Source organism: Hippocampus bargibanti, linkage group LG08 (assembly GCF_051943395.1).
Source record: "Hippocampus bargibanti isolate YZ-2025 linkage group LG08, ASM5194339v1, whole genome shotgun sequence".
Lineage (NCBI taxonomy): Eukaryota > Metazoa > Chordata > Actinopteri > Syngnathiformes > Syngnathidae > Hippocampus > Hippocampus bargibanti.
Window position 1 is genome coordinate 10,261,503 of NC_142741.1, and position 67,685 is coordinate 10,329,187.

The 67,685-nt window shown below is 45.7% G+C and overlaps 1 long non-coding RNA gene across 1 annotated transcript; it reads right to left on the reverse strand.

The window, feature by feature from the left end:
* Positions 1–23,676: 23,676 nt before the first annotated feature.
* Positions 23,677–25,353, reverse strand: LOC148894537 (uncharacterized). The gene is made up of 2 exons (XR_016115869.1): positions 23,900–25,353; positions 23,677–23,817 (listed from the first exon to the last, which is right to left on the reverse strand). It is a non-coding gene; the product is annotated as an uncharacterized LOC148894537 (long non-coding RNA).
* Positions 25,354–67,685: the final 42,332 nt, after the last annotated feature.

Here is a 67,685-nt window from a genome sequence, read left to right on the forward strand (position 1 = left end):
CCTCAATTGAGCCCAGAATAGTTCTCAGTGAAAGATGAATATCATATTAACTAACATTCTGAATGGGAATTTTTACAATTTTTGTCGGCCCACTTGGTACATGTACTAACGAAGAGAACGGCTCTAGCCCCTCAGGGCAGTTGTTCCCTATACTGGGCTCAAATGGCATTGTTCCCCCTTGGGCCATGCTCTGACTCTGCACTTCACCTCACATATCTTGCCCGCAGGAATAATGAGTCCCTTCTTCCTAACACACACAGGGTACTGGAGGAATATCTCATCAGGGCCCAATTTCTGAAGAACAGAAATCAAGGTCTCTACTGTGCGTTCGCTGACACTCATGGCTTCTTTCAGTATGGCTACAATGTCCACCTGTTCATTGTTCTCTTTGATCATTTCTGCAATCACATTGCTTCCGACAAGAGGACAGTTAACACAACTCGTACTGATTAGTATGGGAACTTGTATGTCAGCCTGTCCATGGTTTCCACTCCGTATCTGCAACCCAACATTAGCCCATCCGTCAGAGGGAACCGCTGTGCCATTCGCTGCAGATACCTCAAATGGTTGGTCCGGGAATAGGGATGAAAGTGGATGAATGGTTACGTTGGGCAGTGCTTCCTCTACCCACGCCCTACTCACCACGGTCACTTGAGACACTGAGTCAAGCAGCATTTGGAGTGGGACCCCATTGAGTGCACAGGAGACCATACATCGCTTGCCAATTAGTTGTGCTACACATGTTTTTGATGTTGACTGACACTGGGTCGTCAGACTTATGGATGTTACTGGTTCAACCGAGTTGATTTGTACTGGAAGCTTGTCGTTGGCATTGATCACTGGAAGCCTCACTCCAGTGACCTTACCCCGTTTCCCGGTGCCTTTCTTCACAGACGGCCCACAGCTCTATGTCCTTCCTGACCACAAATGAAACAGTGAGGGCAGCTCTTAATGTTCTTTCGCACACAGGCCTGACACCTGCCCCTAGTCTCATTCGTTGATGTCTGGGGTCGCGTCGAGGATCGAGTCAGGGACGGACATGGGTCTACCTGAGGCGCCGATTCTGTAGGTTTAACAACTTGGACAAAGTGTTTGGTCAGTGCGGTCACTTGTGCAGTGAGCTCGAGAATGGCAGCACGGTTAGCCTGTAATTCAGAGTCAACTTTGGTCTGGTTAATCTGGTCAGTTTGATTAAAAATCTTGGATGTGTGTATACACCCAAACTAGTTCCCCGGCCCGGAAGTCACGCTCCTTGCTCCGCACGACATAATTCTGCTTTTGCCGTGCACAGGCTTTCTCCAGCTGGTCCCATGCGAATGTGTACGCTGCCTCAAGCCGATACTGCAGTCTACTCCAGCCCCGGCTGGTCCATTGGGCTGTCTGGGGAACTGCAAAACGCCATTTCTGCCGGTTTCCATATTTCAGCAGAGCAGGGTTACAGCTGGTGGAACTTTGAACCGCTGACCGAGAAGCCACCAGCACCAGCGGGATGTGCCTTCCCAGTCACAATGGTGTATGGAGGTTAGGATGGGGAACTGCTGTTGCATGGTACGGTTGATGATTCCACAAGTCCATCACTCTGCGGATGAAAAGGAGTGGTGCACATTTTCTGTATGTCACGGCGTTCACAGAGAGCAGAAAATACATTGGAATCAAAATTTCTGCCTTGATAGCTGTGGATGATATTTGCAGTTCCAAACCGACAAAACATGCCCTCCTGTAGCGCATCAGCCACTGTTTCCGCCTCTTGGTCTGGCAGTGCGTGTGCCTCACGGCACTTCATGAAATAGTCCATCGCACACAGCACGTAGCGATTCTCCCTGACCGTCACAGGGCAAGGGCCCATGATGTCCACAGCAACACTCTCCATGGGCTCACCAACCCTTTGTTGCTGAAATGTTGCATGCGATTGGGCTTGAGGTCCTTTGTAGGCCACGCACTCGTCACAATGCCGACAGAAGTCCTCTACGTCCCGTCGGTGCTGCCCCAAATAGAACCATTGACGTAGCCGTCAGAGGTTTTTGCACTGCCAAAGTGTTCTGAGCCCGTGCCCCCATGACATGGTCTCAGCTAAGAACTCTTGGCACAACCACCTGCCATCTCTCTTCCCCGGAGGCAGGTTCTTTCCAAGCTCGCTGCAGCACGGCATCCTTGATACGTAACACATCAAACTTGCTCCAATGGCCTTTGGAAGCAATGGAGCGTCTCATCATGCCTTCCCAGGGTGGCCTCCTGCCACTCTGAACACACTGCTGCACCGGGTTGAGATCGTGATCCTCTTCTTGCTTTGAAGCCCACTCTGCAGTGTCCACAGCCTCTAACGTGAAGCATGTTTGCACAGCAGCAGCCGGTTCCCCGCAAACCTCCAACTCCCTGGCATCTCCCCGGTCACAATAGCTGCAGCCACTAAAGGAACATGGCCTCCAGGAAAGGGCATCCGCATTGGCGTACTGAGCCCCAGCCCAATGTACCACAGTGAAGTGGAATGCTTGCACCTCCTTGAGCCACCGTGCGACTTGGCCTTCTGGTTCCCTGAACGACATCAACCACTGCATTTCGGCATGATCAGTCCTGATGATGACGGGCACGCCACGCAGGTAGTACTTGAAGTGGCGTGTCGCCAGAACAACTGCTAGCAGTTCACGTCTTGTAGCATCGTAGCATTGTCACTTTTATTGAAAGTACGGCTGAAATAGGCTACAACTCGGTCACCTTCCGGCCCCCCCTGCAACAACAATCCCCCATGCCGACATTGCTCGGGTCCGTGTCCAGCAAAAAAGGCAGGGCTGGCTCGGTGGGGGTGAGGACAGGAGCATTCATGAGGGCTCTTTTTATGCTGGAGAATGCCTCCTGACAATCCGCCAGCCACACGAAGCGTTGCTTGTCTTTTAGGAGGCGGAACAAGGGTGCTCCAATGCAAAAATAAAAAACTTTCACAAACCGCCTGTAGTACGAGACTAGTCCAAAAAGTCTTTTTAACTGCTTCTGGTCCCTTGGTACTGGGCCAGTCTTTGATTGTGCGGACTTTCTCCTCCAGCCTGCTGATGCCCTTACTGTCCACTAGATGGCCCAAGAACTCCACCTTTTGCCGCATGAAGTGGCACTTATTTGGGTGTAGTTTCAGCCACGCTGCTGCAATCCATGCCTTGAGCATGGCACGGATCTCTTGATCTGTGGCGTCCTGCTGAGCCAGAGGCAGGCGTCAAGGCCGAACTTTCACTGGTCGCACGTCACCTGTGCCGATGTGGTGCCCGACCAAGGCCCATCTCATTCTCACTGAGGGCAAAAATGTAATTGAATTCCCACAGTACCTGCCATAACTGCTCCTGCTGATGACACCCAAGCCGTCACAATTCTTCTCCCAAATGGGCCGGATAGCCCCGAACCTGATTGACTCAGGGTCAATTTCACTGACATGGATGGGTTGGATTTCTTTTGCACCCCCGGTGGACAGTCCATCGCAGGGCGAGCAAACTCTACCCGATCTACCGTCGTTGGTAGATAGCTGCTGGTATCTCGGTCAGGCTGGTTTAGGTCATCAGTACATCCGTGCTCAACTCCAGGATGAAATATTTGTGTGAAATAGAGTTTTCTGTATGACATCCCGACACATCTGAATGCAATGAACTTGCAGCTGCAGGTTCGGGGTCGGGTCATTTTTTATATGTACAGCACAATAAATGCATTTAAAACCAAACTGACCCTGTGGGTGGCAGAGATGCGGAAATAAAACAATTCCCCAGTTTCACATCCAGGCTGCTCGAAAGTCTATGTTTGGCAGCACATACTTGTATGATTATCATTTACTTTGATGAAGCTAAAAAAAACATCACGCAGAAGTCGACTTACTTGTTATATCGGAGGAACAAAATGAGACGACTTGCCTGTCAAAGGTCTTTATTTACCACTGAGTCATTCTCAATTTGGTGCCATCAACGACCGACACTGCCGCAACGTCATGTGGCAATGTGCCATATACCTGTACTACATTTAACTCCCTCTCTGAAGGAACCAGTAAAACTCTTCACACCAGGGAAAACGGGTAGTATGCCGGTTTCCCCGCTTAGCCTTGTGGATTATTCTGCCACACAATAGGCTAAGCACGGCTGGGATCTGAACATTAGAAGTCTGTGATGTAGTCCTCTAAATACCGAGGGCGAAGGTGGACGCGAGCTGGCCGAGGCTCTGGTCCCGCAGGCACGGCTGGTTCACCCCACTCTTCAAGGCGTCCCACTGGTGTTGTCGGCCATGTGACAGGAAGGTCACAGTCATTGTTTGAGAGGTCCAGATCTGCGACAGGAGTCAGTGATGCTACACTCCTTAGCCGGCTGGCATGCCAATGCGACCCGTTAGCCAGGTGGCCGGTCCAATTTGGGCGGTAATCTGGATGTGTCCAATTTGTGGGAGAATTTGGGGCGGCGAATGCGGACCCAGTCCGATACGGTAAGTGAGGATTGCTTCGCCCGGTACTTCTCGTCAAATTGCCGCATCATGCGCTGCTGCTCGTTGGCCACTCTGCTGGCGGAAGAACACTCCGACATTGGTGTGGCTCTAGTAGGAGGACGGAGGCGGTCGAGGGGAAGCTGCAGTTCATGACTCAGCATCAGGAAAGCTGGGGAAGCGCATGAGGGGTTGCTATGTAATGCAACGGGGTGTTCTGTAGTCCAGAAGAGAATGGAAGGCCGTCTGCCAGGTGTGCTCTGAGTCCATTCTACAGAGTTTGGGTGAACCTTTCTACGCCTCCGTTGGCCTGGGGGTGATACAAGGTTATCCTGACATGCTTTATCCCCTTCCACGGTGAAGGCTGCAAAGTCTGCTGAGATGAACTGAGGCTCATTATCTGTTGTGATAGTGTCAGGCACACCCCATCGTGCAAAAAGAGAAGATAGGAAGTCCGTGACGACTTTGATTGTGATTGACCCAGCCGGCAAGACCTCAGGCCACTTTAAGTGGAGGTCGTATGCTAGTAGGCGGAATCGCTGGTGTTGAGGCATAGCATGGAGCTCACCACAAATGTCGACCTGGATTTGATTCCACGGGCCATGTAACAGGCTGCTGCAACGGGCAAGCGCGGGGTTGGCCAGTCTTGCCGCTTGTGAGGCATGCTGAACAGTACTTGACCATTGTTTACCTCGGGCCATGCAGACGTCGTTCCAACATGAAAGCTCACCCTTGACCCGGTGGAAGGGTGCAGGTTCCTCAGGGACCTTGGTGGTCCAGCCCTCTCAAATGAAAGTCCAGAGCTTGGTCAGTGTTGGGTCTTCCGTGGATGCTGCATGCAGTTCTTGCAGTGGCACGGTAGATTGGAGGGCGTGTGCAACATGAGAATCAAACTGCGTTCAAAGGCATCCTGGTCAGTGTCCGGTGTAGGACTGGGAGTGGCACGGGAAAGTAAATCCGCCACCACATTGTCTCTTCCTGGTGTGAACTGGGTGAAGAAATTGTAAGCCTGCAATCTCTCAGTCCACCTATACAACCGCAGATTGCTTATGCCCTGGCCCGGTTGTCGTCAACAAGGCTGTGAGAGCCTTGTGGTCAGTGCGGAATGTAAAGTGACGGCCATACAGTTACATGTGTTACAGACACCACCCATGGGGGGTGAGACGATATATATAAATAAAGTCTCGTTATATCGATATCGGTTATATCGATAGTACTGCTTATTACGATAATATTTCTATGAATGCAAGGAGAAAATTTACATGCCGCAGGATCGGATATCAGAGTCAGAATCAGAATCAGAATCATCTTTATTGGCAAGCATGTAGAACACACAAGGAATTTGTTTCCGGTAGAACACGCTGCACTAGTATCGCCGTCAAAAAAACTGCTAAGTGGCATGATACAGTTCCATTTTGGCTACTGTTGAAAGAGTTCAAAGAGTTCAAAGAGTTAATGGCTTGGAGGAAGAAGCTGTTTAAATGTCTGCTGGATTTGGTGCGCATTTGTTGCGCATTATATCGATAGTCCGGTTATATCGATGTTTTTTCTGACTCCCGAGAATATCGATATAATGAGACTTTACTGTATATATTGTGATGTCACGACAGGCCGGGGGTTAATATACCAAGTAACGACGCAAAATGATGAGGTACATGAACAAGTTCTCATGCCACAGCCACACCGAGCTACAGTACTGGACTTGGCACACACACACACACACCTGCTAGGCGGACACCTAGGGGTAGAAAAAACAAAAGAGAGAATCTTGCAATGGATTTTCTGGCCTAGGGTGCACAAGGATGTGGAGAACAATGGTTGTTCTTGCCTCGAGTGCCAACAGGTGGCGCCAAAGCCCACATACAGAAACGCGCTCATTCCCTTACCCATCATTGAGACCCCATTTCAGAGGATTGGGCTGGATATAGTAGGACCTCTACCAAAAAGTGCTAGGGGTCGCCAGTATATTTTAGTTATGATTGATTATGCCACTCTGTTCCCAGAGGCTGTTCCCCTCAGAAAAGCTACCACTAGGCAGACTGCAAAGGAACTGTTTGCTCTCGACAGCAGGGTGGAAATCCCAAAGGAGATACTGACAGACCACGGAAGCCCCTTTATGTCCAAGGTCATAAATGATCTGTGTGCCCTGCTCAAGGTCAAGCAACTGAGAACCTCCATCTACCACCCACAGACAGATGGGTTGGTAGAACGGTTCAATAAGACACTCAAGGCCATGATGAGGAAAGTGATCAAAGAATATGGCCGAAACTGGGATCAACTGCTGCCGTACTTGCTGTTTGCTGTGAGGGAGGTACCACAGTCTTCTACTGGTTTTTCACCCTTTGAGCTGTTGTACTCTTACAGGCCTCGGGGGCTGCTGAATATCGTCAAAGAGGCTTGGGAAGAGCAGCCGTGCCGACAACGTACCTTCATCGAGCATGTGGGGGACATGAGGGAAAGGATGAAGGCCATTTATCCGATAGTGCGAGATCAAATGGAAGCGGCCCAACAACAGCAGCAAGCGTCCTACAATAGACCTGCCCAGCCTCGAGAGTTCAAGCCAGGGGACAGAGTGCTGGTTTTGGTGCCAACCGTGGAGTGCAAGTTCCGGGCATCCTGGCGGGGCCCTTTGAGGTCATCGAACGCATGGGGGAGGTAAACTACAAGGTGAGGCAACCTGGTAAGAGGAAATCTGAGCAGATTTAACATGTTAACCTCCTAAAGAAATGGCATGCCAGAGTGGCGCTGTTCAGTTGTCTTCCCCCCAGCAAAGCTAAGGAACCAGCAAGAGGAGAAGTCCAGATGGGTCCAAGTTTGTCCCCACACCAAGGTTATCGCTGACCTTGCGACAATAGCAGCCCCAATGACAGAATTGACGACCAAAAAACACTCCCGGTTGGTGAAAAGGAGCCCAGAGGCCGAAATGGCCTTCATCAATCTGAAACAGGCGCTGTGCTCCAGTCCGATCCTGGTGGCACCAGACTTCATCAAGGACTTCATTGTTCAAGCGGATGCATCTGAAGTTGGTCTGGGGGCTGTACTCTCGCAAGTACATGGAGGAGAGGAACATCCCATATACCTCAGCAGAAAGCTATTGCCCAGGAGAAGAATGGTTCCACAGTAGAAAAGGAGTGTCTTGCCATTAAATGGGCTTTGGAGTCATTACACTTCTATCTCCTGGGAAGACGTTTCACGGTGGTCTCTGATCATGCTCCTCTACAATGGATGGCCAAAAACAGGGAAACCAACAGCAGAGTAACCAGGTGGTTTTTGAGTCTACAGGCCTTTAACTTTTCTGTGGTCCACAGGGCCAAGGCAATGCGGATGCCCTCTCCCGAAGGGAGGCCTTCCTTGCCTGTTTCGCATCCGTCACCCCGCCGAGGACGTCGGTCTCAAGGGGGGGGGGGGGGGGGGGTGTGATGTCACGAGAGGCTGGGTCCTGGAGGGCAAATACATTCCCGTAAGATGGCTTCACCCAGAGAGAGCTTTGGCCCCATCTGGTGGAAGGCAGCAATTCAAGCCCCACACCTGTGGCTGATCACGGCTTGATTGGCAAGCAAGGCTTTTAAGGCAGAGAGCCTCTGAGTGTGGAGGCCGGGTGAGACAAGCTCCATTGCTGTGTGCTGTGGAGAAACTGATTGCTGGATGGAACTCATTGCCAGTTGTGACCATATGGCAGAACACTGGATTTGGACCCTTGCTAAAGGTGGCTAGGCTCCCTGAGAAGGACATCGAGAGGGGTGAGGATGGAAAAGAACTCTGTCTTCAGTTTCACCTCAGAAGAGACTTTATTATGATTTAAGTATTGGAAGTGACACTATTCTTGCTTTTGTTGCTTGCTTTTGTGAATTCCCCCTGAAACCCTTTATTAAAACCTGTGTTTGCATTCAAACCTGTCGCACATTGTGCTTCTTGTCCTGTCCCGCTTAGAGCTAGCCTCTCATGACATTACAATATATATATATATATATATATATATATATATATATATATATATATATATATATATATATATATATATATATATATATATATATATATATATAAAACATTTTCTAATTTGATTTTGCTGGCCAGTTTAGAGAATAGGAATATATAAAGCAGTTACCAGCAAGGTTACAATGGAATTATATGTAATTGTGAAGATGATTGCTGAATCATTAGATAGAGATGTTTTTTTTTTGTGCCATTCATGTTGTGAGTTTTTTTAAGGTACAGGAATGAAGAAGAAGCGAATGGAGAGGAGTACGTGTTCGTCGGTGTCCTTTTCCGAGGACCCCATGCTGAGTGAATGCAGGGAGACCATTCATGACTCTTGTGAAGACAGAGCAGCATGGAAGATGAAGAATGAAATGGAAATTGTATAAAATGACAGATTCCAAGGGTGAAGTTATAAAATTATAGGATTATTGACGTTGAGATTGAGCAAAACTTTTTTTTTGTATATGGCTTGATTAAGCCACTTGAAAGAAGCCAGAGTTATTTACGATACCTCTTATCAGGGTTTTTATCAGTAAAAACTTCAAAGAGGGGTTTAACACCCAGAGGCAATTCTGGGGCCCCCACTACATTCCACTGTGTGAACTCTCTTAAATGACAGTCCAATTGAAAAAAGTAAATAACATAGGCGTGAAAATTTGATTGGATGACAGAAACATTTATCTCGAATCGGACGGAATTGGCAATTCAGAATAAGAAAGCCTTTAGTAGTCCCACAATGGGGAAATTGGCAAGGTAAATGTGGCTAGATTCGCTGGTGATTGATTACTTAATAGAAATTCACCCGTTGAAATTATGAGCCCTTTTCATGAAAGATAGTTTCATATATTTTCTGAAATATAGATAGTGAAAAAGAGTATTGATAATTTTTGACCTTACAAATTATTCCACTGAAGTCAAAGGACAGATGATTTAAACATGCGATATATATTGAATTTGATGACGATAACAAATTGAATTTGATCGGATTCACCTTTATTAGTTTCCAAGCCGAGAATTTAATTTGAAGAGTACAAGGTTGATTTGCAAGATATGATGACTAACTTTTTTTCATTATGCTTTTCATGCAGATGATGTGAACCGCAACAATTTAAAAAACATAGCTAGGATGGTGGTTGAGAAATTATTGAATTTGCAAGACAAATTGATGAACTGTGAGATACACAAGCCACTTGCATCCACCCATCCTGCGATTTTCTCGGCACAGACGCTGTTGAATCACAATTGTAGTATCCGAACTGCATTTTGATTCTTGATGACTTTGGAAACAAAATTTAATCCCTGTTTCAATCTTCATTGGAAATCCGACACGAGAAGCCGCAACGGCTGATGTAATGCACCTGCACATCTAGCGTTTGGCACACTAAACAAATGATTTGGGATCGATGACAAAGCAATTAAAGCAAATAATATTTAGATTTCCAAATTATAGTTTTTGCCATTTCCACAAATGCATGACAATTTCTATTTTGCACATATTTGTTCAGGCGGAATTTTTTAGACACATTTTTTGATGCTAGACATTCAGAATGCTGTAGGAATATTTCTCACCCGACCATCTCGTTGCGACGAATTGTGACAATTAGGCTTGATCGAACAAAGAATATTCAACGTTGGAGATGCGAGGGCGGAAATCCAATGTTTATTAAGACAGCCGCAAATGCTAAATTATCTTCTGGCTGCCTTTTGTGTACGGTGATAACATTTGTCAGTTCAACAGTAGTTTGTAGTTACGACTAAAAAGGCAGGGTAACCTGTCGAGATTGATTTGATAACAATTATTATAATGAATGGAATGCAGTGCACATTAAAGTAATTAACTTCAGTGCACATGAGGGGAATTTCTCGCCATTCAGGATGGTAAGAGTGAAATTGGCAGATGAGTTGAGTGAGTACCGGTGTCAGTCAGAGATTAAGGCGGAATCAGATATTATATTACATGGGGTTTCCACGCTAACCAGCTTCTTTCAAAATTGGGAGAGGGAGATTCTTCAGAAGGGAAGAACTTTGAGGGAATCCATGCCAGGGTGAGCGTAGATGAAACTGGTTTGTTTTGGGGCGTATGGATGTCCTATGCAGAAGCGTGACTGACTGTCAACGGTGCCCTCCGACTGAATGACAAAAGGCGAGTATGATGACCATTTACGCAGATTGCCATAATGTTTGCTGACCATGTTAACTCGTGCTAAATAATTGTAGAAGGCTGTCCTCTACCCAAACAATGTGGCGACATGCAAATGTCTACCCCACACAAAATTTGCAGATGTTGAGAGACATGCCGAAATTTGGCCTCCAAATTTAAGAGCAGTGATTGGCAATTGATGCTTTGACAATTGATACATCTGAAAGACGGGTCATGTTTCCCACGCAAACACGTTCCCAGTTGGCGAATTGAGACTTTTCATGTCACAACAGGGGGGAGTGACGATAGCTCAGATCATCAGTGCCAAAATTTTCACTTTTGGTAATGAGTGATGTTGGCTGCAACGTCATTCCCCAAGAAAGTGGTGCCCTCCAGAAATGCAGACTCACTAACCACTAACATATACTAACCAACTAACATCTAACAATGACTTACTGCCATTTCTGTGAGAGAATGCATTGCAGAGCCTAAACGATGAGACAGACTTTGATAGGGAAAGAAACGCCAAGAAAGTGTGATGTGTAGAATGAAACCATCCTTTCGACATGTGACCTTGCACAAGTCTTCTTTTGTGCTCCACAGGACGGAGCTGCGGTCTGAAGGGAATGACGTGGACCACACCAACGTAGGATGGTGTGGTCGCGAGGACATCGTTCGTCAAGAAGATTCCCGATGCACGTTGGAGCCGCGTCGACAGATCACACACCTTTTCCCAGTCACCAGCTCACCTGTATCTCACCCTGGGGCCTGCTTGCGACAAATGCTACAAACAATTTTGTTCCCCCTTGTTGTCCTGGTGATGAAGATTTGACTGTTGTAGTGAATGACATGACTTTAATTTGAGATTGTTTCCATTGTGATTGTTTCATTTTGTGATTTTCTGGTCTTTTTTCTTTCTTCCTTCTGTTAACCTCCACCGATGTTAGATATGTTCGACAGGAGGGATATGTTGGCGTAATTCGCTATACAAACATCGTTAAACATCTCTTTTGCATAGTTTACGTTTTGGAATTCCTGATACGTCATATCCTGCCTTCCTTTACATGATGTCACATCCTATTATGTCACCCGTCTTCTCTTCCAGTGGTCATTCGGCCCTCTTCCCGCTTCCTCTTCCTTCTTCTTTCTTTTACCTCCTCCTCGGCCGACACCGCAATGCCCCTGCTGTCTGCAAGATTAAACTAATTTATTCTGTCCAACACCTGGCTTCCTGCTGATTTAACCATCCTCTGCCATCAACACCTTGAAAGGCTATGAACCAGGGACGAACGATCACTTCCAACCCATTACACTTCAAGGGGTCGCCACAGCGAATAGGTGTCCTCCATCTTCAGTGGTTTGATTCAAATGTTTGTTTTGGCCAAGTTTTTACGGCGGATGCCCTGCTATTGATATCTCAAAAACAAACAATCTTATGTAATGTAAAAGTTACAGCCAAGAGCCCTCACCCACAGATTAAGTAGTTCTATTCAGAACGAAGTCCATTCTTTTTTATATCAGGCACACACACACACACACACGCACACACACACACACACACACACACACACACGCGCGCACACACACACACACACACACACACACACACACACACACACACACGTTTTTGCTCCGTGGTGGGGACATGGTGTGCAAAGGTTTTGACCCGTGGGAAACCAATTCCAAACATCAAAAAAACATATTTATGAAACTCATGAAAAATGATTTTAGGACCCAATTTTTTTTTAGCCTGTGCTCACTCATAAATCAATTTAAAATGGCATAATTATGGATGTAATTTTTCCAGGTTTTTCCCAACTCCTAGGGGACTTAACGAATCATGTCAAACCAAAACTACCAGCAGGTGGCGCTTATTTTTTTTACAAGACAATATTTAAAGCCTGCAAGGTCTGCAATTGTGTTTTGCAGGAGCCATGATCGTATATTTTTTTGACAATTCTAAATTTTGAACACATAAAATGTGAAATATTTTGTTCACATGCACAACTGGGTCCAAGCCCACTCCCATTTTCTGACACGATATCCGACAGAATAATCAAGCAGCAGATGTAGGTCTGCCAGGTTCTGTCACAACCAAATGTTTGACTGCATCCATTATTGGACTTTTCAATGTGCTATTCTTTATTATTTATCTGTGAATTACATCCCATTGGTGCTGCCAGCAAATTTTGGTTGCATAAATGTGCTGAGTTCCAACACTTGGTGTGCTCTTTGCATAGTTTTCATCAAGCAGAAATTTCAAACATTCAAGACATTGTGGTAAGAAAATAAATACACATTGCTTTCATATTAACAACTGTGTGTTTAACGTTCAAGATTGAAATAAAAGTGCCGGACAAAATTGGTGTGTCCAGAAGTTTAGTCGACAAATATTCAAGAAAAAAAAACACTCAATATGTTGAAATAAAAGCTATTCTCTCTGTGTTGTATTGAAATGTGCCAGAAACAAGTGCACATATAACATACATAAAAACAATGCATTGTTCCAGCTGCCAAACCTAACCTTTCCTTAGTTTCGAACCTAACCTTAACTGCGTTGTGCGGACATTCTCATTCAATGCGTTTTTTCACGAAATACTTAACTCCCTTTCAAGTTCTCCCTTTCAATTCTTCTGAAGCCTTAATGCAGTTCATGCATTCCTCTTTGCCTGGAACCTTGAGAGACCTGATGGAGTCCATCAAGGTTTTCTACACAGCGTGGATTTCTTCTTATGTCCACATTTTTAATTTCATTTTTACTTCTTCCTTCCCTATATAAAATGGGACAGTAAATTAATATTCCTAGAAATGTTAAGACATAGGCCATTGCTGTCTAAAGTCATCATTGGTCTGTTTTGTAACAGTTTTGAAGTTTTTATACATCAAATGATAACACATTCACAAGGCACTAGATAACAGTTTACCTTTAGAGATCTTCACCAGCTCCGCCCTACCATCAAATTTACCTATTAGTAGTAAACACAGAATAAATATATTGAGTTCAACAAAATCAGGAATATGTACTACCAGAGGCCAGGAAGCTTGAGGGTTCTGCGCAGTATCCGTGCTGTTCCCAGCACTGCGCTTTTCTGGACCGAGATGTCCGATGTTGTTCCCGGGATCTGTTGCAACCACTCGTCGAGTTTGGGGGTCACTGCCCCGTGTGTTCCGACCACCACAGGCACGACTGGCACCTTTACCTTCCAGGCTCTCTCCAGCTCCTCTCTGAGCCCTTGGTATTTCTCGATTTTCTCATGTTCCTTCTTTCTGATGTTTCCATCACTCGGGACCGCTACATCCACGACAACGGCTTTCCTTTCCCCTTTATCTATGAGCACGATATCTGGTTGGTTAGCCATTACCATCTTGTCAGTCTGTATCTGGAAGTCCCACAGGATCTTTGCTCGGTCATTCTCCACCACCTTGGGAGGTGTTTCCCATTTTGACCTTGGGGTTTCCAGTCCATACTCCGCACAGATGTCTCGGTAGACTATGCCAGCCACCTGGTTATGGCGCTCCATAGAGGCTTTCCCTGCCAGCATCTTACACCCTGCAGTTATGTGTTGGATTATCTCAGGTGCCTCTTTGCACAACCTACACCTTGGGTCTTGTCTGGTGTGGTATATCCCTGCCTTGATGGCGCTGGTGTTCAGGGCACCTGATGAGTGCCTCTGTGCTGTCCTTTAGGCCAGCCCTCTCTAGCCACTGATAGGACTTCTTGAGATCAGCCACTTCTGCTATGGTTCGGTGGTTCCTCCCATGATTGTCCCTCATCCAGCACCTCATCCTCTGTTCCCCATTGTCTGAGACATTCTCTGAGTATATCATCCGTTGGAGCCTTCTCTTTGATGTATTCATGGAGCTTGGATGTTTCATCCTGGACAGTGGCTCTCACACTCACTAGTCCCCGGCCTCCTTCCTTACGGCTTGTGTACTGTCTCAGGGTGCTGGACTTGGGATGGAACCCTCCATGCATGGTAAGGAGTTTTCAGGTCTTAACATCCGTGGTCTGGATCTCTTCCTTTGGCCACCTTATTATTCCTGCAGGGTATCTGATCACTGGCAGGGCATAGCTGTTTATTGCCCGGGTCTTGTTCTTGCCATTGAGCTGGCTTCTGAGGACTTGCCTCACCCGCTGGAGGTATTTGGTCGTAGCCGCTTTCCTTGTTGCTAGTTCGAGGTTGCCATTGGCCTGTGGTATACCGAGGTACTTGTAGCTGTTTTCAATGTCTGCTATTGTTCCTTCAGGGAGTGAGACCCCTTCAGTGTGGACTACCTTGCCCCTCTTAGTCACCATCCGACTACATTTCTCCAGCCCGAATGACATTCCGATATCACTGCTGTAGATCCTGGTTGTGTGGATCAGGGAGTCTATGTCCCTTTCGGTCTTAGCATACAGCTTTATGTCATCCATGTAGAGGAGGTGACTGATCGTAGCTCCATTTCTGAGGCGGTATCCATAGCCTGTCTTGGCGATTATCTGGCTGAGGGGGTTCAGTCCTATGCAGAACAGCAGCGGGGAGAGTGCATCACCTTGGTATATGCCACATTTGATGGACACTTGTGTTAGTGGCTTGCCCTTGCCATTGGCTTCAATTGTGGTTTTCCACATCCTCATCGAGTTTGCAACGAAGGCTCTCGGGGTCCTGTTGACCTTATACAACTCCAAGCTTTAGGTGATCCATGGGTGTGTGTATATCAGCTCATTGGTTTCTGTGATCGTTCCGGTCGGGATCGTTCTCAGTGCTGCATTCACAGTTTCCATGAGACTTTCAGGTGGTACTTCACAGAGCCGTTGTAATCGTTGTTGTCCTTAGTTGCCCAGTTATCTCTCAGGTCAATTGCTGCCTCGCTCAGCATTTCATTCATTGGGGCTGGCTTCCCAGTGTCATCATTCATTGGGGCTTGCCTCCCAATCTCTGGTTGAACCTCTTCCTCTGATGTGGCAGCCTGGGGCCCTTCACCTCGGAATTTGTGTTGTACCTCATCAATCTCAAGTTGTGATAGCAATTGCCGTTTGTGGATATTGGAACACTGAGCTACTAGTTGTTTCGTGGTCAACCGCGACTGTGGGTTTCGAAGTAACCATTCAGCCCCCATTCTCCGCATGTAACCCCTCTGACTAGGGTTGCTTGAGTAGTAGCATTCCAACAGAGCCATGTTATTGCATCTCGTCCAACTCCGCTTTGTTCCAGTTGCCCATTTTTCATCAAGGTGCTCTGGTTCCCCAGCACCTGACGCAGACCTTGTTTGGCCGGGCGACGTCTGAGCCGGCATGTCATTCCATTTATTGTCTCTCATCATTGTATGAGGTAGGCATTAGCGTGAAGGGTCTTGCCCAAGGACCCACACTGGATGATGTTTTTGTGCTCATTTTTCTCTGCCCTTTCGAACCCTCGTCTTCCATATGCCAAACCGATGCCTTATCAACTGAGCTATCCAGTCGCTATATATATATATATATATATATATATATATATATATATATATATATATATATATATATATATATATATATATATATATTTCGGTTCTAATTCCTCTTTCTCATCTGGTTCAGAGTTCAACGAAGTTTTATGATGAAATACCAGCGGAGACGATAGCTGGTGAACAGAAAAAACTACTTTATTCTCGTAAAACGAAATGAGCACATCTCTCGTCGGAGCGGGGATCCAAAAAGAGCAAAGCCCGCCTGCTCAAACTAGTTTTAAAAGTACACAGCAGCGATCTGTCGTCCAATCAGCTATGGACAAGTATTGGAAGTCACAGAGCAACGATCTGTTGTCCAATCAGCTACGGACAAGTATTGGGAGAACATTAGACTGAAAGTTGATACTTGTTACATTCTGCTTTCGTAACTATTCAACTAATAAGCTTCATAAATCCATGTAGACTAAACTCAACATGTAATAACATAAGACGTACTAAGCTAAACATGGAATAACATAATATGTTTACTAATCTAAGCATGAAATAACATAACATGTTTACTAATGTGCAACTGACCTGAATGTGCGATAATACTGCTTATTACGACACTATTTTCATTTCCCATGAACATTTCTAGTCTTTTTAGGTATAATTAGTCCTGTTTACTACGATTCGTGGTTTTTACCATAATCCGGTTACTACGGTGCTCTTTTTCATCTCCCGCTGGCCATTTTGCTATGTTTATATCGATACAAAAGATTCTTACGGTGAATCGATATTTTCTTAGGGGTTTCTATACAGTACCATCATTATCGAAATCTGTATCGGTCTCTGTTTAGGTCGCTGTATCGGTCGCGCCATTGGTCACGTGGCTTAGTCATGTGAGTTTGTTACATGACCAGCTCCCGTGTAGCAGACGCCAGTTTCATTTTCAGACGCCAGCTCGTGTGTAGCAGACGACATTTTCTACTCTCTTCAACAATGGCGAGAACAATGGCATACATGTTTGCAATCGATTAAATACTTATATGTGCCATTTTGAGGCAACATTGGGGGAACATCTCTCACCCAAAAAAAAGAGGCACAAAATGGCGAGCTCCTATGGCCACCTCCGTTTCTTATACGGCGCTTGGATGCCCTCTTCAAAAAACAACAAAAAATAGAGTTCAGGATGATCGTACAGCATGTAGCGTGTACTCAGAGTTCGGTGAGTGTGGCAGTGGGAAGGGGCAGGCTGGGCAGGGCTGGGAGGGAGTTGAGTCTCCGGACTGCCTGGTGGCAGAAACTGTCCTTGAGCCTGCTGGTCTTGGCTCGGAGACTCCGCAGTCTCCGACCCGATGGCAGCAGGCTGAAGAGGCTGTGGGAGGGGTGGGTGGGATCGCCAGCGATCCGGATGGCTCTGCGGGTGAGGCGGGTGTTGTAGATGTCCTGAAGGGGGGGGAGAGAGACACCGCTGATCTTCTCAGCTGTCCTCACGATGCGCTGCAGAGTCTTACGGCAAAACACAGTGCAGGCGCCGTACCACACGGTGATACAGCTGGTCAGGATGCTCTCTATGGTACCGCGGTAGAAGGAGGTCGTGATGGGGGTCGGGGCTCCAACTCTTTTGAGCTTGCGGAGGAAGTACAGGCGCTGGTGGGATCTCTTGGCCATTGATGCCGTGTTGTGGCTCCAGGACAGGTCTTCGGATATGTGCACTCCCAGGAACTTGGTGCTGCTCACTCTCTCCACTGCAGCACCGTCGATGGTTAGTGGAGCATGCTGGGGGCGCACTCTCCTGAAGTCCACAACAATCTCCTTCGTCTTCTCCACATTCAGACGGAGATTGTTGTCCTTGCACCACGTGGCCAGGCGGCTGACCTCGACCATGTAGGCTGTCTCCTCGTCGTTGTTGATGAGGCCCACCACAGTCGTGTCATCCGCAAACTTTATGAAGAGGTTGGAGCTGGGTGATGATGGTGAGCAGTCGTGCGTGAGCAGAGTGAAGAGGAGGGGGCTCAGCACACACCCCTGGGGGGCCCCTGTGTTCAGCGTGATGGTGCTGGAAGTGTTGTCGCCAACTCTGACTGCCTGTGGTCTCCCCGTCAGGAAGTCCAGCAGCCAGTTGCACAGGGAGGTGCTGATCCCCAGTTTGCTCAGTTTATCGGTGAGTTGTTGGGGGATGATTGTGTTTAATGATGAGCTGAAGTTGATGAACAGCATTCTGACGTAGGAGTCTCTGGTCTCCAGGTGGGGGAGAGCAGTGGAGATGGCATATGCAAATTGGAAGGGGTCATGGGTGGGGGGGAGGGCAGCCTTGATGTGGTTCATAACTAGCCGCTCGAAGCACTTCATGAGGATGGGAGTGAGTGCGACCGGGCGGTAGTCATTGTGGCAGGTGGGGGACGACTTCTTCGGGACCGGGGTAATGGTGGTGGCTTTGAGGCACGTGGGCACAACAGCCTGGCTCAGAGAGGTGTTGAAGATGTCCGTGAAGACATCTGTGAGCTCCACAGCGCAGTCTCTCAGAACACGGCCAGGAATGCCGTCGGGACCCGGGGCTTTTCGTGCGTTGGTCCCTCTGAGGGATCACCTCACGCTGTCCTGGGACAGTGTCAGCACCTGTTCGCCGGGAGGTGGTGGGGTCTTCTGTGCTGGAGTGCTGGTGTCTGCCTCGAAGCGGGCGAATAAGTCGTTCAGCTGGTTCAGCAGAGTGGTGGAGTTCTCGCAGGTCTGTGGAGTGGGCTTGTAGTCTGTGATGGTCTGTATCCCACGCCACAGGTTCCTGGTGTCACTGCTGTCTTTGAAGTGGTTGGCGATCCTCCTGGAGTGCTGTCTCTTGGCCATCCTGATGCCACGTGACAGGTTGGCCCTGGCTGTCCTCAGGCCCAGCTCATCGCCAGCTTTGTAGGCAGCGTTCCGAGCCCTGAGGAGCCTGTGGACTTCACCCGTCAGCCATGGCTTCTGGTTGGCCAGGATGGTGACAGATCTGGACAGATCTTCTGGCGGCTTTTGGGCGCAACACGGTTCTCAGACCAAACATACTTCATCAACGTAATTTAAACGTTGCAGTTTTGGTTTTTCATCCATTTATTTAATTGTGTAGCATTCAGATATCTTTATCGCTTGCAACAATCACAGTTTTTTGTCGTGGTTTCGTGTGAATATCAACTTCCGCAGCTCCCGGCTCCGTCCCCGGCAGTTCATTCCCCAGTTGATTGTCATCATGGTGGGTTGTCTCCACAAAGCTCACGTCCCGCGGTTCTGGTGAGTCTGGTCGGGTGCTCTGGCGATGCAACACTGGATAATACTCATCCTCCTCATCATCCTCTTCCGGATCCATTTCCGGCATCTTGTTCGGTCGTTGCCGAGTGGACTTTTCCTTGGACTGGGACTGTAGTGAAGTCTCTAATGGCAAATGATCACATGGCAGCAAGAGATTGCGGTGGAGTATCCTAGATCTGCCCTTCCCCCTCTCAGGTTTCAGCTCATAAACTGGAATGTCTTGGCTGACTTGACGAACCACTGTATGAACAACATCCTCCCAGTGGTTTCTCAGTTTGCCTGAACCTCCACGTGGGGTTAAGTTTCGAACCAGAACACGATCACCGGGCAACAGGGTAGAATACTTTAGTTTACTGTCATATAGTCTCTTACTCCTGGCAGCAGCTTTGTTGTTATTTTCTTGCGTGATCGCATACGCTTCCTCCATGCCCTGTTTCCACTTCTTCACATAGTCCTTCTGGTTGGTTTCACCCTGGTTCGAGTCTGGATTCAAACTAAACAACATATCAACTGGCAAACGTGGTGAACGTCCATAAAGTAAGTAAAAAGGTGAGAACCCTGTCACCTCACTTTTGGTACAGTTGTAAGCATAAACGAGTTTGTTTAGTGAGTCTTTCCAGTTACTCTTTTGTTTCTCTGTCAGTGTCTTTAACATCTGGATCAGTGTTCGATTAAATCGTTCAACTTGTCCATTTCCCTGTGGATGGTAGGGGGTTGTCCTTGAACCCGCAACCCCACAATATTCCTTCAGTTGAGCAAAAAGTTGATTTTCAAATTCACCACCCTGATCATGGTGAATTCGAAGGGGGAACCCAAACTTTAAAGCATAGTCATTAAAGATTTTGTCTGCCGCTGTTTTGCCAGCTTTGGACGTTGTAGCATAAACTTGAGCGAAACGTGTAAAATGGTCTACTAGCACAAGCACGTATTCATAACCACCCTTACATTTGTCAAGATGCAAAAAGTCAACGGAGACAAGTTCAAAAGGCTGAGTAGTCACAATATTAGTAAGAGGGGCTCTGGTCTCACGGTTGGGCTTTTTGTGTTTTAGGCACACACACTCTCTCAGTACATAGTCCTCTATTTCTTTTTGCATAAAGGGCCAGTAAAAACGATCCCTTACAAGGGAAAGAGTCCTTTCTACACCATGGTGGCCCATTTCATCATGCAGCTCTTTTAACACTGTCACCTTGTGTTTTTCAGGAAGCAGTAGTTGGGTTCTGTTTGCCGTTTTTCTGTACAAAACACCTCTGTCATTAAAGTGTAGCTTGTCCCATTCCCTCACAAGACAAACAACTTGAGGACAATGCTTTCTTAGTTCAGTACCTAGCGGTTTCGTCTCCGCCAGTTTGTATCTAATAATATGTCCTATAATGGGGTCAGTCTCTTGATCTACCTTGATCTGTCCAACAGTCAATGGGGCTATCGGTGTGTTTAGTGACACCTCGGCACACATAGCTGAGATTCCCATAGACCAAGCTGCACTAGACTCGTTCTGTTGGTCAACCGCTTGTACGGCAGCACTCACAGCATCATATGACATTTCTTTTGTACATCCGTCCATATATGTTACCATATCAAGGGGCATCCTAGATAAACTGTCTGCATCAACATTTTCCTTACCGGGACGATATTTAACAGTAAAATTAAAATCAGAAAGTTCTGCGACCCACCTGCACCCAGTTGCATTTAACTTAGCAGTCGACAGTACATACGTGAGTGGATTATTGTCACTATACACAGTGAAGAATGGTGCATAGTACAAATAATCACGAAACTTGTCTGTGATCGCCCACTTAAGCGCCAAAAATTCCAACTTGCCCGAGTGTAAATTATAATTCTTCTCAGCTGCAGTTAATGTCCGAGAGCCATAGGCTATCACGCGAAGTTTGCCATTTTGTCTTTGGTACAACACAGCACCTAAACCCCGGTTAGAGGCATCTGTATGCAAAATGAAAGGATGCGCGAAGTCAGGAAAACCTAAAACTGGTGGTTGAACTAAACAGTCTATTAGCTGCTCTAACACTGACTGATGCTCATCACTCCACTCAACACGTGTGTTGGAAGACACACTGTTATGTCTCACTTTCCATTTTTGTCTTTGATGCTGCTGAGTCTCAACATTCAGAGGGGCTTTAAGCAAAGCATACAAGGGACTAGCGATACAAGAGAAATCTTTGATGTATTGCCTATAATAGCTTAATAGTCCCAAAATGGCTCGAAGCTCACCGACAGTGCCTGGCTGCTTGTTTTTCAGGGCACGCACTGCTGCTGTATCTGCCGGGTCCATTCTGCTCCCCTCAGCAGAGACAATCCTGCCGAGGTACCTCACTTCCGGCTTAAAGAGGTCACACTTTCGGGCTTTGAGTTTTATTCCATTTTCCCTGAGACGTCGCAACACTCGTCTGACGTCCTCAACGTGGTTGTCAAATGTCCCGCTGAAAACAAGAATGTCATCAAGATAGGGGACACATATTTCGTCCCGTAACCCCTCCAGACATTGTTCCATACACCGCTGGAACGCTGCTGGTGCATTCATGAGTCCAAACGGAATTCGAATCCATTCATAAAGGCCCCAAGGGGTCACGAAGGCAGTCAGGTGTCGGCTCCCTTTGGACATGAACCCCTGGTGGTATGCTTTGCCTTGGTCCAGCAGCGAGAAGATGGTGTTACCCCCAAGGCTATCCACCACGTCCTGTACCCGTGGGATGGGGTGCCGGTCAGGGTGTGTTTTCCGGTTCAGCTCTCTGTAATCAATACATAAGCGCAGTGTACCATCTTTTTTCCTGACACAGACGACAGGGGATGAGTAGGAGGAAGTGGACTTTTCCACCCACCCCTGCGCTATCAAGTCCTGTAAATAGTCTTTCACCTCTCTGTACATTGGCTTTGGGACAGACATATATGTCTTTGAAACAGGCTCAGTGTCTTTCAACAAAATGTCCATTTGTAGGTTTTCCACACACCCTATGTCGTCGTCCGATTTTGAAAATGATGCCGATTCCTCTCTCAACATCTGCTGAACGGTCTTTCTTTTATCTTCGTCCAAATGAGAAAGATCTATTGGGGTGTCCCACTGCTCACTGAGAGCGATGGTGGTATTCTGGACATGGACCTCATTGACAACCACTGAAGGAAGGTCCCTTTTAAATATGTTAGCTGGGTAGACAGACCCTACCGACTGCACTGTACCAATAATAGCCTTTACTGGAAACCTAATATCATGATTAGTAGGGTTCTGGACACTAACAACTATCCTAGGGATGGAACCTGCCTTAACTGAGACCAACGAGTCACAAAGCTCGAGGCCATCTGGCCACTGTGGGTTTTCACTTGGCTCAAAAACCAATGTAACATCTTCCTTAAAGGGCTTAGCCTGTACTTTGCATGGAATAATAAGTGAGCTATGCCTGGCTATAGTGAATCTCTCATTTGTTGTCTTTACACGGTACTCATGTGCTTGTCCCAGACTAACTGCTTTTATGAAAGTGGCAGCTTTATTGCGCTTAAGGTGGGGAAAAGCTAGTCTAACCGATTTCAAGAGCTTTTCTGTATCCCCTGTTTGTGACTCATTAGAGAGGCTATCTAACACAAGACGCTCAATGACATTAAACCCTATGATAGGACACTGTTGCTGGTCACCTTTTAGTACTAATACTGGTACAAGTAGCCCTGGATCATTAGCACCAAGTTTAAATGATATCTCAAGCCATCCTACATAAGGCATATCCGTTCCATTAGCTGCCACAATATTGAGAGTGTTATCAGGGTCAATAAGTTCATTCACATTTTTCAATGACACGTCAGGTAAGTTTGTTTGTTTCCATAACTCATCTACAGCACACACCTGGGACCCCGAGTCCCAGAGTGCTTCAACCCTTTTGTTACCCAAAAAGCACCGAATAAGACATTTCTTTCCCACTAACTCCCTGACCGAAGGTAATTTGCCACACTGGTTCTTATCTGTACGCTCGACAAATGACTGCTTATGTCTCTTCTGAACGGGGCCACGTGTGTGGGGCTTACATTCCATTTTCATAGCACCACTGTAACACTGGGACCTATCTGTCTCTGTGGTCACACCATGTCCCACTGGAGTAACCCTTTCTAGTTTAAAGCATGGTTCCTAGCTGAGTTCTGTGCTTTGCAGCCTGCTCTGAAATGTTCACTACTTCCACATTTAAAACAGTGCTGACAATATTCTTCACCTGTCTGAATACAAGAATAACACCTGGGCTGAGGGCGACGGGGCATGTAGTACTGCGGAGGGGCGAACCGCTGCTGGAACTGTGCTGCCCCCCTCATCGGCCTGGGCCCTGGGTGGTACTGCTGAAGAGCTGATGGGGAGTGCTGGGTGTAGTAGTGCCTGGCTGGTGGATCTACCTGATATTGTGAAGGTGGAGTGAAGGCGACCTGTTCAGGGTAGTGGTCAGGCAGGCGTTCAGGTCCTCCGCTGGTGGGCTGAGAAGTGGCTGTTGGTTTCTGAATAGTCTCTTTGATCTGGGACACTTCTGCACGCAGCTCTTTTAACAGCATCATCTCTGACCTCATCTCTTTGATCTCTGAAAGGAGTTCATTCGGCACAGTAACAGTATTCTGCTTTAAGACTGTCTTCTTCCCAATCGGGACTGGTGTGTCATCTACCTGGACAGTGTTCAGCGTTGTCACCCGTGCAGCAGCATTTTTCTTTTTTTCCTGTCGCTCTTTTTCATTTGCACATGCCATGTTTAATTTTTCTAACAGTACTTCATCTGATGTGGTGGTTAGCAGGAGGAAAGGTTGCATGTCACTCTTTACATTGTCACTCTGTAACCCCGTCAGAACTGTGTGCAGGAATAAACTCTGGACCAACGTGGGATCATACTTCACCCCTGATTCAGCTTCTTGAGATGCAAAAAGAATCCTTTGACGAAGATCCATTGCACGCAGTAGAAATTTCTGTGGGGACTCTTTATTAGTCTGCACTTCCGATGAGAGCTGCTTGTACAACTCAGTGGCTCCTCTCTCTTGATAGTGAGATCGGAGAATCCTTCGTAAAGAAGTTAGGGTAAGATTTTCTTTCCCTTCGAGGTAGCTTCTCAACTGCAGACCTGGTGTTATGGCACGAACCACTGCATCGATGATCTCATCCCCCTGGTAGCCTTTACTGAGCCCACTTTCTATCTGTCTGACCAAATTAGGAAATGTGAGTTTATCTTTTTGTCCGAGTTCACCTATTTGTCCAGATATTTTGAAATCTTTGCGCCAGGGGGCAGTGTCTGGGGGCACTATGCTTCTCTTTCGCACTGCATCCCGACCTTTTTCACTTGGTTTGGCTATTCCTGGTTCAAAATCTTTTATACTTTCAATCAAGTCCTTTATACGTAGCAAATCTGACATTCCTCCATCTTCTAGCTCTAATTCAGCTCTTTCAATGTAGGTTGACACAATATTAATTAGTTGGCCTCGAGTCTTTCCTGTAAGTTGCTCTCTTTCCAGTCCAGATATTTGGATTTCAGCACATAACTCTGACAACTGTTGAAAATTCAGTCCAAATAACTTGCCTTTGATGTCCAACTGTAATTCCTCTAACGCCATTTTCGAGAGGGTAGACGCAGTTCAGCTGGCCGGATTCACTTCAAAGTCTTCCAGTGCCCTCTAGTGGTGGCTGTACGCACAGAGATGCAACTAGAGCACATGTAGAAACAAACCAGTAAACGGCGACGCCACTCCGACTGGGTTGATTGGGGATATTCGGCGCGAGCTTCTACCCACGGCGAGTAGACAACACTCGAACGCAAATATCCCAGCGGTGCCTCCAAAATGTTGCGCTCTCCACTATAGTAAGGGAGATACGGTGTTGTGGGATCCAGAAAAAAAACCACAAGACAAGCAATGTGATACGTCTTGACTCAACAGTGGTTTACTTCGAATGCCCCGATCTAATGCAAACGTACGCGCACAACAATTTCCGGTCCAACGATCTAAATCGGTCCGACACGAAACATGAACCGAAGCAGGCGTTCCATGTTTAAATAAACATTTTCGATATATATCATTTGTAAACCAAGAGAACTACGCGAATGTAACCAAAATAGGAAATACGATAATTTACAACCTGTCACAAATAGAACGTAAGGATTTTGCATTGGTGCATTTTGGAAAGGAAATAGTCATTAAAAAAGTGTAGACGTTTTTATTTTATGCGCAAATTTATTTTTCACTTCACTACTGTACAAAAAGCATGTTAGATACGTAATCCATGAACCCAATGATAAAATGACATGCCATATCAAAGGTCCCCCGTTTATGTGTTGCCTCCTCCCCCCCTTTAATGCAGTTCGGCGCAGGACGGATATATCGAATTTACCGTTATATCAATATTTTTTCTAACTCCCGAGAATATCGATATAACAAGACTTTACTGTATATACATATATAAATAGCAGTTTATTTGCTACATACTTTTGCAAATTGCCATAGAACTGTTGAAACATTGAAATAAACAATTTGAAAAGATCCCTCTGGTGCAAGTTTTGAACTTCAGCATGCTCATTCTCGTATTAGACATTGTAATAGGAAGACACTTGTTTTGAAGAGATGTGAGTTGGACCATAAGTGATGCAGCCTATCGAAGTGTTGCTTTAATTACTCTGTAAAATCATTTTCCCTCTCTCATTGTGTGTATGTATGATACCGTCCAGTGATTTCATGGAATCCTTCATTATTCTCATAATAATATGAGATTAAATAAGAATCTAATAGCTTTTCAAAACATACCAAGAAATGTTAAATCCAGGTTTTCATAAATTGTGTTTTTCCCCATATCTATGATTAATAGAATCAGAATCAGAAAGCCTTTAATAGTCCCACAATGGGGGAATTTGCAAAATATTAAGCACAATACATTCTTATGATGTTACTGACCGGCCTCTGCAGCTCAGGGACACTTGCACTATGACCAACATCACTAGAAGTGTGGTCATGGCTGTTGTCATCAATGGAGCTCTCTTTGTGATTTATCTGAAAAACAAACCAAAAAAACATCAAATCAACTGCCAATGAAAGAATGTTTGGTTACAACATAAAGGGGTTATTCTCTTCAGATATTATGTGTCACAATGTGCAAGTGGCAGAAGTCTAAGGATTTGACACTGTAACTGAAGTCGCAAGTTTTTTTAAAACAGTGTCGATAAAGTTAAGTTTAACTTCATTTCATTTGTAGCAGACTATAGTTCAGCGAACGTTGCATTCAGTCAAATTCGGTTCTTATACCTTGGTTGACATTTTTGGTCTTCTCAGATCTCTCCATCTCATATCTCATCCAACGACTTTGATCCTGCAAAAACAAAAAATACATTTTGAGATGTTAATCATGTTGTTTCTTTTTATTTATTGATTGTCATTTGTGGCAATTTTGGAAATAATGTTTTTTTTTTTTTGCCATAACCGCCAATATTGGTTAATGGCTTGATCTGTTCTATTCAATGCAAATAACTAAATGATCACTGTCCTTATTTGTCACAAGAATTCCAATAAATAGCCTTGAAACATGTTCAAATTCTGAGATTACAAATGCTGCCACTTTTATGCCTGTCTTTGCCTGTTTGGATCAATTTGTATATTTTGAAGACATACAAGGATGCATCTGGGAAATTAAAAAAGGGTTGTGTCTGAAAAGGCGGCCAAACTCTAAAATGGATGGGGCCAGATTTAACTAGATTGCCCAAGTATACAAAACTGATTGGAATAAAGCAAAATACATTCATTGGAGCATGATATTTCTAAATTGCAAATAAAAAAACATCATTTGTCTAAAATCTATATTTGTAATATACAAACAATTTTAATTCAAGTCAAATAATTTATTCTTATATAAAATAAACAAACTATTTCTATTTTCTTAATTTACTACACAATAAATGCTGTGCTATTTTGATATGCTACGGTACAGAGATGACAAAGAGAACAGACTTAGCACAATATTTCTCATTAGTCTCCACTTAAATTTCTTTGATTGGAAGATTTCCAATGTGATGCAACAGCTCTGAAATAATGTCCCTTATCCGCTAAATTCGAATCGTTAACAGCAGTTTGCTGAAACGAAATGTCACTCCGTTGCTTCTTAAAAAAAATGAAAATATGTTTGTGTTTAATATCTTTTAGGGTTTTACTGCCGTTCTCTCGCTCCATAATGCAACCATTTATGTCGATGTCGTTCGATGTAAATAGTGGAATGTATCATGGGTAAATGCTTATTCGATTATATTATCTCAGCATTTTCCAGCGAATCACGCTCAAAACCTCTCAAGCAAAACGAACAGTTTTAAATTCCTGTTTAACTAAATTTGTTTCTTTAGCTATTTTAAAAGAAGTATATCATATGAGGCGGATATCATGTAGCAATATGGGACAATCATAATAGACGCCCGCCGGTGCTGGTGCAGTGGAGTTACAAAGTTGCTCCAGCGGCTGTCAAAATGCATAAATGGGGGTCCCAAATGCATCGCTGCACATGTGTTTTTGGGTTTACAATAGAATCGGGGCTGCAGTATTAGCTGTATGTATCAATTTAATTAAATTTTAAACAAATCATCTAGTAATGCTGGCTGCACTGACCCATGAACCATGGTGATAGTGGTGACAAGAGTCTCGAAAATACGATTTATGAGACCAATGTAAGTCACCGTAGTTTCATAATTATCTGAACGAAATATGCTGGATGCTCTCGATGCTATTGTGCCACGTTGTTGGCATAAGGCAGTGACATCGAATGCTACATGCAACGCACCAATTGTGGGCCTTATGTTACTTATACGTATTTTCACATATAAATATGTTGTGGCGGGCATGCTCATTCCTCTACTGCTACAATGTCTTACTTGCTTAAGGTTGTCCATTGTGTCCGATGATGACAGTACAGCTCTACGTCTTGTGGGACCATTTCATGTGACTGTATAGCCCTTGCCACAGGAAGAGCAGGTGGAGGCATTGACTGGGGTTGTGGGTATGGCACTGGCATGATGTCTCCTTTGACGTTTCCTGGTACGTCGGTCACCTCGGTCTTCCTCAAGTTTCGGTATGCCTTTTTGGAGGAGATGCCGTCAGATTGAGCTGCAATGTCCTGCAGCTGGGTCGGTCGGGTTCAGGCCGCATTTTTTCATGGCAGTCCTTCACCTAGTCTTGAAATCATTTTTGGGGCCTTCCGCCAGGCGACGGCCGAGATGGAGCTTGCCATAAAGAACCTCACGTAGCAAGCGCTCTTCTGGCATCCTGGTGTTCAAAGTGTAGTTGGTGCACGTTGTGCTGGGTGACTGTAGCTTACACACCGGTGCAGTTGGTTTTGCAGAGTATTTAATTGTGGGGGACTCTGTCTCTCCAGGATAGCCCAAGGATGCATTGTAGTCACTTGATGTGGTAGGCCTCAAGCATCCTGAGGTGGCGACTATACAGGTTCCATGCTTCACAGCTGTAGAGGAGGGTTGACACAACAAGAGCCCGATAAACTGCAGTCTTGGTGTAGAGTTTGAGATCTTTGTTTTGAAAGACTCTCCTCCTAAGTCTGCCAAAAGATGCTGATACCTGTTTGATCCGGTTTTGTATCTCTCTGTCGATGCTGCAGTCGTCAGAGAGAAAGCTGCCCAGGTATTTGAAAGAGTCCACTATTGCTAGTGGCTTATTGGAGATGGTGAATGTTGGTGGATGAACTGGAGGAATGGATGCCCACTGACAGATTACCTCAGTCTTTTCCACATTGACAGAGAGGCCCGGTCTACCATAGACATCTGCAGCCGCTGAGAGACTAGCTTGTAGTGCTTCTGGTGTGTGGGCCACAACTGCACAGTCATCTGCATATTGGAGTTCGATGACTTGCTCTGATCTTACTTTCGTGACTGCCTGGAGCCTCCTGATGTTGAATAGATTTCCATCAAGCCGGAAATCTATGGTAACCCCACTATTCTTCTCGATCCTCTCATGGAGCAGCAGTGTCACACACAGGAGGAAGATGTTGAACAGGACTGGTGCGAGAACACATCCCTGGCGTACACCAGTCTGCCACATTAGGGTCGCATACACTCACACATATTTTTGGTCTGGAATGCCTCCGTGGGGACACTTTAGGGAATGTCATGAAACATCTTTAAAACATGGTTTGAAGTCTCTCGGAGCAATTTGCCCGTGGGGACCTCATTTTAGGTCCCCACGGGTACACGAGTCTCCACCGGGCTGCGTGCAGTCAAGTTGATGTCCCTACGTGGCGCACAAACGAGAACACATACACATACACATACACACACACACACACACACACACACACACACACACACACACACACACACACACACACACACACACACACACTTACATACACACACATAGATACAACCACACAAACCCACCCACACCTGGTTGTTTATTGTTTGGCACGGTCGAGAAGTGCAGAATCCATTCCAGGATAAGGCCTGAATTGAGTTTGTGCATTGTCCCTGTGAATGTGTGGGTTTTCTCAAGGTACACCTTATAAACAGGCAGGTTAATACTCAAAAGTGTCCGTTGATGTGATAATGAATGTGAATGGTTTGTCCATGAATGCCCTCAGGATATGTGGGTTACAATATTATTATAAAAAAAGTTATAAATACTGATTTTATCCACTAACTCCCATCTCGATTTTGCCCCATGCTACTTCCGACAAACTGTCCAACAGTTAAAACATAGAAAATAAGGCCTTTACTTTCCTGTACCTCGCTATCCATCTTTATTCAACTTTCAGTTAGTAATATTTACTCTTTTTGTATTTATTTGAAAATTATGTATTTCTGATATGAAATCAGTTAATCAATCACTTTCTGCAAATGTGAATTTGTTTTAGTTGTTCGACTGCTTTCGAGCCCATAGTTTCACCAGCTGTGATGAACGTCACAGGGTTAGTAGGGCCTTGAGCCACAAAGATAATCAGCTTCATTAGTGCTGCTGCTAAAACCAATTAAAGAGCAGACCAGAGGGATCAGACGGGCCAGCTGTCCACACCAGCGCTTTGGCAGGAACCCTGGCCTGAGCCAACACCAAAACAACAAGCAGCCAGCAGTGTATCCTGCCAAGTCATCGTTTCAAATGGGCTTATCACCATATCTTTTCCCAATGGGGATCATTCAAAGATTATTTTATTTTATCTTATCTCACAGTAAGACATCTTCATGGAACAGCACAATGACGAATATATATCTGTGGTAATTGCTGAGGTCATTCATTTAAAAAAGTGAAGTGCAAACAACAACAAACAACAAAATAAAGACGATGGTTTATTGAATTTATGCTGACTACGGTTGTTATGAAGAACCATTATGTTTTCATTGTATATTTTTCATCTATTCTAAAACAGTCAAAATATCCTTGAGTGACTCGTTAAGTGTCTGACTTGACAGTGACCCTCTAACGTCTCATTTTACAGTACATTTCACAGCATGTATCTCTAATGAACTTCATATTCAACTTCTATTTCTTAAGTCTCCTCATATGAAACATCTCAATAGACAAATATTGCCTCTTGTTCTAGTTGCGAATGGTAAAAATATAGTATGGGGTGCGTCTTTGCATTTTTTTTACGCAACGTACTGATCTGTCATTGGCTATTTCTAAGCATCATTCTGTCATCCCATTGGCTACGAGGAAATTCTACCAGAAGCGTTTCTGTGTGTGTAAACAGACAGACGAGTGGACTGATTGGTGGACTGACGAGTGGACTGATGGATGGACTGACGGGCGGACTACACAGAGCAAGAAGAGTCGAATGGCGTTGATTTTCATTTTTCCTTCTCTGACGATGAGCTTGTCTGTGGCCGGATTTTGATGCAAGGTGGTGTCCTGAGCTCTGTTGAAATACTCCTTAATATTGTCCTTGGCATCCGGAGTTTGTGTATAAGCACTGATGAAAGTAGTGAAGTGTTCCATTGCCAGGGGAATGTGCCATGTCATCAGCCTTTCAGTGATGCTGCCCCCGCAGTGTCAACGACCATTACTTCATTCCAACCTGTGGACATGGTTTGGCTAGGCACTGCCAGCCACATCCTTCCAATGCGCCCACTGCCATTCCACATCGTCACAGGACTCTGGGGCTTCGGAGGATTGAAACGGTGGAATTAGGCCAAGAATCTTATGCAAAGTTAGGGTGTGGTTGCACAGTTCTCTCTCTAACCATCTTCACTCCTACCAGGTGAGTTGACAGTGTGCTATGAGGGTACCCATTGACAACCTTCTTCTGGCAGGTTTTGCAGGGATTGTGCCGGTAGTCCAGTCTATTTCACTCTGCCTAAGGCCTGCTTTGTGATTACTCTTTGTCTGACCTCTACCCTGCGACCTGTTCCACTTGGGTGAACCTCCCAAGAGTAATAGACTCCTGCCGACATAGCTCTCGGGGTCATGGAGACATGCACTCGAGGCACACATGCACAAGCAAACACAAGCATGCACGCACACCAATGCACACACACATGTACACACCATGACATGCAAAGGGTCCCAGGGTTTGAGATTTGGACCACTTTCATTTAAGATGAACATGCTTCCACTCTGTCGTGCTATTCAAAACATAATGTTTGGCCACGACATTCATCAAGGAGGAAACTGTGCACCTTCTCGGCAGCACAAATATTCCAGCACTGTTTTTGATTGGGAGGAATGTTGGTGCCATTTGACTGTCATCACTGGATAGCTCTGGGGCAATTGTGGTTTTGTGCGCCTTCAATGGGTAGCATTTTCCAAGCCCTGCTTTGTTTAGCGGAAAGGTCGCTGGTGTTGGAGAGTGAGTCGCTGAGTTTCACACTTTCCTCTGTTGTCAGATCAGAAAGAGAGTCAGGGAATGGTTTGACAGGTGAACCTGCTTGCAAATTAACAAAAATGGTCCAAGATACAGAAAATAAAAAGCACTGAAACGTCACAATTTACTAAAAAAAGAAAGGGATGAACAGAAGTCTTCAAATCACAAAACTGAGATGACAGGAAGAAATAGAAGAAAAGTTGCAGACTATTACCACTGACACAATGAGAAATGGCTGGGGGACAGTTAAGGGAAGAAAAGAACATGGTCAGTTTTTACAAGAGAGCATGAGTGGGACCATATGAAATTAACAAGACAAAAGTGCAGAAAAATAAACAGAAAAATCAAGTGCACAAACCACACACAAAATGCTGACTTGTAAATTCTGTCCAAGAAGATGATTTATCATCTGATTTTGAGAAAAATAAAGACAGAAGATTATCTCCAAGTAGTGAATGATTTCTACACAGCTGTCATTGAATCCACCCTGTGTTCTTGGACAAAATCCGACTTCAGCAGACAGTTAGGACAGCGGAAAAAAAACATTGGCTCTGCCCTACCCAAGGATTTGCACACTGCAAGACTCCAAACAAGGGCGTGGAAAATCCTACTGGACCCTCCGCACCCTGCCCACCAGCTTTTCCAGCTACTCCCCTCAGGCAGGCGCTACCGATCCATGCGCACCAAATCCAGCAGACATTTAAACATCTTCTTCCCCCAAGCCATTAACTCTTTAAAAAGTTCTTCACTCAACTCACTTGCTACATTTCAAACTTAATTGTTTCAAAGTAGGGTGTTGCAGGCTGTATGCATGCATTTATGCAGCTGTCACCACTGAGCCAAAAGGAAAACACACTGGAAACACGCAGCGTGTCAGAAGCTCTTTATCAGAACCGTGCAGCGTTTATAACACTGCTGAGAGGAACAGTAAATCACTGTGCTCCCCTTGAGCTTTGAGTGGAGAGTATTGTATAATAGTAGGAACTGTACAACTCTTTTTATTAGGGGATTTTCTTCGAGCAACACATACTAATCTTAATTGCTTGGATTTCCCGTGTATGCTCAAACTCTGATATTAAGATGGCACATTTGACTAAATTTACCAAAATCACTTCCATCACAATTGAACAAGGAGCTGTGAAAGAAAAAAAAATGTTATTTTGACTTCAAACATCGCTTGAAATCACAATTACAACGTTGATAGGAGTAAATTTGAATGCAACCAATATTTGAAGGAATGCATTCAATAACTTCATTTTATAATTTACATTTTCTCTGAATATCTCATCACTGTGAGTTTCAAATCGTGGCTATATCTTAAATACATTACATTTTTCTAACACCATTCTTATTTCAATTTGTATCCACAACCCCCACCTTTGCCCCAGTTACAATTATGAGTCTGTATTATCAGGGCAGAACATGAATAGCTCATTCATACACTGATGATGCACGAATCGGGCAAGTGTCACTTGGGGATCAGTATATTTAGTTGAGAAATGACCACTTGTACCACTTAATGAAATGCACTTAGTGCTCCAGAGCAAATCTAAATTACAGCTAATTTTGAGACTATACATCCATCCATCCATCCATTTTTCGGTCTGCTTCATCCTCACAATGGTCGGTGGGGGGCTGCTGGACTCTGTCCCAGCTTTCATTAGGTAGTAGGCTGGGGACACCATGAAACGATTGCCAGTCATTGCAGGGCACACCAAGACGGACAACCATCTGTGCCCGTACTTATATCCCGGAACAATTTTGAGTGTTTAATAAGCCTGCTGTGCATGTTTTTTTAATGTGGGAGGTAACCAGAATTGTTAAGAAATAAGTTTTACAAACAAAATCCTATGATTGGCTGGCAACCGGCTCAGGGTGTCCCCCGTGCCTACTGCCCGATGACGGCTGGGATTGGGTCGAGCAAACAAAATAATCATCAGTCATCACAGGCAACCACAAATACAATTAAATATCAATTTAATCAAAATTCACTTTCAAACTTTTTTTTGCTTTTTCAAAATGCTGATATTTTTTCCAACAACCACAATCATTTCTGCTGTTTGCAGTAAAGACTCCCAAGTTATCACGTTTGTAGATATCCAGATACAGGTAAACGGACAGTCATATAGCATATGGACTGATTCATTTTAATCCACCCATTTTATACTGTCTAAGCTATTATTGATAATAATAATAATAATAATAATAATAATAATAATAATAATAATAATAATAATAATAATACATTTTATTTCAAGCGCCTTTCAAATCTCTCAAGAACACTTTACAGTCACAGACAAGCATAGATACAATAATAAATATAATACAATTATAAATAGAAACAAGAAATAGAGCTACACAGAAAATGCAATTTTAATTAAATAGGTGGGATTTGAAGGTGGAAAGAGAATCGATGTTATGAATGTTGGGAGGAAGTAAGTTCCAGAGTTTGGGGGCAGAGCAGCTGAAAGCTCTGTCACCCATCGTATTGAGACGGGCAGGGCGGGGGCACACAAAGGTGAAGGGAGGAAGATGATCTGAGGGAACGAGAGGGAATAGAAATTTGAAGAAGGTCAGATAGGTATGGGGGGCAAGGTTATGGACAGCTTTAAATGTATAAAGAAGAATTTTAAAGTTGATTCTATATTTGACCAGGATATGCACATTTATACAGAAAATCTCCCCATGCCCTCTTCCCACCACTACTGTTCAAGTACCAAAATATTGCTAACATGAGTAACAAAATATACCACTGTTAGTATTCCCTCTACCTGTGTTTTTTTGGAAAAGCACTGACAAGAGTCACTCAGTACATCAAAAATGTGAGAATATTTGCAACCTTGCAGTGGTAGTGCAACTTAGAATCATCAGGAGAAAAAAGGTCCAACTTTCAAAACAACTGCACAGCATAGTTTGTTTTACTTTGCCTTCATGGGCCTCCCTGATGTTCAAGTTGTTTGCACGTCGACCTCACAGTGCAGAGGTCGTGGGTTAAATCCCTGCTCACACCTCCGGCATGTGGCGGCATGTGTTTTTTGATTGAACACTCTTAATTGTTCCTAGGTGTGAGTGTGCGCGCGTATGATTGTTTGTCTCTTGGCTGGCAACCGGTTCTGGGTGGGCCTCACAAACTGCCCGAAGATGATTTCCTTTTTTATAATGATTTACTTTGCCTTCCTGGACACGGGAAAAACTGCAAAGAATCGGATTTTTAGTCTGCCCTTTGTCGGGCGGACACTGGTAACGGCTATACCTCCATACAAACGAAACTGGATAGTATCAAAAATAGATTGACGACGCATACGTTCTTTGCACTCGAAGATGTTGAACAAATAAATATTTGACAACCCTTTTACCCTTGATAAAAATACTCGCCCTTCTGTCTCGGTCTAGTCAGCGCCAAGAACATCATCACATAACTGATGCAGTGTAATTGCATCTCCTTCATGAAACATTGCCAAAGGAAACACATTGTATACTGCACAAACCAAAAGGCATGAACACCCCGATTATTCATGCATTGGCTCTTGATTAACTCTTCCAATAAGATATCCATCAGCAGCACCGGGGTCCTGACACAAACCAAATGGGGTAGCAGACACACAGTCTGAGTGAATTGTGTCATTGTGTGTCTGATAATGACTGGCTTCTTTACACATTAAATGCAAGTCAGAGGGGGGGCTTGACTTGGTGGCCTGTTTTTGCATGAAGTAAAATGCCTCCCATTGAATAGGGCATGGTCAGAAATGTTAAACATTTATGGAGCTTGTTTAAACAGCCATTAACTGCAGATTAAGTGAGATCTGTTCTCCTGGCTTCGAATAATCTGCTGTTCAGATCCTACATATGCAATCACACAAATGCTTTCATTGCAAGGACAAGGAAACACGGTCAGATTCAGGAATGCACCAAAATATGAGGCCTCGACGGCAATGCAGTCAACAGAAAAATGCACACGCATTTATTCCAGATACATATTTATGTGGTTTGACAATTACTTCATCCATTCGCAAATCTTTGGGGGGAAAAAATCTCCCTGTAACAGCAGAGAGGGAACCTTCCATCCTTTCGTTTTCTGTTGATCTGGAAAATAAAAGTCTGAAAATAAAGACTTCTGTAAGATATAGTTTATGTGTGCTTGCATGTGTGTGTGTATATGTGTGTGTGTGTGTGTGTGTGTGCGCGTATGTGTGTGTCTGTGTGCGTGTTTGTGTATGTGTGCATGCGTGCTTGTGTGTGTGTGTGCCCGGTGGGGACATCAACCTGACTGCACGCAGCCCGGTGAGGACTCATGTACCCGTGGGGCCGAGGGGACCTAAAATGAGCCCCCCACGGGCAAATTCTGAGAGACCTCTGGAAAGGATACCCCCCAAGGAGGACAGCATCAGCATGGTGTTGTATGCGATAAAAAAAAATGTCTCCTACTAAAACTCCCAGAATCACCGATTGGCATAAGCGAAAGGCTTATATCACTTAGGATCCCTCTGGCTAACAAAAGATGTTCTTGGTGGGCGATTTTAACGCAAGAGTGGGGAAGGATTGGTGGGCATGGCATCTGGCATGTCAATGCTAATGGCCTAAGGCTGCTAAGACTTTGTACTGAGCATGACTTAACCATCACAAACACCATCTTCCAACTGAAAAACAAGCACAAAGGATCCTGGATGCACCCACGCTCGAAACATTGGCACCTGATCCGATTACACCATTGTGAGACGCTCAGACATAAACTACGTCTTGCTCACTCGTGCAATGAGAGGAGCTGAGTGCTGGACTGACCACCGACTCATGATGACCAGGCTTCGGGAAGAAGAGGCTGGACTGCACTCATGGGTTTATTTTGATCGTTCGTCCCTGGTTCCTTGCTTCTACGGGCGTTGATGGCAGATGATGGTTAAAACATCAGGAACAGAACAGAAAGTTGGTTTAATCTTGAAGAGAGCGGAGACATCGCGGTGTCGGCCAAGGAGAATGCATGGAGAAGAGAGAGAGAAACAAACGCAATTGGAGAACATTTATACGGCGCACAGGATGTGACATAATGTAGATGCAACATCATGTAAACTTTACATGATGTTGCTTCCTTTACATTGTAAAGGAAGGCAGGATATCACGTATCAGGAAGTCCAAAATGTAGAAAGCGATGTTTAAAGATGTTTGTATAGCGAATTTCCCCCCTGATGAACATATCTAACATCGGTGGAGGTTAATAGAAAGAAGAAAGAAAAAAGAAAAGAAAATCACAAAATAGAACAATCACAATGGAAACAATCTCAAATTAAAGTCATGTCATTCGCTACAAATGTCAAATCTTCATGGCATCCTGGATGGTGATCACCAGGACGAGGAGGAGGAACGAAATTGTTTGTAGCATTTGTCGCAAGCAGGCCTCAGGGTGTGACACAGATGAGCTGGTGACTGGGAAAAGGTGTATCTGTCGTGTATCTGTCGACGCGGCTCTAGTGACGTGCATCGGGAATCTTCTTGACGAACGATGTCCTCGCGAATCCAGATGATGCTTGTGGCTGCTAAGACGGCTGGCAGCTCCGCAACCGGTCCATCCCACGTTGGTGTGGTCCACGTCATTCCCTTCAGACGGCAGCTCCGTCCTGTGAAGAACAAAAGTAGACTTGTGCCATGTTGGGGTAATTTGCCATACAAACATCTCTAAACATCGCTCCGTAGTCTTTGTTTACATTTTGAACTTCCTCATACGTCATATCCTGCCTTCCTTTACACGATGTCGCATTTTCATTACATCACATCCTGTCGCGTCATTACTATGCACCGCATAAATACTCCTGCAGCCCGTTCGTCTTGCTCTCTCTCTTGCCATGCTCCCTCCTCCGTCCACACCGCGATGTCTCCGAGCTCTCCCAAATTAAATCAACTTTCTGTTCAAGACCTGGCTCCCTGATGATTTAACCATCGATTTCCATCAACACCCGTCGAAGCAATGAACCAAGGGTGAACAATAAAAATAATCCAACCTTTTGGCGCCGAAATGCCCGGCTCCTAGCTGATGGCTGCTGGAGGGGAGGGGGTGTGGGCCCTATGTGTCTCTTTGTCCTTCGAGAGTGTTCGAGCGGACAGCCTCTCTCTTCTGGTGTGTGTCTCTCACGAATGATTCACGGGTGAGTGCCGCTAGCATGCTGCTGTTGGTTGAATGAATGTGGAATCCTTTGTGGCCAGAAGGATTTCTATGCGCGTAATCCACGTATTGTGAAGGGCTTGTGACGTGGGATCTGGATATCACCTGGTTCTGATTCCAGCTTGATTCTGGTTTTAGATCGGGTGGTTCGACCAAGCGGGTCCCCAATCCTGGGCCTGGGTGTATTACAAATACACGCGACAGATCGATCCTAATATTTATCGAGATATGTCTGGTTTACCGCACCCTGGCTATCGTACTGTGAGACCAGAATAATTCTAATTATAATATTCACAAGGGGTGGACTTTTGGAATTCACTGTGCGCGAGGGCCGGAAGTGAAATTGGGAAATTGAGATATTTTTTAATTTCACTCCGGAGGTTTTTTGTTTTAAATAGCTGCAGCTAGAATGGTTGTCGACAAGAGACAAAAGCTCCTAGATTTTGGTGGGCTTCTGCTTGTACCCACAAGAGACGAGGGGTCGTTCCCTTGGCGAAGCCTGCTTGTTGACTGGCGATATTGTGGATTACCGTAATTTCAATTCATTCACCAACACTAGCACGTGGTCAACAATGCTAGCCGTTGCTATGGGGTTTCCCAGGGAGTTTCATTGTCCAGGAGGTTGAGGGTGGTCGGCTGGAGGAGGGGGGCGTTTGGGGGAGCAGTCTTTGTGTGTGTGTGTTCTTGTCTTCCCTTTTCGTGTTTTGTCTTTCGTCTTTTTGTGCATGCATTGTGTGTTTTTATGTATTGTTGTGTATGTACGGGCGTTGTCTAAACTTCGCTAAGAAAAAAAAGAGGGGCTGGGTTGTCTTGGGTGGTCTGCCCGCGAGGAATGCGGACAGACCACCTCCTCCCGTCCTCCTTCTTTCTCTACCCGTAAGAGAGGGGTAGGGGGTGAATTCACAACCACATTCTGAGATCGGCAAATTGATTTATTCGCGAATAAGTTAATAAACGAAAATAACATTAATAAAGGGCCGCGTTAACATTCACAAACATGTTGTGTATAAAAGACATTCTTCCTGCCGAATTTGATTCTGCCGCGAGGCCTCTCTTCTCCACAGAACCGAGGCTCCCTTATCATTACAAGAGAACTTGACCAGGTGCCATGGAGTCTGCTATCCTGTCTCATCCATGACCTATCCAACCATGCAGCGAGGAGACTTTCACCTGTGCTCGACGTCCTGGCATAACACTGTTTCTTTTTTCCATAGCTTTTTGACGAATGCCGTCTACTTGAAAGCAAAAACTGAATTAAATAATTAATTAGACTGAGTGAGCAAATAAATAAAGACAGCGGACAAATGAATAGACATAAGCCGAACTACAGTGAATTTGTAAAATTATCAGCGTTGAAATTGTGCCACATTGTTCTCAAGAGCGATTTGAACATTGGCCATTTGCGGTTTGGAGTTATTTATGACTGCTGGGATCTGTTTGGGGCCCGCTGTGTCTCAAAAACTGGGGGATGGTGTTTAAGCTGTGAGACCATTGCATTGCTTAGGATAACAATCATGTATGTTTTTGCTCCAGTTTTTCCTCTATCACGGTTCAATTGAGGAAATAAGGATGTTTATCTCAAATTGAACTGAAATCAGCAAGATAGATGTTGCTAGATTCAATGATAAATGATTATGATTGAATATATATATATATATATATATATATATATATATATATATATATATATATATATATATATATATATATATATATATATATATATATATATATATATATATATATATATATATATATATATTATGAATTCACTCTTTTGAAGCTACATGTCCTTTTCCATGAAAGACAAATCATTTTGAAATCCTGATTTGGGCAAATGCGAAATGAAATGGAAATTGGATAAAATGACAGAATCAAACAGTGACTTTATAAAATTATAAGTTTAGTTTTGTCAAACAGAGCTGAACCTTGTTCTGTCCACAGCTTGTTCAAGTCATTTGAAACAAGCGAGTTATTTACGATGCCCCTTATCAAGGGTTTTTGTTAGCACAGAGCTTCAAAGACGGGTTTAAAACACCCAGAGACAATTCTGGGGCCCCACCGTGCTGGCTCGTAAACGACGGTTCAATTGGAAAAAGTAAATAAAATGGTCAGTAAATTGGGCTGAATAACAGGAACATTTATCTTGAATTGGATGGAATTGGCAAGGTAAATGTAACTAAATTTGCTGGTGATTAAGTCCTTACAGAGATTCACCAGTTGATATTTTGGACATTTCATAGAAGGAAAGTTTATAGATTTATTAGGATAATGATTGGGACGTGATCATTACACTGGTTTAGACCTGACAATTGTCATCCTCTGAAATCAAAGAGCAGATGATTTAATTCATAAAAACGATAAATTGAATTTGATCGGATGCACCTTTATTAGTTTCTGAGCAGATACATTAATTTCAAAAGGAAAAGATGGAGTTGCAAAATTTGATGACCGAACTTTTTTCATTATGCTTTTTGTGCAGATGATGTGTAAAGCAACAATTTGCAAACAGAGCTGGGATGATGGTTGAGAAATTGTTCCATTTGCAGGATGAATTGATGAACTGTGGGGTGCACAAGCCATTTGCATCCACCCATCCTGTGATTTTCATCCGGAGTATCATCCGAACCGAATTTGCATTCTTGGTGTTTTTGGAAACAAAGTTTAATCTCTGCTTCAATTGTCATAGGAGATCCAACAAAGGAGAGGCCGCAACGGCTGGTGGGATGCACCTGCAGAACTAGAGTTGGCACACCCACCTGATGATTTGGGATCGATGACAAAGCCATATTGAGAATAGTTTTGATTTCCAAAAGCATAATGTGTGGCATTTATTGTAATGCATGACAATTTTTATTGCACATATTTCTCATCCAACCATCTAGCGAGCAACGAATTGTTACAATTAGGCTTGAATGAATGAAAAGTATTCAACGTTGGAGATGCAATGGAGGAAATCCAACGTTTATTAAGACAGCATGCAGATGCTAATTTATCTTCTGGCTGCGTTTGCGTACAGCGATGACATTTGTCAGTTCAAAAGTAGTTTATAGTTACGACAAAAAGTGCAGGATAACCTGTCAAGATTGCGAATTATTATCATTATTATTATGAATTGGTTGCAGTGCACATTGAAGTAATTGACTGCAGTGCACATGAAAGGAATTTCTCGCCGGTAAGAATGAAATTGGCAAATGAGTTGAGTGGGCACCGATGTCAACCAGATATTCATGCGAAATCAGATATATTGTGTAGGGCTTCCACTCTAACCAGCTTCTTTCAGAATTGAAAGAAGGAGATCCTTCAGAAGGGGAGGACTCCTGCGGAATCCGTGCCAGGGTGGCCGCAGATGAAGCTGGGTTGCGCGAATGGATGTTCTACGCAGAAGCGAAACTGACTGTCAACTGGTGCCCTCCAACTGAATGACAAAAGGCGAGTACGAGATGACCAATTACACAGATCGCCATAATGTTGACGACCATGTCAACTTGTGCAAATTGTAGAAGGCTGTCCTCCACCCATTGTCACATCTCGTCGCCGTCCTGGGCGCGCCCCGCCCCTCCTGTCATCTCCTCCGCTGCTCCCTGGAGACGGCCCCTCCCATCATCACGCACCTGGGTTCCCACAGCTGTTTGTCATTCCCGTGATTGTGCCTCTGACTATATCTACCGATCGCGCTAGTCAGTCTCCGTCGGAGTATTCAGAAAGCTTACCTCGCGACCTCCCTTCCGTCAGGTCTGCCATCTTTTTCCCTCACTCATCGCCACTTGTTTTGTTTGTGCACATGCTCCCAGTAAAGACTTTTCTTGATTACAAGTCTGTCTTGCCGTGTACTTTGGATTCGAACCCCCGCTTTCCCTCGTCTCTTGAGTCCTGCCTCCTAGCCTCAAGAGACGCAACATAATACTCCGACCACCCATGGATCCCGCCGGCGAAGACAGATTCCTCACCGCCCTCTCCATGCAAGCGGAGCGTTCGAGCCAGATGGCGCAAGCCATCGCGGAACTCCGCCAGATCACCACCTTGCTGGCTCAACGATTCGAGACGGTCGAGGAACGTTTGGCAGCCCTCACTATTCGGTCCTCCCCGTCCTCGGGTGGGCACCCGCTCCCGCTACCCAACCCCTCTCGCTACGCAGGCGAAACCGGGCTTGCGCGCAATTTCTAATGCAATGCGCGCTCGTGTTCGAACAACAGCCGCAAGCCTACGTCAGCGATGAGGCTAAGGTAGCTTTTATCACCAGCCTGCTCAGGGTAGACGCCGAGACGTGGGTGCTGGCCATCCGGGAGTCTCGACGGGAGCTGTGCACCTCCTACCCGGACTTCGTGGCAGAGATTTGCCGGGTATTCCACCATCCGCTCACGGAAGTTGAGGTAGAAGGAAGACTCCTCGACTGCGTCCAGGGGTCCCGCTCGGCTGCAGAGTACTCCGTCGTTTTCCGGATTCAGGCCGCTGGCAGCGGCTACAGCGACCGAGCGTTGAGGGGGGTGTTTCGTTGCGGTCTTAACTCCGATCTCAAAGACGAACTGGCTACACGCGACTCTGGCACCACCTTCGACGACTTGGTCGACATTGTCATCGGCCTTGATCACCGCCTTCGGGAGCGACGGAGGGAGCTGAGCGGTCGGCGGCCCGACGAGCCACGAACCCGGTCGTGGACAACCAACCCCGGCAGCGAGCGCGTGCGACGTCGGGAGGTTTCCCCCGAACCCATGCTGATTGGGGGGAGGAACGACCGCATCGAACCCGGGGCTCGCCGCACCGAAGGCCCCCAACCAAAGACATCCGGCACATGTAAGTCCCTGTCGAAGAAGCGACATAGGCGACCGCGGGAGGCAAAACCCCCTACCCCCGTAACACGCTTGGAGCTGGAAAGTGAATTGACTGGGCCTTCCAGCTCCCAAACAGTGCGGGCATTAGTGGACTCGGGGGCCGACGGGTGCATTATCGATCCCGAGTTGGCAGACTCATTGGGCTGCCAGCTTATCGACCTCCTGCCCCCCAAGGAGTTCGTTGACCTGGACGGAGGACTATTAGCGCGAGTCACGCACATCACGGCCGCGCTCAAACTTCGGGTAGCGGGGAACCATGTTGAGCACCGCCAATTTTTAGTCATGCCCTCCCGGAATGCGCCGTTGGTATTGGGTCTTCCCTGGCTCAATACCCACGACCCATCCATCTCCTGGGAGGGTCCCACCATTCAGGGCTGGAGCCCCTACTGCTACGCCAACTGCCTACGGTCGGCTACGGCAGGGCAAGATCCCTCCCGCGTTGGCCCGCCCGAGGCCATCTGCCTCAAGGGCGTGCCACAATGTTACCATGACCTGCAGGAGGTGTTCAGCAAGGACAGAGCCCAATCCCTGCCACCCCACCCCATGACTGTGCCATCGACTTGCAGCCAGGGGCTCCATTACCGGACTCCAGACTTCACCACATTTCACAACCGGAACGGGAAGCCCTGAGCACTTACATAGACTCCTCTCTAGCGGCGGGACTCATTTGCCCGTCGCGTTTCCCGCTGGGCGTAGGGTTTTTGTTTATCGAGAAGAAGGACGGATCCCTGCGCCCATGCGTTGACTACCGGGGCCTGAACGACATCACCATCCGTAACAGATACCCTCTCCCCCTCATGGATTCGGCCTTCGCGCCCCTTCAGTCCGCCACCATTTTTTCTAAATTAGACCTTCGTAGCGCCTACCATTTGGTCCTTATCCGTGAGGGGGATGAATGGAAAACACCTTTAGGGCACTTTGAATACCTGGTGATGCCGTTCGGGCTCACGAACGCGCCCGCCGTTTTCCAAAATCTGATAAATGATGTGCTCAGGGACTTCCTCAATGTTTTTGTTTTTGTTTACCTTGATGACATTCTTATTTTTTCCCCATATGCAGAAGAACATCGGCAACACGTCCGACGGGTCCTGGCGCGGCTCCTGCAAAACCGGCTCTATGTGAAGGCAGAGAGGTGCGACTTCCATGTCCGCTCTCTGTCGTTCCTGGGGTTCGTCGTGGAGCAGGGGCAGCTCAGGGCCGACCCCGCCAAAACCAAAGCGGTGGTGGAATGGCCGATCCCAAAGACGCGCAAGCAGCTTCAGCGGTTTTTGGGGTTTGCCAACTTCTACCGCCGCTTCATTCGCGGGTATAGTCAGAAGGCACTTCCCCTCACTAACCTCACGTCCACCAAGCTCCCTTTCAGGTGGACTCCCGATGCTGAGGGGGCATTCAACCGCCTCCGTCGTGCCTTCACCAACCCCCCTGTCCTGCGTCATCCCGACCCGGAGCTCCCGTTCACGGTCGAGGTTGACGCATCCGAGTCCGGAGTAGGCGCCGTCCTTTCCCAGCGCTCTCCCACCGACCAGAAGCTACACCCATGCGCCTTCTTCTCCCGCCGGCTCAGCCCCGCCGAGGCCAATTATGACGTCGGCAATCGGGAACTGCTGGAGGTCGTCCTGGCCCTGCAGGAATGGAGACACTGGCTTGAGGGAGCTAAACACCCATTCACCGTCTACACGGATCACAAGAACCTGGCGGCCATCCGGTCTGCCAAGAGACTTAACTCGCGACAGGCCCGATGGTCACTCTTCCTCACCCGGTTTAACTTTTCTCTCACCTACTGCCCAGGGTCACAGAACACCAAGCCTGATGCCCTATCGCACATCCATGAGCCGGCAGAAAGGGAGGAGACCACCACCAACATCATGCCGGCCCAACGCATCCTGGGTGCCCTGAGGTGGGAGGTTGAGAGAAAAGTTCAGCAAGCCCTGGGGACGACCCCCATCCCCAGGGGCTGTCCTAAGGATCGCCTGTTCGTCCCCGCCCCTCTTCGCACGGAGGTGCTCGTCTGGGGGCACACCTCCAAGATAGCTTGTCACCCAGGGGTCAACAGGACGATCCAACTCACCGCCCAACGTTTCTGGTGGCCGGGGTTCCGGAGGGACATCACCAGCTTGGTGAAAGCCTGCCCGACCTGTGCTTGTGGGAAAGCTTCCCACCAGTCCCGGGCAGGACTCCTCCAGCCGCTACCGGTGCCGTCCAGACCCTGGTCTCACATCTCCGTCGACTTCGTGACAGGCCTCCCCCCCTCCTGTGGCAAGACGGTCGTCCTCACCGTTGTGGACCGATTCTCCAAGTCGGCCCACTTCGTCCCGTTAACCAGGTTGCCGTCCGCCATCGAGACGGCTCAACTCCTGGTTAACCACGTCGTCCGTCTCCACGGGATTCCGACGGACATCGTGTCGGACCGGGGGCCGCAGTTCGTGTCCAAGGTATGGAAGCGTTTCTGTCGGTCCCTAGGGGCGTCGGCGAGCCTGTCGTCTGGATACCATCCCCAGACCAACGGACAGACGGAGAGGAAGAACCAGGACCTGGAGGCGGCCCTCCGGTGCGTGTGCCTCCACAACCCGGCGTCGTGGGCCCTGCACCTACCCTGGGTGGAGTACGCCCACAACTCCCTGGTCTCCGCAGCCACAGGTCGGTCCCCATTCATGTCCGCCTGTGGCTCTCAGCCGCCCTTGTTCCCCACACAGGAGGGCCAGGTGGAGGTCCCGTCTATTGAACATCACCTCAGACGGGCCCACCGAGTCTGGAAGGAGACCAGGGACGCCTTGACACGCACCGCATCCCGGAACCAGCGGTTGGCGGACCGTCATCGGAGACAGACACCCAACTACCAGGTCGGGCAGGAGGTGTGGCTGTCCACGAGGGACCTTCGGCTGGCAGGGTCTTCAGCCAAGCTGGGCCCACGCTTTACGGGTCCCTTCCCCATCGAGGCCATCCTCAGCCCGGTCTCGGTGAGGCTCCGGCTGCCACCCACCATGAGGATCCACCCCGTCTTTCACGTTTCCCTCCTCAAGCCAGTGGAAACCAGCTCCTTAGCCCCCACGCCCACCCCCCCACCCCCCCCCCCCCCGGATGTTGGCCGACGGACCGGTCTACACCGTGCGGGAGATATTGGACTCCAGGCGCATGGGCAGAGGAGTGCAGTACCTGGTCGACTGGGAGGGCTATGGACCGGAGGAACGACAGTGGGTCCCACGTGCCTGGATCCTCGACCCATCTCTCATCCGGGCCTTCCATGCGGCTCACCCTTCCAAACCTGGTGGGCCACCAAGAGGCGTCCGTTGAGGGGGGGGGGCACTGTCACATCTCGTCGCCGTCCTGGGCGCGCCCCGCCCCTCCTGTCATCTCCTCCGCTGCTCCCTGGAGACGGCCCCTCCCATCATCACGCACCTGGGTTCCCACAGCTGTTTGTCATTCCCGTGATTGTGCCTTCTGACTATATCTACCGATCGCGCTAGTCAGTCTCCGTCGGAGTATTCAGAAAGCTTACCTCGCGACCTCCCTTCCGTCAGGTCTGCCATCTTTTTCCCTCACTCATCGCCACTTGTTTTGTTTGTGCACATGCTCCCAGTAAAGACTTTTCTTGATTACAAGTCTGTCTCGCCGTGTACTTTGGATTCAAATCCCCGCTTTCCCTCGTCTCTTGAGTCCTGCCTCCTAGCCTCAAGAGACGCAACACCCATACAATTTGGCGACATGTAAATGTCCACCAAAAACACATTTTTGCAGAGATGATTTGCTTGGGTGCCAGGAAAGGAGTAACAGCAGGAGAAGCTGTGCTCAATGTACAAAATTTTTGTGGTAAACGCTACATGAATCGGTTCTCATGCAGGTGTTGAGAGACATGCCAAAATTTGGCCTCCAAAATTGTTGACCAATTATTGACAAACAGTTTTATGCAAATTGATGATCTGTGCAATGTCAAAGATGGATCGTGTTCCGCGCAAACACGTTCCCAATTGGCAAATTGAGACTTTTCATGTCTCAACAGGGGGAAGTGGCAATAGCCTATATTATAATTGTCAAAATTTGTTGTTGGGTGCAACGTCATCCCCCAAGAAAGTGGTGCCCTCCAGATATGCAGACTCACTAACAACTAACATACACTAACCAACTAACATCTAACAATAACAACGTCTGCCATTTCTGTGAGAGAATGCATTGCAGAGCCTAAACGATGAGACAGATTTTGATAGGGAAAGAAACCCCAAGAAAGTGATGTGCAGAATGAAACCATCCTTTCGACATGTGACCTGGCACAAGTCTTGCTTTGTTCTCCACAGGACGGAGCTGCGGTCTGAAGAAGATGACGTGGGCCACGCCAAAGTGGGATGGACTGGTTGCAGAGCTGCTAGCCGTCTTAGCAGCTACAAGCTTCGTCTGGACTCACGAGGACACCACACCGTTCGTCAAGAAGATTCCCGATGTACATCACTGGAGCTGACAGATCACACACCTTTTCCCATTCACCAGCTTATCCGTACCACACCCTGGGGCCTGCTTGCGACAAATGCTACAAACAATTTTGTTCCAACGTCATCCTGGTGATCACCATCCAGGATCCCATGAAGATTTGACTATTGTAGCTAACGAATGACATGACTTTGATTTGAGAATGTTTCCATTGTGATTTTCTTTTTTTTCTTTTTTCTGTTCACCTCGACCAATGTTAAAAATGTTCATCAGGGGGGAGATGTTGGGGTAATTCGCCATACAAACATCTCTAAACATCGCTCCGTAGTCTTTGTTTACATTTTGAACTTCCTCATACGTCATATCCTGCCTTCCTTTACACGATGTCACATTTTCATTACGTCACGTCCTGTCGCGTCATTACTATGCGCCGCATAAATACTCCTGCAGCCCATTCGTCTTGCTCTCTCTGTCGCCATGCTCCTTCCTCCGTCCCCACCGCGATGTCTCCGAGCTCTCCCAAATTAAATCAACTTTCTGTTCAAGACCTGGCTCCCTGATGATTTAACCATCGATTTCCATCAACACCCGTCGAAGCAATGAACCAAGGGCGAACGATAAAAATAATCCAACAGCCAGGTCACATGTCGAAAGGATGGTTTAATTCTACACATCACACTTTCTTGGCGTTTCTTTCCCTATCAAAGTCTGTCTCATCGTTTAGGCTCTGCAATGCATACTCTCACAGAGATGGCAGTAAGTCATTGTTAGATGTTAGTTGGTTAGTATATGTTAGTGTTTAGTGAGTCTGCATTTCTGGAGTGCACCACTTTCTTGGGGAATGACGTTGCAGCCAACATCACTCATTACCAAAAGTGAACATTTTGGCACTGATGATCTGAGCAATCGTCACTCCCCCCTGTTGAGACATCAAAAGTCTCAATTTGCTAACTGGGAACGTGTTTGCGTTGAAACCACGATCCATCATTGACATTGCACAGATCATCAATTTGTATAAAACCATTTGTAAATCATTGTTCCAAAAATTTGGATGCCAAATCTTGGCATGTCGCCACATTGTATGGGTGGAGGACAACCTTCCGCAATTCTTTAGCACAAGTTGACATGGTCAGCAACATTATGGCTTTCTCTCTGATGACTGCAACATCGACAGAGAGATAAAAAAAACGGATCAAACAGGCATCAGCATCTTTTGGCAGACTTAGGAGGAGAGTCTTTCAAAACAAAGATCCAAACTCTACACCAAGACTGCAGTTTGTCGGGCTCTTGTTGTGTCAACCCTCCTCTACAGCTGCGAAGCATGGACCCTGTACAGTCGCCTCCTCAGGATGCTTGAGGCCTTCCACATCAAGTGCCTACAATGCATCCTTGGGCTATCCTGGATAGACAGAGTCCCCCGCACTGAAATACTCTGCAAAACCAACTGCAACAGTGTGGAAGCTCCAGTCACCCAGCACCAACTTTGCTGGCTAGGCCATGTGATCAGGATGCCAGAAGAGCGCTTGCCACGTAAAGTGCTTTATGGCCAGCTCCATCTCGGCCGTCGCCTGGCAGGATACCCCAAAAAACGCTATAAAGACCAGGTGGAGACTGCCATGAAAGAAATGCGGCCTGAACCCGACCGACCCAGCTGGAGGACATTGCAGCTCAACGCTCCATCTGGCGGCAGCTCCTCCAACAAGGCATACAGAAACTTGAGGAAGACCGAGGTGACCGACGGACCAGGAAATGTCAAAGGAGACATCATGCCAGTGCCATACCCACAACCCCAGTCAATGGCTTCACCTGCTGTGCCCGTGGCAAGCAGTGTGGATCATGGATTGGGCTATACAGTCACATGAAATGGTCCCACAAGAAGAAGTAGAGCTGGACTGTCATCATCGGACACGATGGACAACCTTAAGCAAGTAAGACATTGTAGCAGTAAAGGAATGAGCATGCCCGCCACAACATATGTATATGTGAAAATACGTATAAGTAACACAAGGCCTACAATTGGTGTGTTGCATGTAGCTTTCGATGTCACGGCCTTATGCCAACAATGTGGCACACTAGCATCGAGATTATCCAACATATTTCGTTCAGATAATGATGAAACTACGGTGATATAGATTGGTCTCATAAATCGTATTTTCGAGACTGTTGTCACCACCTTCACCATGGTCCATGGGCCAGTGCAGCCAGCATCACTCGATGATTTTTATAAAATCGAATTAAATTGATACATACAGCTAATACTGCAGCCCCAATTCTATTGTAAACACATGTGCAGCGAAGCATTTGGGCCGCCCCATTTACGCATTTTGACAGCCGCTGGAGCAACTTTGTAACTCCAATGCACCAGCATCGGCGCGCGTTTATTACGATTGGCCCATATTGCTACGTGATCTGCGCCTCATATGACATACTTCTTTTAAAATAGCTAAAGAAACAACCTTAGTTAAACAGCAATTGAAAACTGTTGGTTTTGCTTGAGAGGTTTCAACTTTCGTTGTGATTCGCTGGAAACTGCTGAGATAATATAATCGAATAATCATTTACCCAATATACATTGCAATGTTTACATCGAACGACATTGACATAAATGGTAGCATTATGGAGCGAGAGAACAGGAGTAAAACCCTAAAATACATTAACACAAACATATTTTCATTATTTTAAGAAGCAACAGAGTGACAATTTGCTGTTAACGATTCGAATTTAGCGGGTAAGGGACATTATTTCAGAGCTGTTGCAGCACATTGGAATTCTTCCAAGCAAAGAAATTTAAGTAGACACTAATAGGAAATATTGTGCAAAGTCTGTTCTCTTTGTCATCTCTGTACCATAGTACATCAAAATAGCACAGCATTTATTGTGTAGTAATTTAAGAAAATAGAAATAGTTTATTTATTTTATGCATGAATACATTATTTGACTTGAATTAAAATTGTTTGTATATTAGAAATATAGATTTTAGACAAATGATGTTTTTTATTTGCAATTTAGAAATATCATGCTCCAATGAATGTATTTTGGTTTATTCCAATCAGTTTTGTATACTTGGGCAATCTAGTTAAATCTGGCCCAATCCATTTTAGAGTTTGGCCCCCTTTTCAGACACAACCCTTTTTTAATTTATCAGTTGCATCCTTGCATGTGTTCAAAATATACAGATTGATCCAAACAGCCAAAGACAGGAATAAAAGTGGCATCATTTGTAATCTCAGAATTTGAACATGTTTCAAGGCTATTTATTGGAATTCTTGTCAGAAATAAGGATAGTGATCATTTAGTTCTTTGCATTGAATAGAGCAGTGGCGGTCCGTGCATTTCACACCTAGGCCTTCAGTGAAGTCCTGCTTAGTCCGACTTGAACAAATATCCCTCGAAATACCATAATTTATCACACAACGGCTGGAGATATCATTTAAAAAAGCACACGCATGCAGTACTTGGCGTGGCATCACCTTAATCGTCTACAACACAGGCTATTTTCCAGAGCAATTACACATCAATAAATCTGCATCAGCAATTAGAACTTGTCACTATATGTGCTACTGCAAACACTTAAAAATAAAAGGAAATTTAAAATCATTTGTCTACAAAGTTTTATGAAGTCCACCAAGAATATGCAATATTTAACAAGATTTTACGCTAAATTACAAAATGTCAGTTTAATACAGTAAAGTCTCGTTATATCGATATCGTATATATCGATAGTCCCGGTTATATCGATACTATTTCTATGCACGCACGGAGAAAATTACATACAAACAGGGTCGGATATATCGTTAGTCCCGGTTATATCGATATTTTTTCGGACTCCCTTGAATATCGATATAACGAGACTTTACTGTAAAAGAAAAACAACAAGACGTTCACAAAACAACTATTTGTTGAAAATAAAAGTAAACAAATGTTTTTCATTCTTTCTTGAGAATAGTCCTAAATGCAACAGCGACACAATCACATAAGTCTCTGAGTACTTCCACTACAATCACACAGCCGCGCCAATGCACATTATTTACACACTGCAGAAGAGCAAGATTTTTTTTCATTTTTTTTGGAGATTTGTCATTTCATTTATTTACCATTGATTTAATATTAATGAAATAACATTTCAAAAACATGTTAAAAGTGAAAAAACAAGTAAATAAAAATGTTTGCACTAGCCAAAACGGTTGTCCTCCAAAACACTTATTTAAATACAAAATCCATTCTCCTTTCTTTCCTCAAGAAGACTTCAATGACTTCGTTGTGCGTTTCAGTTCCAACAATAAATCATTTTCTATCGACATGGAGGCCAGTGCTGAAACCCTTTCCCCGCCTGGGACAGGTTAGCTAGCTCGGGGGTCGGCCGGCCTCCTCTCACAAGGTCTAGCTTCTCCTGAAAGGTCCGTCTTGAGAATGGCCTTGCGAGTATATCTGCTACCAAATCTGAGTTGTCCTCTCCTTCAGCCATTGTGGGTTAAAAAAGCGAGTAGATATACTTGGTTTTTCTGCTAAAGTTTCCGGGTCTGATCTGTTGTCAGCTTGGTTGATTTGCATAGCGCTGCCTCCCCTGAGGGCTGAGGTAAAGTGAGTATCCAATCACAGGACGCGTACATCATGTTCAACGCGAGGCCCTCTAGCTGGCCTTACTGTGCCAACTCGTGATCTGATTGGCTATCGCAACTGTATATCAACTACATGTGCCCGTTCTTGTACAGCGCACAGACGCCCTCACTTTTGATTTTAAAGGCGTCGGTCAGATTTCATACAGCCTGGCGACACAAAATAACTGAATTCTGATTGGATTAAAAACTCTGACCTAAAACTACAACACTGAAAGGAGCATAACCAAATGAATATAATATAACATCAAGAAAACAGTATGTAGAATAATTATATATATATATATATATATATATATTTAGAAAAAATACTTTTTAATGAAATTGACTTTTATTATAATTATGATAATGATGTCTGATTATGTTAGGCCAGCAGAGAAGGCCTTGCTGGCCTAACGGCCCACCACTGCAAGGAAGACAGTCAGTCATCAGGTGTCACAACCTGAACCGTACAATCTCAGAGCTGTAGCACCAGAATTCCAACCCCAGACACAAACTACGGAACCAGAGGATGTGCAGCAGCTAGAGGAAGCTGTTCCATTGGTCGTACCAGCATCATTTCCAAAACCAACCCCAGCTGATACCCAGCCTGTTGAGGAAAGCCCGGAACAACCTGCAATGGATGATAATGACGGTGATGCAGGAGCGTCGGCGGAGTTGGTGGAACCGGACACCGGGTCACAAAGTGGAATGGAATTGCTGGCAAGAAGGTCTACTCGGACTCTAAGACCCAGAGAGATATTCACATATGAACACTTGGGTCATCCAACATACCAGCCCTGGAGACCTGGGGCAAATGTCTTGTATACTTTCATGCCCCAACCCCATGACCCATTTTCCAGTGCGACCTGCACCCTATTACTACCCTACCCCAACGGTATGGACTTATTAGACAGCAGACTTGCATTTGAATGTGACTGACACCACACTACAGAGACCAGACAGATGACTGTTCTTTTACTGGTACTTGAGTACTACTTGTTGTTGGTGTAGTTCAAGATGTCGGGAGACATCTCTTAAAACAGGGGAGAGTGTAGGGGTTTAGAAACGACCCCCGTTACTTTATGTTATTCAATTAGGCTACCAAGGCAGTAGAGGGCTCTACGCGCCGGTGAATGGAACAGAGGAAGAGAATGTAGGCTCAGCTCACGCATGCGGAGTGTGAAGCTGATTAACACGTTTGTCTCGTGTCGTCTCTTCCTCGTCGTTCACAGGTATTCAAAATAATAAATTATAGACATCCTCATGATGTTACAGTAATCTGGGACTTGTGGGGCGATGCTACATATAAAACTGTAGTTTTGTGGCTTTGATGATTTTGGGTTTTGGATGTCGATTGGTAGTTTACATCACGACACACACGAGCGGGCAGACGTACATACACATGTGCGAATGTGGAGGATATATACTACGGATAGATGTTGAATGTATAGACCTACACATTGATGTTATAGTGATATCAGGAGCCGGTACTATTGGAAGGTGAACCCAATTGTATTCTGATAATGAGATTGTCGAATTGATGTTTTAATGAGTAAATGTGTATATTGAGATGGTCGAATTGATGTTTTGATGAGTAAATGAGTCATAAATACCACTATGTGAAGCTGATTAACACGTTTCTCTCGTGTCGTCTCTTCCTCGTCGTTCACAGTGCTACCTGGCTGTGACTCATTTGGACCGACCCAGGTATCCCCTCGGCCTGAGGCCGGTTACAATGGCAACAGACAAAGATGTGTCTTCTACGGCCATGTCGCAACAACCTGCGCCACAGCTCGCAGCTCCCGCCTACGCCGCAAAGCTGCCCGAGTTCTGGCACAGCGATCCGGCTTCGTGGTTCCAGCTTGTGGAAGCACGTTACTACCTACAAGGCACCACGGCTGATGAGCCGAAATAGTACCTGGTCGTGGCGTCTCTCCACGAGCAGACTACTCGTCGTGTGCTGCCGCTCTTACGCACGCCTCCACAGAGAGAGAAATACGCGGCGCTCAAACGCCTGTTGATCAGAAGATTCATGTTATCGGCCTCTGAGAGAGCAGACAGGTTTCTTTCCCTTCCCGGACTCGGCGACGGAGCAGCAGTGGATCTCATGGACAATATGCTGTCGCTCTTAAGTTCGAATGAGGCTGGATTCCTTTTCCCCCATATATTTCTCTGTCAGCTACCAGCCTCAGCGCGCGCCGCGCTAGCTAACTCAACATGCTTAGCCACCGGCGACTATCAAGGTTTGGCTGAAGAAGCGGATCGATTGCTTCTGGCGACACGGCGGTTCGCTGTGCACAGCGTGACAGCCGAACCCCTCGGTGAAGGGGCATCGAGCATCGATCCGACTGTCGTGGGATCGCAGAAGCGGCGCGAGAAAGCCATCTGCTTTTTCCATCAGCGGTTTGGCGCCAAGGCTCGACGCTGCACACACCCCTGCTCCTACGAGGCTCCGGGAATCTCCAACGCCCGGCACCCAGTAGCAGCCGTGGGCGGCGGGAACGAAAGCGAGCTGCTTTTTATCACAGACTCCTCATCAGGGAGACGTTTTCTTGTGGACAGCGAGGCACAAATAAGCCTGTTGACGCCCACCGTCGCGGACAAGACGGCAGGTGGATGCGGGCCTCTGTGCGCAGCTAACGGCTCACCCATCGCCAACTTTGGCTGCAGGTCATTGACTGTGCGCTTCCATGGACGGGAATTCAAGTGGAACTTTATTGTTGCCTCGATCACAGTTCCGATAATCGGCGTGGATTTTTTTATGTGCTCACGGACTATTAGTGGACATTGTTAACCGTTGTTTGATTGACGCAATCTCTTTCGTGACTTTCCTGTGTGAGGCTGGAGGGCTCGCAGCGTTAACACACAAATTATTTAACGTCAGGTAACGTTTACGAATGTCTGCTGCCCGATTTTCCGTCCTTAACTACCCCCGCCTTTTCCAATTCCGATACGAAACACGGGGTAGAGCACTTCATCCCCACGTTTTGCCTGCGCTCGTCGCCTCGACCCAGCAAAATATGCAATGGCGAAAGGGGAGTACGCGACGATGGAGCGCTTGGGCATTGTGAGGTGTTCCAACAGCCCGTGGGCCTCACCATTACACAGGTTCTTGGCTTCCGTGCGGTGATTTTTGTCGGCTTAATAACATAACCACATAACCATAGTTTCTAAAGTTTCTAAAGTATTCACCTGGTGATAACGCGGTTATCACTAGATGCTGGTACGGGCAGAGGATGTGCCAAAATCTGTGGTGGTAACCCCCTTTGGCCTCTTTGAATTTCTCTGCATGCCTTTTTGCCTGAAGGGGGCGGCACAGACCTTTCAAAGACGGATGCACTTAGAGGCTTTGATTTTGTATTTGTCTATCTCGATGACATTCTTGTGGCCAGCCCTTCACCGAAGGAACCCCTGTTGCACTTAACTAAGGTTTTCAAGTGTCTTGATTCGCACAGCCTTATCGTTAACCCTGTGAAGTGCCAATTTGGTCTATCCAAGATCGATTTCTTGGGGCACCGCATTTCTCCACAGGGCGCCATCCCCTTACCCGCTAAAGTGCAGGCAGTGGTGGATTTCCCCCGCCTGGCCACAGTTAAGGCTCTGCAGGAGTTTTTGGGCATGATCAATTTTTACAACACGTTTCTTCCTCACGCAGCCGACCTCCTACAAACCCTCTACAGCGCCTTGAGAAAAAAGAAGGCTAATGACCCCGTCGAGTGGGCCCCGCAAAGCGCACAGTCCTTTCAACGAGCCAAGGAAGCTCTTGCAGGTGCAACTCTTCTGGTCCACCCGATCTCAACTGCACAGGTGGCCTTGACTACCAATGCGTCTGATGTTGCCGTAGCGCCGGTGGTTGAGCAGCTTGTGGAGAACGAATGGCAGCCCCTTGCATTTTTCAGTCGGCAGCTGCAAGATATCGAACGCAAGTATTGTGTTTTCGCCAGAGAGTTGTTAGCACTCTATCTTGCAACGCGCCATTTTCATTTCCTCCTCGAGGGGTGCCGGTTCACCGCATATGTGGATCACAAACCACTAACATTTGCCATGTTGAAGGTGACTGAACCGTGGTGGCCCCGACAGCAACGCCATTTAGCGGCCATATCGGAATTCACAACAGACATTCAGCACGAGGCCGGCAAATGTAACCCTGTGCCCGATTGCTTGTCACGCGCGACCGTGTGTATAGTCCAGCTCGGGGTGGATTTTTCAGAGATGGCCACCACCCAATCTGCGGATCCGGACATACACGAACTCAAGGCAGCAGGCACGGCCCTGAAACTTGAGGAGGTGGCACTGTGTGAAGGGGGTCCCGCTCTCCTCTGCGATGCGTCTACGGGTCGCACTCGTCCCGTGGTTCCGCAGGAGTGGCGTCGGTGAATTTTTGATTCTATTCATTCCCTCTCACACCCTGGCGTCCGGGCATCAGTCAAACTACTTGGGGCCAAGCTTGTCTGGCCTGGGTTACGAAAGGACATCAGGAAGTGGGCAGCTGCATGCGTGGCATGTCAGCGCGCCAATGTCCACAGGCACACCCGTGCAAGCCTGGAAACGTTTCCAATTCCGGCCAGGAGATTTGACCACGTACATGTGGATCTGGTCGGGCCCCTGCCTCCTTCGCAGGGTTGCACACGTCTCCTCACTATGGTTGATCGGACCACTAGGTGGCTGGAAGAAGTCCCCCTGTCCTCCACAACCTCGGCAGATATTGTCCGCGCATTTCCGTCGTCCTTGGTCGCATGTTTCGGCACGCCATCCGATATCACTTCAGACAGACGCCCCCAGTTCATGTCCGAGCTCTGGTCAGCCGTGGCGCAGTCCTTGGGTGTGCAGGTACACCACACTATGGCCTACCATACACCTACGGGATGTGTGAACGTTTCCACCGGTCACTTAAAGCCGCTCTACAGGCCGCACTATCGGACGGTAACTGGGTCGACCGGCTTCCATGGGTCCTGCTCGGGTTACGTTTGGCCCCAAAAGAAGACCTTAACGCCGCTCCGGCAGAGTTAGTGTTTGGTCAGCCACTCTGCGTTCCTGGTGAATTTCTGCCTGAAGCAGATGCAGACAGGTGCACCTTCTTTCCCCCTTTTACCAGGAGAGCACCTGACTCCAGCACCATTTCACCACTGCCTCCCCAAAATATTCATTCCATCTGCTCTTAGGTCAGCCCGGTTTGTTTTTGTGCGTCAACATGTCCGCCGCTCTCCCCTCCGGCTGCCATACGATGCCCGTTTGTGCTCGAACACGGTGAAACGAGTTTTGTACTCGATATGAGTGGACGAAGGAAGGGCATTTTAATAGACAGGCTCAAACCGGCTCATTTAGTTGCGGGCGAGGACAGTTCGCCGGCCCAGGTTGCACGTCGCGGACACCCTCCGAAACCTCCAGGCTCACCGCGCCATGCCAGGGTTGAGTGTCGTTTCCCCACTCAGGTCTTACCCGTGTCACCTGCCCAATTAACGTCACCTGCAACACCGAACGAAGGACTGCATAGTTGTTGTGGCAGGCTGGTCAAGCCCCCAGCAAAGTTTTCACCTTAACTTTCCTTCTGGGTGTTCTGGGGGGGCTATGTGGCGGGCAGTAGGACCAGGCATCTCACCCAGCAGGTGCACGGGAGGGGGCGGGTGCATGTTACATATACAGTAAAGTCTCGTTATATCGATATCGGATATATCGATAGTCCCGGTTATATCGATACTATTTCTATGCACGCACGGAGAAAATTACATGCAAACAGGGTCGGATATATCGATAGTCCCGGTTATATCGATATTTTTTCGGACTCCCTTGAATATCGATATAACGAGACTTTACTGTATTTCACTGCATTTTCTGTTTTGAGTTAGATCCTCTTGTTAGCCGTTGGAATAAACACCTCTCCACATTCAGTCGTATTTGCTCTTTCCTCAACGGCTACAATATAAATAAAACTTCAGATAAAACTATAAATATGAACAAGATAAATAAGAACAAGTGATAAAACTATACCAATAATGTGATTCTTCCTTTTTCTGCTCTGCTAATTCTCACGACAGTCGCAGGAATGCTGGAACCTATCCCATCTGTTTTCTGGAAGAAGAAGATGGGAGACAGCTTAAAGTGGTTGCCAGTTACACATAGAAGAACAACAATCCAGACTCACACTCACACTTAGCAACAATTTGACAATTCCATTAACCTGTGAAGCATGTTTTTTCAATGTGTGAGTGTACTAGGAGAAAACCCATGCGTTGGGGTAATTCTCTATACGAACATCTTTAAACAACTTTTTGCATCGTTTGTTTTTGTCTTGGACTTCCTGATACGTCATATCCTGCCTGCCTTTACATGATGTCACATCCCATTACGTCACATCATATTGCGTCGCACCCTGTCCGTCTTATAAATGCTCTCCCAGTTCGTCTGTGTTAAATCTCCCTTTTGAATGTGCACCCTGAACAGCTTCAGTTTGTTGACAAACGCAAACACACTTTGCACCAAGTCAGGCAGAATTTTTGACTTACCCTGCAGGGTAAGGTTCAGTTTGTCCAAGTGACACAGGATGTCGACCCAAAAGGCCAGATCCATAATCCACTCGTTGTCCGAGCGCACCGGATAGTACTTGTCTTTCTCTTCCATGAAAAGTTTCACGGCATCCAACAGCTCAAAAAAGCGAGAGAGTACTTTGCCTTTTGACAGCCACCTCACAGTGCAGTGCAGCGGCAGGTCACCTGGAAGCCCTTGGTCCAGCTAAGCGATGAGATTCTTGAATTGTCTGTGGTGAAGCGCATGAGTGCGGATGTAGTTGACGATTTCCATCACAGGCTTCATGACATTCTCTAAATTCAATGATTTAATCACGAGTTGCTCCCTGTGGATGATGCAGTGGAAATTCCAAAACTCAGGAAATGTTTGGTCAGCTTTGCACAGCCCCACAAGCCCGTTCACAGATCCGATCATGGCAGGTGCTCCATCCGTGGCTATTGCAGTCAGTTTTGGGATGGGCAGATTTGCTTTTGCAAATGCAGCCATCATTGTTTCCTTAATATCTATGCCACGGGTTCTGTATTTTAATGGCACAATATCAAGGAGTTCTTCTTTGATCACACAATTGTTTGTCACAGAACGTGCAAATATTGCCAACTGAGTCTTGTTTTTATATCACAACTTTCATCCAAGATGAGAGGAGTCCAAGATGGCGCCCGAGTAGGCAGCCGTCAGCAAGTGGTCTCATGAGCTTTGCTTTTTTTTTTTGTGTTTTTGTCACCTTGTGCTGTTGTGCGTCGTGTGGAATGCGTACGGATTGTTTTTCAGCATTTTTGGCCACAACATTCATCAAGGAGGAGACTGCTAAGCGGTTGCGCCTTTTCGGCAATGCGCCTATGATGAATTGAGCCAATGACGCCTGACACATGTCAGGCGTCATGGCTTGCCCATCCGCTCAACAAAAAAATATAAACTCTCCCACTCTGTTAAAAACGTCCTGTGTTCATCTTCATATTTTCGTTTTGCTGTGCATTTTTTCCCTGCCATTTTGAGAGCGATCTTGACGCAAATGAATTCTATACATCGTAAACAATTTGTGTTGAGTCTCTGGTTGGCCACCCGTGGTTTACGATATAAATGATTGATTTTCATCTCACGCACATGCGTGGTAACATGCATGGTAACGGCACATGGTCAGTTTGATACCGTAATTTCACGACTATGAGGTGCACTTAAAACTCTTCACAACTCTCAGGTGCCCTTAAAAGTCTTAAATTTTCTCCAAAATGTGCAGCGCACTATGGTCGCGAAATTACGGTACATAGAGTATGAATGGCAGCGCCAGCTCCAAACATTTTTTATGTTTGTCATGTGGACGCCCCTTAAGAGCCGGCCCCATAAAAGCCGCATGAAATCAGACAAAGAGCCGCGGGTTGGCCAGGCCTGGTCTAGTGTATCTAATTAGTTTCCTGATTCCTTTTGAGTCCAGATTACTTTTTGTATCGTTATTTAATTCAAGTTTTGTCGAAGCAGTTGTGCTTTTCTTTTTTGCACAGTTATTCACAAGACGAAACCCATGTGACTTCACCTATCCCTTTTGCCATACTGTGTTGCAGGTAATGATTGTTTAATTTCGTTTTTATTGTACAGTATTTCGTTTCTTGTGTCGTGTTTCATTTGGCCGTGAGTGTTAGTGGCGTGTCGAACTTTGCAGCCATTATCCATCGCACCACGTGTATGCGCCAACGTCTCGCATGGGATGCGTTCAGGGACATCATGTAAATAACATTCAACTTATGTTGTTTTCTCTTTTTCTGTAAATAACCACTATACCAGGGGTGCTCATTACGTCGATCGCGATCTACCGGTCGATCGCGGAGGTCGTACTGGTCGATCGCAGCGTGACAGTAAAAAAAACATTTGTCAGCCCATCACACGTCCCGTCACTTGATTGACATAGAGGGCAACCATTCAGATGACAACTGAATTTTTACCTTTAGGTCGCCGTGCATGCGTAAACAACGGCGCTAAACGCAGGAAAATTTACAAGCTAGTCAGCGAATTACCTCAGAATTTAACCCCTTGCTAAACCATATGGTGATCAAAATGAGTGAGAAACCTGGATAAAGTAAGGGGTAAAACATATTACTTTCATACGGAATGGGAAAATGTGGAGCGACATTTTCGTTGTTCATGGAAAATACGACATTGACTTCCCGCCGAAAAGCCAGCTGAGAAAGAGAACGGTGGACGAACTAAAATCCCAGTTGTCCGGACAGCAGTCATTTTTCACTCAACATACTTCAAAAGCGAAAGCCGGCAACCGAAGCATTGTTCCGGGTGAGTCACGCCATCGTTAAAAACAATAAGTCCTTCCAAGACGGAGAGATGGTCAAAGAAGCATTCGTTGAAGCAGCTGACTCCTTGTTCAGAGACTTTAAAAATAAGGCAGAGATATTATCTTCAATCAAAGCTCTGCAGCTGTCTGCGCTGTGAAGCCATGGCTGAGGATTTAACCCAGCAAATGTGGAAACACATCGGAGATTGTGAGTGTTCTCACTGCTGAAGTCCAGGGCTCATGGACAGTTCTGTAACTCACACAGGAAAAGTACCCCAATATGAGAAAATGTGCTACTTCCTTGACTGCATTATTCGGCTCCACTGATTTATGTGAGTCAGCCTTTTCCTACATGAAGATCATTAAGTCCAAATACCGTTCCACCATGAATGATGAACATTTGGAAATGTGCTTGAGGCTGGCTGTCAGCAGCTACTGTACGGACTATGCATCCCTGGCTGATTCAATTCAGTGCAAGTCATCAAAGTAAACTCAGGTAATTACAAAAAATGTTAATAGTTATTTATTATGTTATGTATATGTAGTTATTATGTGTGTTGTGCAATATTGGCTTATTCAGTTATGCAAGGTACATCAACATACATTGTACATACAACGATGAGAAGGTTTCTTCAGCCGTCATCTGTACACATTTGAGAACCAAATTAAGAACCACCACAGACGTATTGTACATACAAAGAATCCTTAAAACATTTGAAAATAATTATGTTTTGCATTTTTGTCGTGGGTAGATCATTTTGACTTGGTAGTTTTTATAAGTAGCTCGTATGGTGAAAAAGTGTGAGCACCCCTGCACTATACGATCACACGTTCATTCTGTTTTGTTATCTACAATGTTTTGCATATTCAGAACTACTTGGACAAGTCGTATGTTATTCACAAGAAGAAACCCATGCGACTTCACCCATCCCTTTTGCTATACTGTGTTGCAGCAATAAAAGAATGAAAAAGACATCCACACGTCTGGTATTCAGACGGCAGCAACGTGGAGCTCAAGACAGTCACTGTTGTGACACCCGTCACATATATACAATTGACAAATCACATGTTAAACTTAAATAATTTCACATACCTGTGTCATGTGATAAAAAATAACTGATGGCATGTGACCTGAAATAAATAAAATCATCAAATCATTTAAAATTTTAACTTGATTTGTGTTGAATGACAATATTTTATTTTTAAAACAGATGTGGTTATTCCAACATAGTTTTTGCAAAGATACTGCACTGTTTTAAGTTTTCATTCTATTGTTCTCAAGTGATTCTTAACATTTACCAATCCCTAATGACTTTGTCGATTAAAAAAAAAAAAACCAAGAAAGAACGCGTCGCTTTGTGTTTGAAGAGTCCTTTCTGTCACCCTGCAATTTCTTACCCCAACAACGAGCAGGAAAAAGGAAAAAAAATGCTCCTAATGTACATCACACACACTATATATATATATATATATATATATATATATATATATATATATATATATATATATATAGGCTAATTGTACGTTCGTAAAGAAAATAATTCTGAATAGGATTTTTTACCTCTGTGGTGGTTAGAAAGCGCAGGTGGACGGAGGAAAGGAAATGTATTTCTTGGAAGGTGAGTCCCCTTCCATAAAAACTTTGGGGATCTCTTCTGTCTGAGGGGTGCTCACACGTTCAAAACTCTTTGCTACGGATGACTCGGCTACAGGATGTTATTTTCTCTTAAAATATCTATCCAATGACACTTGCTCTTGTAGGGGGTTAGAAACGACCTCTGTTATTGTATGTTAGTCGATTAGACTACCAAGTCAGGAGAGGGCGTTACGCGCCTGTGAATGGAACAGAGGAAGGCGATGTAGGCTCAGCTCACGCATGCGCAGTTGTCATAAATGCCGTTGTGTGAAGCTGATTAACACGGTTGTCTCGTGTCGTCTTTCCTCGTCGTTCACAGGTATTCAAAATAATAAGTGTTAGACATTCTCAAGATGTTGAAGTAATTGGGGACTTATTGGGCAATGCTATATATGAAACCTTGTTTTGTGGCTTTGATGAATATTTTGTGGCTTTGATGAATTTGGATTTTTGGATGTCAATGGTAGATCCCAGTACAACACACACGAGCGGGCAGACGTGCATAAGCATATGCGAATGTGGAGGATATATACAATGTATAGATGTTGAATGTATAGATCTACACATGAATGTATTCTGATATTGAAATTGCTGAATTGATGTTTTGATGAGTAAATGGTCATAAATGCCGTTGTGTGAAGCTGATTAACACGGTTGTCTCGTGTCGTCTTTCCTCGTCGTTCACAGTGCTACCTGCCTGTGACGCCTTTGGACCGACCCAGGTATCCCCTAGGCCTGAGGCCGGTTACACTCTCACTCCCATAGCCACATCACTAGATTTCACAGCCTTCTTATTCTTTAATATCGTACTGATCGTAGATTTCGCCATGCTGTATTCCCTACCAGGAGTGCTCAATACGTCGATCGTGATCGACGAATTGATCTCCATTATACTATTGGTAGATCCAGTGGTGGCCTTCTCTGCTGGCCTAACATAATCAGACATCATTATCATAATTAAAAAATAATTATTTTTTTTCTAAAAAAAAAAAAAATATATATATATATATATATATATATATATATATATATATATATATATATATATATATATATATATATATATATATATATATAATTATTCTACATACTGTTTTCTTGATGTTATATTATATCCATTTGGTTATGCTCCTTTCAGTGTTGTAGTTTTAGGTCAGAGTTTTTAATCCAATCAGAATTCAGCTAGTTTGTGTCGCTAGGCTGTATGAAATCTGACCGACGCCTTCAGAATTAACAGTGAGGGCGTCTGTGCGCTGTACATGAAGGGGCACATGTAGTTGATATACAGTTGCGATAGCCAATCAGATCACGAGTTGGCACAGTAAGACCAGCTAGAGGGCCTCGCGTTGAACATGACGTGCGCGTCCTTTGATTGGATACTCACTTTACCTCAGCCCTCAGCCCGGAAACCCGGAAGCTTTAGCAGAAAAAGTATATCTACTCGCTTTTTTAACCCACAATGGCTGAAGGAGAGGACAACTCGCTGTCGCATTTAGGTAAGCCTATTCTCAAGAACAAATGAAAAAAGATTTGTTTACTTTACTTTTCAACAAATAGTTCATTTTGTGAACGTCTTGTTGTTTTTCTTATATTAAACTGACATTTTGTAATTTAGCATAAAATCTTGTTAAATATTGCATATTCTTGGTGGACTTCATAAAACTTTGTGGACAAATGATTTTAAATTTCCTTTTATTTTTAAGTGTTTGCAGTATCACGTATAGTGAAGTTCTAATTGCTGAGGCAGATTTATTGATGTGTAATTGCTCCTGAAAATAGCCTGTGTTGTAGACGATTAAGGTGATGCCACGCCCAGTACTGCGTGCGTGTGCTTTTGTAAATGATATCTCCAGCCATTGTGTCATAAATTATGGTATTACGGGGGATATTTGTTCAAGTCGGACTAAGCATGACTTCACTGAAGGCCAAGGTGTGAAATGCACGGACCGCCACTGGATAGATCGCAAGACAAGGTGATGTGACATTGTCAGGAACTGACGCTTAACAAATCAAGTGGAGTTCTTTTGAAAAAAAAATCGACGTCAGCCAATCAGCCATCCCTTTATTTGATTGATACACCGGAGAACTAATCAAATGACATCTCATTGAGAGACTCACTGCGAGCTCAAACAACGCCCCTTTGTTGCAAAGTGAACAAGGATGTCGTTAGTTAGATCCTAATTTTTCCAGGACCAAATAAGGAGAAAAAACATCACTTTCATACGGAATGAGAGGATGACTTTTTTTCACGATGACATTTTCAAGTGGGGTTGTCTCGTCTGCCAGTTATCAGAGTGAACTCAGGCAATGGCAAACTATTGACATTTATTATGTTGTGTTGTGCAACATATGTGGATATACATCAACATAAATTGCAATAATCTTCACTATATTTCTCAATAAATATCATGAGTAGCTCATTTTGACTTGGTCATTTCAAAAGTAGCTCCCTTGCTGAAAAAAGTGTGAGCACCCCTGCCTTAGCCAGATCAGACACTCGCACACCTCCTTCATATTTTGCCATTATTTCTTTCTTAAATGCAATAGTTGTACGCACTACTTTTCTTTTTTCACTTGTAGCAGCACTTACTTTCTTTGGAGGCATGATTAGGGGCTAAAACTCTTCGTACACCGATATTAAACGAGAGAGCAAAACGCAGCACGTCCGCAGGCGACAACAGTTGGTCACGAAGACAGCGATACACCCGTACGCCGCTCAGCATCCCACCCTCGCGCACACACTGACGTGTCATACCGGCGTTCGAAATCCGATTGTTGTTCGAACTACGAAGCAAGAATTTCTCAAATATTTTGTTCGGACTCCGATTTGTTCGAAAACCGAGGTTCCACTGTATATATATGTGTATATATATATATATATATATATATATATATATATATATATATAAAACCATCCCTGAAGCACTCGAAACCGCCAAAGAAAGGCTCCAGGCCTTGTCCAGTCGCCTAAAGAGGTACACGAAAGAGAATGTGTGTGTATATATATATATATATACGCAAACACTGCATCTCTCATACTCTTTTTTTGGCACGAAACCACACTGTTCTTCACAAATTACACACATTAATTGTACACAAATTAAGTGTATTAGATAGTGGTCAGAAAGACCCAATGTTGCTTGGTCAACCGATTGGTATACACCTTTGAGTGTTGTATAGCAGTGTTGCCTTCTCTGATGAAATAGTCAATGTCCTGATTATACTTGGGAAGTTCGCGGTTAAGATGTGCTCTATTAAGATATCCACCAATTTCATTTGAGATTTAACACTTTTATATTGTAAACAGAATCTCCAAGGAAATACAGTATACCATGTCAATACAGTATGTTTGTTTTTATAACCTGTCGAGTTTTTGACAAATTTGTTAAAACGACCACTATAAACATGAGCATGGTATATTCGTAAAGTTCATTTATCTTCTGAACCGCTTATTCCTCACGAGGGTCATGAACCGGTTGCCAGCATATCACTGGGCACAAAGAAACAAAGAACCAATCGTGCTGACACTCAGACCGAGGGTCAATTTGGAGTGTTCAATCAGCCTGCCATGCATGTTTTTGGAATGTGGGAGGAAACAGCAGGACCCGGAGAAAACCTACGTAGGCCTGGGGAGAACATAGGGAGGCCAGAGCGGAGATTGAACCCACAGCGTCTGCACTGTTAATTTGATGTGCTAACCACCGGACTATTGGTATAGTAAATTGAACTGAAAAAAATACATAAAGGAGGTTAGAAATGTCTTCGAAGTAAAAAGAGTATCAGATAGAATGATGAGTATGAAGCTAGAAATTGAAGGTGTGATGTTCATTGTTTGTGGGAAGTGAGAGGGTTGTAATTAGTGGAGACTTCAATGGGCATGTTGGCGCAGAAAACAAAAAAGATAAAGAGGTCATTGGCAGGTTTGGATTCCAGATGAAAAACACAGAAAGACCAATGATGGTTGACTTTTCTGAGAGGATAGACCTGGCTATCGTGAATACCTTCTTTTAGAAGACGCAGGAGAGGCAGGAACATAGTATGACCTACAGTCTCAGAGTGGAGGCAGGAGTACACAGGTAGACAACATTTTGTACAGATGGTACCATCTGAAGGAAATCAGTTACAGCAAAGTTGGTGAGAGTGTAGCCAGACGGAAAAGGTTGGTGGTGTGACAGCATAGGTTGGTGGTGTGTAGGATGTTGCTAGTGGTGAGGAAGAAGAAGAAAGTGAAAGCTGAGCAGAGGACAAAATGGTGGAAGGTGAAAAAAATAGGGTGATACATGATTTATAGAATGAGTTGGGACAAGCACTGGGTTGGCAGGAGGTCTTTCCAGGTGACTGTCAAACTACTACGAATGTGATCAGAGAGGCAAGTCGGAAAGTACTTGGTGTATCAACTGGAAGAAGACTCTGTGGTGGAATGAGCGTGGGGAGTCATTTTGACAGCCTTGGAACGACTAGCACCTGCGAGGCTGCAGGCAGGGCTGACAGCGCTACCCGTTGGTCGCCAACCAGATCATAACACAGGATGCAGAAAGAGAAGTACAGAGCTTGTCAGAGAAAACTGCTTTATGTCTTTGTAGATGTGGAGGTGGCGTATGACACGGTGCCCAGAGAAGAACGGTGGTATTGCATTAGGAAGTCGGGTGTGACAGAAACATGCAGGACATGTACGATGACGGTAAGACAGTTGTGAGGTGAAGTGTTGGTGTGACGGAGGAATAAGGTGTCACATCTCGTCGCCGTCCTGGGCGCGCCCCGCCCCTCCCGTCACCTCCTCCCCTGCTCCCTGGAGACGGCACCTCCCATCATCACTCACCTGGGCTCCCACAGCTGTTTGTCATTCACTGATTGTGCCTTCTGACTATAAATGCCGATCGCACATTACCGTGTCCGTCGGAGAATTCCGGAAGCTACCCTCGCGACTACCTTGCCGTCTGGTCTGCCTTTGTTGGTCGCAGTCACTTACCATTATCATTATTTTGCATGCGTGTCTCAGTAGAGACATTTTCCTGGAAACCTGTCTCGCCGTGTATTTCGGATCCTAACCGCCCCACCTTCCTTCGTCACTCGAGTCCAGCCCGCAAACCTCGAGTGCCCTGACATAATTCTCCGACCATCTATGGATCCCACCGGTGAAGACAGGTACCTCGCTGCCCTTGTCCAAGAGGCGGAGCGTTCGAGCCAGTTGGCCC